The sequence below is a fragment of the Mytilus galloprovincialis genome, chromosome 4 (genome assembly GCF_965363235.1).
Source record: "Mytilus galloprovincialis chromosome 4, xbMytGall1.hap1.1, whole genome shotgun sequence".
Classification (NCBI taxonomy): domain Eukaryota; kingdom Metazoa; phylum Mollusca; class Bivalvia; order Mytilida; family Mytilidae; genus Mytilus; species Mytilus galloprovincialis.
Genome location: NC_134841.1, coordinates 103,341,697 through 103,413,785, shown reverse-complemented (window position 1 = coordinate 103,413,785; position 72,089 = coordinate 103,341,697). Strand labels below are relative to the sequence as shown.

The 72,089-nt window shown below is 32.1% G+C and overlaps 1 protein-coding gene across 20 annotated transcripts; it reads left to right on the top strand.

Moving 5' to 3' along the window:
* The first annotated feature begins 15,128 nt into the window (after nucleotides 1-15,128).
* LOC143073699 (uncharacterized) lies at nucleotides 15,129-66,674 on the top strand. 20 transcript variants are annotated; one of them, XM_076249458.1, is made up of 15 exons: nucleotides 34,188-34,453; nucleotides 50,154-50,205; nucleotides 50,575-50,592; nucleotides 53,661-53,750; nucleotides 55,971-56,051; nucleotides 56,798-56,878; nucleotides 58,994-59,176; nucleotides 59,484-59,555; nucleotides 60,691-60,717; nucleotides 61,200-61,289; nucleotides 62,176-62,244; nucleotides 63,178-63,207; nucleotides 63,409-63,504; nucleotides 64,802-64,905; nucleotides 65,498-65,651. In XM_076249458.1, the coding sequence occupies exons 1-15, from the start codon at nucleotides 34,193-34,195 to the stop codon at nucleotides 65,513-65,515; spliced, it is 1,272 nt and encodes a 423-aa protein (XP_076105573.1). In that variant the 5' UTR covers nucleotides 34,188-34,192; the 3' UTR covers nucleotides 65,516-65,651. The 20 variants fall into 20 exon arrangements, with proteins under 20 accessions (XP_076105561.1, XP_076105562.1, XP_076105573.1 ...); XM_076249446.1 differs by lacking the exons at nucleotides 34,188-34,453; nucleotides 64,802-64,905 and adding an exon at nucleotides 15,129-15,571 and having other exon boundaries at nucleotides 65,498-66,674; XM_076249444.1 differs by lacking the exon at nucleotides 64,802-64,905 and having other exon boundaries at nucleotides 62,191-62,244; nucleotides 65,498-66,674.
* Nucleotides 66,675-72,089: the final 5,415 nt, after the last annotated feature.

Sequence of the window (72,089 nt, the reverse complement as noted above, 5' to 3'; positions counted from 1 at the left end):
TTCTGAATGGGACTATGACGTGTCAAAAATATCGCGATAACATACTCGGGATATCGATGTGCCACATTTTGACTATCGCAATCTTGCAACTAGACTAAATTGAATATTCATTGACGATAATGCTTAGCCACACAGAACACGCATTGTTTCAGATCATTTACGCAAGGAGGTAACTGACACTATTCCTTGGCCACCCATGTCACCGGAAATGAATCCCATTGAGCATGTCTGGGATAATTTTGGTCGAAAAATCAACATCAGGATTCCTGCTAGTAAGAATAAACAGGAATTACGAGCAGCCTTGATTGAAGAATGGCAAAGAATTCCTATTAGAACATTACGAAGCTTAGTTCAAAGCATGAGACGACGTGTAAATGAACGTGTCCGGAAGCGTGAAGGATACACTCGCTAGTGACCTAAATTTTACTTTAATGTTTTCACAAATTGTCACTCTCGAGTTTTAAAAAGAATTGTGTGTATAGTGCAAAGCAAATTTTCAAAAACGTCAGTATAAGTTGAAACTTTATCTTGTATTTTATTTCGCCATTTTTCAACCATTTGCCCAAAATGAAATAGTAAAAAATTCAATCATGAAAACAGTCTAAACTTTCACTTTTCAATTCATATTATATATGTTATTTTATAAAAACACAAATTTAGTTCATTGTATTGATATTTCGATAAGTTATGAATTCAGTAAAACACGATTCTGGAAAATTATCAGGTGTTGCTTAATTTTTGGCGAGGTGTATATATACGAGCATTGGTAAAAAAAAAATCCCTGGCATTATGATTTTAAGAAAGTCGTTTCATGTTTTCAAAAGATGTTCTTATGACCTAAGAGTACCTAAAACATGTCAATTCTGAGGGCTTTTTTTTTTCAAGAGAACGCTGCGTTATAAGATGCAATGTAAAAACCTTATATCTAATTTCTGCTCTACAAGTAGGTGCACCTACACTTCGTAATGGTATCTGTAAGTGAAGGTTATGTTCATGCAGATGGCTATTATCGTTAATACTTATCGAATTAATAATAGTTGATTTTCTCACATGATAATAGCAATTAAAACCAAATCTATCTCCCGTCGATGCAAATTCTTCATTTGATTTTGTATAAAGTTAACATCATTGATTATAGCAGTTGTTAATTTCAAAACACAATGTCTTATAGCATTTATTCATTTGGAAATTGACAGGAATTCTATAACTCGTCAAATAATAACTATTGTGAATTATCTATTAAAACTGATCATTTCAATTAAAAATAGAAATTTGAAAAACATTAAATTCTTGAAATTATAACAAAATCATTATCTAAAATGCTTTTTTATTACTAGCCAACGTCATATTTGATTAGACTATTATTTAACTACCGCACATAAAAAGAGTATTAATAAACGGTAAACAGTAGTGAGACAGACAGACCGGTGCAAAAATAAAATAACAAAAGTACCGAACTCTGAGGAAAATCCCAAACAGAATGGCCGTAATCCAACGTCAAAATCAACCACTCAAACACAATGGATAACAACTATCATTCCTGACACTGTACAAGCATTTTCATATGTAGAAAATGGTTGATTAAACCTGGTTTTACAATCAGCTCACTTCTACGACAGTCTAATAAAATTCCAATATGAATAGAACATTCGTTTTTTTACAAGTCTTCTGGCTAAACTGGTATCAACAATTTCCAGTGAGCGATATCGAAATGAAATTTCCAAAACTGGTGCAGGAAAAAAAATGTTTTGATTCTATCGAATTTCTAAATGAAATAGATTCAGATCTAGTTTTTGATTTCTGACAGAATGGAGTGATACCATTGCTCATTCAAACCTCATAATCGGAAAACTTGATAAATCCATGGCAGAAAAAAACAATGACAAATGAAAAGACAACAGTAAAAAAATAAAATTCATAGAAACAAACAAAAAAGACATAGAAGAACAAACTTTACACTGCCCAGATGTATGTGCATAATAAAGACTTCAACTGGCGTACATGCATTGAATGGAGTGTCTCGTTGACACTCATACCACATCTTCTTATATCTGCTTACATTTTAATTTTGCCAGGCAAACAGTAAAAGCAATGTAGACGGAGGGAAAACTTGGTATAAAATGCTCATTTAAAGAAGGAGTAGATACCAATGGGTCAATATAAAAATAAGTCGGGGGGGGGGGGGGGGATGTTAGGAAAACCGAAAAACAGATTAAAACGCAACGCCAAAAAAACTAAAATTAAGTAAAAGGATATCTTAATTAAAGACCCCATTGTATGAATAGTTCATATTGGTTAAAATAATACGGTTTATCATCACCAAAGTGCTGCATATGCTTATAACATCTTTATATAGCTATTCTCCAACTTTTTCCTAAGGAGGAGGCCCGCTGACTTACCTAAGAGGGGGCCCGCTCCAGTCATGCTTCAGTGATTCCCTATATAATCAACCAATTTTTTCCCACGAAAGGGGGGGGGGGGCCTTGGATCCGCCTATGGCTTTCAATAGATACAACCTATACTAAACTGCAACTAAAAAAATCTGTTTTTTTTATTCCAATTCCAATTTAATTTCAACGTAATACTTGTTGAAAAATTCATTGAAAATGAAAGATGCCCTTGGATAGGAAAATTCTGGAATATAAAATGCACTTAATGGAAATGAAAAAATGTTGTTTTAATCGTTTAATTCTTTGAAGTTTCACATTGCGAAACAGCGATGCAATTAATTATGTTATCAAAGGTTTTCTAATCCAACATTACCCGATATCGTCACCTAGTTGTTTAGCTTCATACAAAGTGTAAAAGTGTATGACCGTTCTGTGACACTGTAACAATAGTGAACTACAACCAGTCATTAGAACTGTATCTTAATAAAATCCCTAGAGCAAATAAAATATTCAACATACACCACATGAAAGTAAATCATCACAATCAAAAATTGCTTTTGTAAACGAATAAAGCACTTTCTGTGAAACTAATCTAATACAACCTTTTGGCTATGGATATGTATCAATATAAGAATGCACTTTTGTTTCCAACTACTTTTACTTTTTTATATTCTATTAAGGATGTTCGTTGCTCAGTTTCAAAATAAATAACTTTTCATAAAACTAGTATTTATTAATAGGGAATAAAATGAGGAATCAAAAAAGCAAAAAAAAAAAATATAGGGTTAATGTACTTGTTTTTGAGATATTAGCCATTGGAATTTTGGCGGGAAAATGTTCTCTCTTGATTTTTCATAGCTTTATCAGTGACCAGTTAAAGATCTCAAATACTATTAAAAAATAAATACAATTTTATAAGACTTTTACAAATAACTTATAATTATACATGTAAAAGATTTATAAAAAGAAAAATGAGGGTTCATGGGGATTTTTTTTTTCTTGAGGCATTTAAATGGATAAAACCAGAGGATTCCAAAAATCTGACAAAAATTCCAAAACATGACAAGCAGACATACTTAAGTTGTATCATTTGTTTTTAAAAGATTTCAAGTTAGATGGAGGCGAAAGATACCAAAAGGACACTTAAATTCATATGTCCAAAATATGCTGACAACGCAATTGCGAAAAAAAGACAAAAAGAAGTATTTGTAAAGTTATTTATTATTTGCATGTCAACCAATGCAAGGAGAAGATGTAATGAAATCACCTCTCTGGTCCCTAGATTCGAATCAATATACAAAATGATTTTTAATTAGGGAGCTACCATTTGATTTTTATGGGGGGGCTAGGATGAAATTTGAAAAAAATAGGCAGGACAGGAGTTTTGAGTAAAAAAAAAGGCAGGATGAGACACTTGCCAAAAAAAAAAGTCAGGACGACAATATAGGTAAAAAAAAGTCAGGATAAACTAAAAAAAAAAAAAGGCAGGACCGAACAGAGTGAAAAATAAAAAGGCAGGACAGAGATTACAGCTAAAAAAAAATGCAGGACAAAATTTTTCATCCTAGCCCCCATAAAAATCAAATGGTAGCTCCATTACCATACTTGAGATGTACTACAAATTAAAACATATAGGTTCTCTTCATATTTTTGGCTACAAGTCAGTCGAAAGATACCAAAGAAACATTCAGACTTATTAGTCAAAAATATAAATATCGTCATGGCAACAGAACTTTGAAAGACAAAAAAGACACAACACAGTATACCAATCAACCCAATCGGAACACAACTGTCGTATTCTTGACCTAGTAGACGGAAAGAAAATGGTTGGTTCAAGCACTTTTAGAATTGAGCAATATAGTCAAAAAACATATCCCTCTTGTATTGACCTATCAGCCTTTCGCAATATTGTTATCAGTTATTCTTGAAGATACTATAATAACTCACGTTTTCGTGGTCTACATTCGAAATAGCACAAACATCTTTTGCTCCCATCTTTCAATAGTTTATGTATCGTCACCGTGGGGATTTGATAACATACATAACAAAAACATAATGCCATAATTTGTTTTTGTTAACCTCTATGTTTCGAATTAAATAGTACATGTTTTTAAAGCCGATTGAAACTCTGTTCGTTTGGTCGATGTATAGCTTTTTGTCTTTCAGGTTATCTTTTCACTTTAGCCTAAAGACATTGATTTTACGAATAATTAGTCGTCACTCAGTCTGTTTCAGTGTGAATGAGTTAAGTATTTCTTTAACAACCCTTAGATAAAATAAGACTATAGACATTTACCAACGTTTAGCAAAGTAACAACCATAAATTGAGGGTATACAAAAGGGACACGACCGGGTAAGCCTCTTCTGTCATCTCTTGTAAGTCATTTATTTTTTTCATCGATAACGGTTATTTTAACCTGAACAGCTCTTAAAAGATTCAACAATAAATTATTAATTCAGTTGTAGTCTTATCCACTGCGGCAATTCAGTACTGTTCAGACAATCAATCAGCTTGCAGTCAATTCGAATTTGTTAAATTGTTTGAATATACACTAGCGTCAGATATTACCTGATATATGTGAAAGCCATACGCTGGTGCAACAAGTATGCAGCGAAAAGGAAAGTTTACAGTTGATTTTTCAGCAAAATCATGTCACTACATCAAAAAAGTAAAATAATTACTGATATAGAGCGTAAATCATAAGTATATTAAATATGTATCTTAACGAATGGAACCACTTTACAGTTTTCCCTGTAGGATGATAGCCGGTGTACAGTCACAGAAAATAAATATATTTATAAGTAGGTCTGAGTCACTGACAACTCTACAACAGACTTATCCATCGGATCACCAGCAATGCTGGTGATACATGGCTGTGTACATTATGTATATACAACTCGTCTAAACATCAACCCAACAATGTTAGATCTGTAAATTTGCTTTCGCAAATTTTTTGTTCTTCCCTCGCCGGGATTCGAACCCATGCTACTGAGATATCGTGACACCAAATCGCCTGCACTGTAGCCGTCCCGCTATACCACAAGCCCACCTGGGTTTCACAAAATAATAAAGCTTTCGGTGGCCGTGTGTTACCTTTCCTCGTCAGTTTTAATCTAGCGTCGTACTACAGTACATGACATATAAAGCATGAACATGCTATTGTTACCGATCAGCTCAATTATCTATAGTAAAGGATCATACAAATTAATGCAAGATAGTCGCAGAAAATAATTATATTTATAAGGCCACACCAATTTAATTTCTTGTTCTACGGATTTTTGGACTCCAAAAATTGGGGCGAGCGAGCGATTTGAAAATTTTAATAAAAAAATATTTATTTTGCAAATTTTTGAGGCGAAGCTTGAAAAGTAAAGGCGAGCGATTATATTTCTTTTTTTGTAAACATAAAATAGTAGGTTTTGACAATATTAAAACTTGATTTATCACTTGTTCTTTGACATTTCTTTAATTTATGAAGTATTTTTCCCTGTTCACCGATAAATAATTGAATAATTAGATTTGGTATATGTATGTGTGCCAATTAATGAGACAATTCTCTATCCAAGTCATAATCAGGTTGGGAACAACCCCTCAATTTTATAAATATCCTTTTTATGAGGGGTCAATATAAGTTACAATATATTTTTTTGTAAATAAAACTTTTTAGTACAAAAGAGCTCATATTTTCCCAAAGAGCTATATATCTATCTGGTATTAAATGGTCAAAACATGCCCAAGAATTTTGTAATATTCCTGGACTTAGGCCATGTTAACACATTTACTTTAATATTATTCAAAATAAATAATATTATAAATAATTCTCTTTAAGAATATAGTAATGTTGTTTAAAATTATTTAAATATGATGTATTTCTCCTCTCTTTTAGTTATTTTTTTTAAGTTCTTCAAAGGATTTGTATAGTAACACTATGCAAATCCTTGGTATTTCTTCAAGTTTCTTTTTTACAACAGTAAAATGACCCCATATGTGCCCTTCTGAGGGATAATAGCAAATACAGGTCATAGTACGTACGGCAGAGCTTTGACCCAGACCAAACAGCAAGCTATAAGGGACCCCAAAATTATAAGTGTACACAATTCGAACAGGAAAACCAACGATCTAATTTATATATATACAAACGGGAAAATACTAAATAATATTTATGAACATCAACGAACGATATCTAACTGCTGAACGACAGGACCCTGAATCAATCAGAACAGGTGCATAAACATGCAGGGGGTATGGATAGTTTTGTATCGCCAGCATATTGCAGTTGAAGGCATTTCTTTCCGAAGTTCTTTGAAGTTTATTTCTAACAACGAACATATTTTGATAGGGAATCTAAGTAAGGGGGAAGGAAACCAATGTTTTGTTCTGTACAGGTATTTTCTTCTGTTTTCTGTTTATATCGGAGCACTCCCATTTTGGATAAATGAGTTTCATGCTGAATCAAATATTATCACAGACATTGACACAGTGTACTTGGGTGCTTATATGTTTAAAATCGTTATAAATACATGTTAGATTGTGATTATAAAAACAAGTGCAAATATCTGTTTATAATATTTACAAAAAAAAACCATGCGGGAAATGGACACGATTACATTTCCGGATGCGGGAAGCGGGAATATAAAAAAAATTAAAAAAATCTGCTTTGAAAAAAATAGGTGCGAGCGGGTCCGTCGAACAAGGAATTAAATTGGTGTGGCCTAAGTACGTCTGAGTCAGTGACAACTCTACAACAGACTTATCTATCGGATCACCAGCAATGATGGTGATACATGGTTGTGTACATTATGTATATACAACTCGTCTAAACATCAACCAAACAATGTAAGATCTGTAAATTTGCTTTCGCAATTTTTTTGTTTTTCCCTCGCCGGGATTCGAACCCATGCTACTGAGATATCGTGACACCAAATCGCCTGCACTGTAGCCGTCCCGCGAGACCACACGACCACCTGGGCTTCAGAAATAATAAAGCTTTCGGTGGCCGTGTGTTACCTTTCCTCGTCAGTTTTTAATCTAGTGGCGTACTACAGTACATGATATATAAAGCATGGAGATGTTATTGTTACAGATCAGCTCAATTATCTAAAGTAAAGGATCATACAAATTAATGCAAGATACAGTCACAGAAAATAATATATATATATATATATATATATATATATATATATTGGTCTGATTTGAGAAATCACTGAAGCTTTTACTTACTTTTCATACATTGCTGGAAATATGCATATTTTACCTCGAACTGAGAGGTAATAAATAAAGGCAACAGTAGTATACCGCTGTTTGAATGTCATAAACCGATAGAGAGAAAACAAATCCGGGTTACAAACTAAAACTGAGGGAAACACATCAACTATAAGAGGAAAATAACGAATCAACAGAAACATTGAAATGCACCAAAAAACAAAAGACAATGCAACACACACATAAACGAACTATAACAGAACAACTGCCATGGAAATACAATATATTTACTTTAATCTCTGCTAAGCCTCTATGTATTTGCTTTGTGCTTAGATATATCTTGATATGATCTGTGACTGTCTTTTTTGACGTTTTGAAATCTACAGCCTACTTGTTATCAATAAAACAACATATTTTATAAATATCACTAGTTGTGTCACATAGATCATTATTTTATATTAATTTATTTTTGTACTTTTTAAACATATTTCACAACTGATCAATAAACATATCTGATATGGCTCAGAAACAAATTAAGTAGTTGAGGATTTTGTCTTCTGTAAATCAACCTTTTCCTATAAATAATGTTATGCTGGGGTTGTTTAGATCCCTGAGGCTTGAAGATTGAATCTACAAATACAATATTCTGATCAGATATGTCTGGAATGGATTTCATTTTAGTTAGCAATGCAGGTTGATTTGTACAAAAAGGTTAATGAGGTTTTCTTTTTTTGTTTGAAACTCTACGATCTATAACCGAGAGGCTATTTGGTTAAGTATCCATGTGCAAAGATTATATAAACATATAAAGACCGATGATCTGGTGCAAGAAAATTGGTACCGTTAATTTTATCAAAACGACCACCTGGCTTTAAAAGTAGTAGATAGAAAACAAAATCAAATATTTACTTTTATAAGGTATAGCAGATTAACAAATATTTTTTTAATATCTCGATCGTGGAAGGAATTAATAAAATATCGTCATTGTTGTCACATCCTGGTGTTACTATACTACTATGTCAACTTATGGACACAAAAAAATCATGTCTTGACATTCTGTAATGTTTCTTGGAAGACAGAATAATTGGGAGGGGTCAAACGAGAGCAATATTAGTAATCTGATGTTTACAAAAATATGGCCATCAAAGAAATATGAAAAAGATTACATCTGAAAGGCTATCTTTGAATATTATATTCATATTCGTTTTTAAGAATTAAAAAAAGAATGATTTTTGTTTACTCATGATAAATTAACACCAATTGAAGGATTCACTCACATGGCATTTCCTAGACCAGAACTTTTTACACACTGCATTTCTGTATTGTTATTTGTAGTTAATTAGATTAACCTGAGAATAATCCTCTTTTATGTTCTCATTCAGATCTCTATTTAAAAGGTTTTATTGGTGAGAAGGTTCGTTGTTATTTTGTATTGACAGTAGTCTACCATAGCCAATTGCTCAGTTAGCAACCTTTGACAATTATATTAAAGGAATGCATGCTATAGGGAATTGAAACCCTTTTAACAAATCAGTAGACAATTCTCAGAAGTATCGTATAAACTTTATTGCAAAAGCTTCCTATCCGACACGCTCGTCTGGATATAAGAACATGTATGTCTTCCAACATTTGATTTAAGCTATTTTCAATCAACAGTATATGCTCAAGTAGTACAGTATCAAACAGGATATTTTATATACATTTGCAGTTACTTAACTTCTAACACTAAAAATGTTCGGACTTTTAAAAATCACTTTACATGAAATAAAATTAAACTTTAAAATTAAGATATCATCCATAGCATAATATGTCCTTTGTTTTAATTTGATGAGTAAAATAATTGATGAAAGTTACATTGTACTAAATATTATGCAAGTCTAAATTATATGTCCTTGGTCTATGTATTCAACAGTCTGAAATCGTGTTCACACTTTCCTAATACGAATAACATATTGATTGTTGATATCAACAATAAATTCCAAATACAGACAATATTATTACCAATCTGTGTAGATCAGCAATGTTTTCACGTCGTCATTTTATATTAATGTTCCTTCATATAGTTGTTACAAGCTTGATTGTTTCCTACTGGGATCATCAAATTTGTACAATGTATTGATGCAAATCAGGCTCGGTAATATAACAATTTATGAATGTAACTCATCAGACCTTAATGAGATGATCTTAACAAGTCGACGTGTCACTATGTGGTCATTTTCATTTTTCAAAAGTTTAGAAGTTGTACACTGAATACTGAATATAAACTCATCAAAGATACCAGAATTAAAAGTCATCTTTAAGAATGCAAATATGTTAAATGATTTCGAATTAGAATAACATGATTCTTGGTATTTCATTATCATTTCAGACAACCATTTTAGATTACAGAATGTAAATATATTGATACATTGTACTGTTGGTTTTATTTTGAAGTTAGACATATATAGTTATCAAAGGTATCAGGATTATAATTTAAAACGCCACACGCGCGTTTCGTCTTCATAAGACTCATCAGTGACGCTCAGATCAAAATCTTTATAACAAAGAAGATCCAAACAAGTACAAAGTTGAAGAGCATTGAGGACCCAAAATTCCAAAACGTTTTGTCAAATACGGCTAATGTTATCTATTCCTGGGATAAAAAAAAATCCTTACTTTTACGAAAAATTTTAAGTTGGTCAACAGGAAGTTTACTAAAATGACCATATATAGACAAGTGTTACCAACTAATCAGATCCATCCTTGAAATACGGTAGGATAGAAGTTGAGAAGAAGGAACCAATTTTATAGCCTTGAAGATTTGTCAGTGTAGTCTATCTTATTTCATTTTAAATATATTGTCTATTTGGACTTGGTAAAAAAAAAAGGTAAATAGTTATCAAAGGTACCAGGATTATAATTTAGTACGCAAAGTAAACAGTAGAATCCGAAAAAAAAATACTGAACTCCGAGGAAAAATCAAAACGGAAAGTCCCTAATCAAATGGCAAAATCAAAAGCTTAAACACATCATACAATTGGATAACAACAATCATATACCTGAATTAGTACAGGCACTTTCTTATGTAGAAAAAAAGGTGTATTAAATCCTCTCACTTATATGACTGTTGGAATATATGATTCGTGGTCTGAAATGCAAAATTGGAATCCAGTTGAAAATAAAATAAATGTGTTGACGAAAGTCTTTTTCTAAAATAAGCAGCACCAGTTTTGTTTAACTAAACTCATTAAGATACCGAGATTGAAATTGTGTACGCCAGACTCGCCTTTCGTCTACAAAAGACTCATCAGTGACGCTTAAATAAAAAGAGTTTAAAAAATCGGCAAACAAAAGCATTGCATAAACAGTATCGTTTTGTCTCCTTCATCTTATACGTGGTGATGACAAAATTATATGTCAACCATTTATTCCAAGTCCTAATAATTAGATATTATTCTATAAATAGTTTTTCTTGTGATTTTTATCCTGAAATCAAAGAAATATTACCGTGAAACGACAAATTATTTTTAAAAGATTTTAAAGATTTCGTTTATCTATAACACTTTTCTCTATTGCCCTTCAAAAGGAACGCACAATTCTGAACATATTAAAGCCAAAGATCTATGAATACATATAAATGTTATATGATTAAATGGGACTAAAATGATATTGAAAAGGTTTTAAAAGTTAACTGCGGAGTTGAAACATTAGAATCCTGATAGAAAATATACACCGTATCAAAGTAAATTTTGTTTTCCAGAAGCAAGGCTGGTGTACAGTAATTTAACACCTATTAGTTTAGGTTAAATTCGCAAATGTAAAAATAAAATACCGGATAAATTAACGGATTTTTGTTTTACTTTAATATGTAAAGTACAGTTCCGTTAACCTGATATTCTTAATTGCTATTTGTAGTCTGTTTGAAAGAACTTTCAAATTTTGAATTTTCCTTGAAGTCCTGTATTTTTGTTATTTTATTTATTTCTGGAATTGAATTTGGGAAATAAAAAAAATGGTTTTAAACTAATTTGGATGTATATTACATTAAGCATTAAATTATAATGTTATAGTGTTAAAATAAAAGTAAATAGATGTTATGAATAGATATTACTTTAATGATTATTGAAATGGCAGATTAAAATTCATCAGATATATAAATCTATACTACTTTTTTTCAGTCGTAAACAAATGTCGACATAATAGTTATCAAAAGTACCAGGATTATAATTTAATACGCCAGACGCGCGTTTCGTCTACATAAGACTCATCAGTGACGCTCAGATCAAAATAGTTAAAAAACCAAATAAATACAAAGTTGGAGAGCATTGAGGATCCAAAATTCCCAAAAATTGTGCCAAATACTGCTAAGGTAATCTACTCCTGGGAGTAAACTCTGAATTTGAAATAATTATTTGAGGGTTTTAAGGGTAGATTACCTAAGCTGTATTTGGCAAAACATTTAGGAATTTTGGTCCTCAGTGCTCTTCAACTTCGTACTTTATTTGGCCTTTTTCTAAAAACTTTTTTGGTTTTTGGATTCGAGCGTCACTGATGAGTCTTTTGTAGACAAAACGCGCGTCTGGCGTATATACAAAATTTAGTCCTGGTATCTATGATGAGTTTATTTACACACATTTTACCTATATTAGCAAATGAAGTTATGTTTTGTTATATATCTATCCGATAAATACTTGATGTTCTGTGATGTTTAGACCTCAAGCAACCTTACACAGACATTGATTTTCAAGTTGGTGCAAAACAATTGGTACTTTATTATTTGACTTAAGGAAGTATGAAAAAAATATACTTAAGTTGAAAACTTTAAAATCAAGTAAAGCATAGCCATTTAATGAAACTATATTATAACAGTAGAAGAGGAAACGCTTCTATATATGTCTTTAAGAATGAATCCGCTTCTTGACGCTCTTCACGCTAATTGAAAATCTGAAAATATCTAAATTGTTTTTTTCGCACAAAAATAATATTTTATTTAAAAAGAAGCAACTGGGTTTTTTTCTACATTAAGGTTTCATTTCAAATTTTCATATTTTCATATTTTCTGTAACGAAGAGTTCAACAAGAGACAGTGGCATGCTTTGAAGTATGAAAGGGGCACTAGCTGTCAAATTCATGTTCACTGATCTGACTCAAATTCTCATATCTGATTGACAAACAATGAAAACATTTATCCAAATTATAATAAACAGCTGCGCCATGAGCGCATGATACGCCCGACGTCTTGTGTGGAAGTTTTATGCAATAATCATCAATAGTTTCTGAGAAAGTTTTAAGCAATAACCATTGTTTTTGAGACACGGCGGGACATTTTCAAAAATGATTGCTTCGATTTTTGGCTGCATGATCCACCTCCTCTCCTGCATCAGTTAACGAAGATATTGATTTGAAAAGTTTTTGATGTATTATTTATTTGTGAATTTGGTAACTTTTAAAAAAAAAGTAAAAACGCATCCTGTTAATTCAAATGACTGATTATATTCATGAAAAATTAAAGATTGACGTTAATCACTTCACAAAGTACTTTGTAAATTACTATATTTCCTATTACATAAAACTCCAATTAATATATTTTAAAATGAAGCATGCATTTAGAAACAGTACTTTATAAATAAAACAAAAAGAATGAAAAATATGACGTAATTTCGATAAGACAATAAACCATAGACACAAAAAGACATGAAATGAAATTATGGCTAAATTTTCTTTTTTGTATAACATGAGATATGGCATGATAGTTATAAATAATTTAATGTTCGAGATATTTGAATTCATGTTTGTTAATTATATCTTAAGGTGTCGAAACGTCTTCTTCCAGTGGGGGACTTAATTGTTACAAGTTTAGTATATGATGACGTCGTGCTCATGACAAATGAATCATTTCTCCGAGGGTATAACCAACCCAGTAGTCAGCACAAAGTGCTGACATGAATATCAATATGATTTTATAATATCAAAATAATGGTCATTTTTATATTTATAAATTAACTGTTTACAAAATTTTGAATTTTTGAAATACTAAGTCTTTTCTACCTCAGGCATAGATTACCTTAGCCGTATTTGGCAAATTTTTTAGGAAATTTGGTCCTCAATGCTCTTCAACTTCGTTCTTTATTTGGCCTTTTCAACTTTCGAGTGTCACTGATGAGTCTTTTGTAGACGAAACACGCGTCTGGCGTATATACAAAATTTACTCCTGGTATCTATGATGAGTTTATTTACTTTTCATAAATACATTCAAATGTCAACATTGGTAGAACATTACAGTACAAGTAAATTGCCAAATTTCACAATCTTGTAAAAAGTAAACTAACAAACATACCGAACTCCGAGGGAAATTCTGAATGGAAAGTCCCTAATGTCATTCGAATACCGACAGCATTATCCATGATTAAAGTGTGGGGTCGATCAGGTTGGACGAAAATATAATTTAAATACGCAGAAAATTCCGTCAAATCGGAGCGTAAAATCCAATGCGTCGAATAGGAAACTTCTATGTGCGTTTAAGAAATTGAAATTAGTGTTAGAGAGTTACAAGTTGCAATGGAAACGTTCTACTTCTGTTCTGCTTACTCTCTTGTACTAAGGAGCAGTCAAAAATTCCACAGGGCGATTATGAACCAACAATATTAATAAGTTAAATGAAACATTGTTAAATTTATGTATCATGAACTATATAAGTATGAAACGAGCAATTGTTTGTTACTTTACCACTGAAAATACTAAACTAGTAAACATAATTCAGCTTTTCAAAATTATCTTACTAGAGTTTTAATTTTAATGTCTTAGTCAATAGATGTGTAGATTCGTTATTGTTTTACTTGTCATTGTTCGTTTCTATGTATGTATAATATTATTATAAGATGGATAGGATTTTCTACCCTAAGAATAGATCATCGTCGCTGTATTTGGACAATCCATTCTGAATTCGTTTTTTATCATCGATGCTCTTCAACTTAGGTCTTTATTTGGCATTTAACATTTTTACTCGAGTGTCACTGATATTTTTTTCGTGAAGGAAATGCGCGTCTGTCGTACAAAAATATAAACGTAGTATCTTTAATTAGTCTTTTTGTATTTTACTTTTTAACTTATTTACTCACGAAAATAAGACATAATAAAATTATCTTTGTCATTTTGATACAAATGATGTTGTATTTAAGTGACAAATTTTTAAAATGGCACAGTTTAATTACTTGTGAATTTTACAAAATTTTACGTTCAAATATGATTAATACAGATATTATAGCACATGTTGAAACGTGATCCTATTAAGAAATCAAAAATAAACTATGAAAGTTTTTCTTGACTATTATGTGTTTCATTCCCACTGCATTGATCAATCCCTTCCAATTACCATTTCCTTTTTTTACCTTCAATCAACAAACATCAATAGCCTTAGTAGGCATACAATATAAAAGATACATTGGCTTTCTCACGTTATTCCTGAACAAGCTTGATACTTGACGAGATCAATGAACCGATTGGATTATTGTCTTAACTATCAGACTATTGTGTAACTGCTTCCTTAGAACCATACTTCTACATTGATATAGTAGAGAGATAAAACAAAGTACTTTTAATACTTTATATTTGAGAAAAAAATATTTGTTAGATTTACGAGAGAAAAACTTTTGAGACTTATATATATTTCTAATTATTGATACTCACACGTGTATTCAAACCAATTGAAGTTATAGGTAGAAACATAAATATTATTGGAAGCAATGAATTTGTTTGGAAGATGTGCTCGTCAGACAACGCCACCGAAAAAGTAAAATGGAATTTATATCTGCATTTAAAAATTATTTATTTTTCGCTGAGTTTGAATGTTGCACTTTGTGTACTTTGCCTTTACCTTGTTAGAATTTCATACCAGTCGTGTGCCTCTCTTAATTACTTACATCATGAAGACTTCCAGATTAAACATTCTAACATCAGGATACATCGACAAAAAAGGGGGAGCTTCAGATCATATAGAGAGGTAAGATGGAATTAAAAATTATTTGACTGCTTTAATACATTTTTTATGCCTTACCTACGATAGTAGAAAGGCATTATTATTTCTGGTCCGTGCGTCCGTTCGTTCGTCCGTCCGTCCGTAGGTAAACGTTTTTGGTCAAGGTAGTCTTTGATGAAGTTGGAGTTCATTCAACTTGAAACTTAGTTTACTTGTTCCCTATGATATGATTTTTTAATGCCAATTTCGCGGTTCACTGAACATAAATGATAGTACAAGTGGGGCATTCGTGTAATATGGACACATTCCTGTATATACCGAATCATATTTATAACTTTAAATTTTATATACTTAATAAAGTTTTGTGAATTTTAAATTTAAAAATGTATGTTTTTGTTAATTAGAAGAAAAAAACAAGATAGTTGTATTGACCTTGGAATAAGGTAAATTAAATTAGGGGAAACTAATTTGTCGACAGAGAAGCCGAGCAGCCTTGACAGTTGAGTCTTACTATGTATAGATGATAATTGCAGAAATGAAATAATGTTTAAAACATATTTCTCCCTTGGGATAAACTATGTTCGTAGCAGGTGTACATGCACTGCTGGAAATACATAGAGTATCTGTCTCAGAAAAAGGTCAAAGAACAACGTTCTGTTTTAACTTTGTAACTTTATCAGTTAAATGTAACCTATTTTAGTTATTTTGACCTTATAATGAAGTAAATTTAATTAAAGGATACTAATTTACGAACCGAAAATCGAGTTTTTCTAGGCAGAATTGAAAGTTCACATTTTATAGGTATTGCTGATAATTGGAGAAATAATGTTTTAAACATATTTCTCCATTGGGAAATAAAAATGTTCTTAACACGTACACTACTGGAAGGAAATTGAATATCTGCCTCAGGATAAAGGTGAACGAATAACGTCAGACTAGCAGCATGTCATCACTTCGAAAAGATATATTCTCAGTCACATTTGCTACACGTTGACGGCTGAGAAATGTTAAACTGTGAAATACGCTACGTTTTGCAGTATAATTTTCAAAACTAGACGCTTAATGTCATTGTTTTCCTATTGATTGCAATATTGTCTTGTTTATTTTCCTGGCATAATAGTACATCTGCATCTCCTCTATAAAAGAGGGAAGAAAGATACCAGAGGGACAGTCAAACTCATAAATCAAAAATAAACTGACAACACCATGGCTAAAAATGAAAAAGACAAACAGACAAACAATAGTACACATGACACAACATAGAAAACTAAAGAATAAACAACCCGAACCCCACCAAAAACTGGAGTGATCCCAGGTGCTCCAGAAGGGTGAGCAGATCCTGCTCCACATGTGGCACCCGTCGTGTTGCTTATGTGATAACAAATCCGGTAAATATTTCGGTAGTCCCATTCCTGAAAGGGAAAGGGATTGTAGTTACGACGTAAGGAACATATCCGATACCATTTGTGAAACGATTATTCCATAACGGTCAACCAACTCGTGATGGCGTCTGTAAAATTTATGAAGTGATGATTTCAACTTCATCATTTGGAACTCTTGATTTAATAGCTTCCTTCTGAGCAACAACCCTTTATCAAGAAAATCATTATAGGAAATGCAAGCATTGGAATATCGTACCAATTTGGAGATATAAACACCGTATGCAGGTGCTGCTGGAATGTTGCTACTTAGAAATGGAAAATTCACAATTGGAAAGCTGAAATCATCTCTTTTGTCGAAAAGTTTTGTTTCAGCCGACCCTCATTGTCTATTTCTATATGTAAGTCAAGATATGAAGCCGACTTAACTATATAAGTAACGTCTCCTCATTATCGGTATCTATAAACTGGCACATGCAACTTACATTTTAATAGTTGTCCGTCTTCCATTTAAGGATGCAATGCTTAGCACTTTGCTCTTGATAGAAGCTGTTTGAGTTAGCACTTTGCTCTTGATAGAAGCTGTTTTAGTTGGTGTCATTGTCTAGATTGAATATTCGCCATAAAAAAATATTTCAAGGATCAAAAGATTTAATTTAGGTAAAAGTTAATAAAAGCTGCCCATAATCTGTATGTGCCTATCCCAATTCAAGAGCCTGTAGTGTGGCTATCGGATATCGTTTGTTCAGGTTTGTCCTGTTTTTCGTTATTTTATTTTTGTGCAAATAAGGCCGTATGTTTTTTCAATTGCATGGTTCAAATTTTTTCATGCCGGGGTCTTCGATACGCTACGGTTTTCTTAACCACCATTGAAGGCCGTTAGATTGCCTGTTATTGCTTACATCAATTTCATTTGAATTTTGATAGATAAATGTCTCATTGACAATCAATCCATTTCTCCTTATATTTTTAAAGCTAGAAATATAAAGCTACTTTGTCAAATCAAAGATTTTTATATGATACTTGATTTCAACTTCTACCAAAGTTATATTAAAACATATATCCTTGCATTGTGGTTTGCTTGCAATTATGTTGTCAGTGTTGTTATGGTCTCATTAAATATCTCATACTTACGATTACGTGGAGCCCAAGTGAACATACAATATTTAAGGTTTCTTGTCATCTTCCGTCTTGCTATAAAACCAATTGTGAGAGCAAAACTGTAAGTTGAGTAGGACACGTAATTGCACAGTCATTTCCTTTCTGTCTTGACTCATTTAATTCAAGACCTTCTTTGAATGGAAATTATTCACATTTGAGAAAAACTGGATCCAACTGTATGGTATGTACACATATGACCAGATGTTAGACTGAATTTCAGTTAATATACTTTACACCTTTGTTTTCAAATAACAGACCAAATTGATGGCCTTATAACAGCCCAATCATCTTATCTCGTGCTTTGTTGTTAACATTTTCTAGTATTTATTGTTTTGCTTTTTGACAATAAGCTAGAAATATAGAGTCAAATCAGTTAGATAAATAATATATGAAAACAAACCACACATACCACCAACACTCGACCCCTACTGTTAAGATAGACGAACAAACAACGAACAAGATTAGGCCCATATAGCTTGATTTGATACAGGCACAATATGAATTACGATGAAACCAGCCTAAAGTGAATATTAACCTCCCTCTTTGCTGCTTCAGAACAAAAGTCGTATAATTAAAACACAATGGAAAAACGGCCAAGGCCGGTTTTAAACAGGATTAATTGTAACTTGGAACGAGAAATAAAAATAGCACATCATTTGGAAATCAGGGATTGGAATCTAGTTAAGGTAGCCACAACTGTTTTGTTAAATACTGCCGCCAATGTGCCACCCATGAAAATAGCTGTAGTATAACACAAGTTACTAAAAGTGCAATGAACGGTAAGAACAATCCATCTCATTAACATTCAAGATTTGATATAAATGTAAATTCATAAATATATAATGTTAGGAATGGCGTCAAAATGATTGTAGAGTTGATTAGACTACAAGATTGACGCCTTAAATACCCCACCATCAGAGGATTGGGCGGTTAAGGGGTGATTAATTTGGTCTGCGATTTGAAAACACTTAATGTCATAATAAAAAAAAAAGCTGTTATTTCAAAACAAGTTACTATAATGTATAGGACGATCTTTGTTTTAAATAGCGTGATAAATACAAAGGAGATCATTTTTCAAGACAGGATTATTTACTTTTTATTTTATCGGCTATAAACCAAAACGCCTTGTAATGATAAAACAAAAAATCTTTGAATTTTACTAGAAAGCCATAGATATCCTTAACACTCGTAGCTGTCCTTCAAAAACATATCAGTTAGGATGAAACTACATCAGGGCATTAAGTCATAACTTAAGTGCAATTTAAAGTAAATTGTTTAATACTACTTTTGACTAATATGTTTGGTTTATAATGGAGAGCGAAGAGACAGAGCGACCTAAAACATAGTTAACAGTTCCGGACTATAGAACCTATTATGGAGATAAAATGAGAACGTTATACACGTTCATATGCATGTACCTACAATATCAATACTGGTAAATTAAATAGAAGTTACTAAAAAGGGGGGAAATTAATGGAAATTAATATTAACCAGAGGTCAAAGTGTGTGGTGTTAATTTTTTTTTCTTTCTTATTTTTGTGAATGTATTCTTGTTTTATCATAATGTAATTAACTGCGTCAAAAATTCGGCATACACAAGATTCGTTTCTATATCATACAAAATGTATGAGAGTTCGTCTGCTCTCATTAATTTATAATTATGTCTATGAGCTATGATCAATTTCTTCGATTTTTCTATCATCCCAGCCTACGACAATCTTTATGTTCACTTAACTTCATTTCTTGACATAAACGCCATAATTTCTCCTAATTAAGATTTATCATGTTTGTAAATTGGGAACAAAATTAATGGGCGTCTATTAAGAAATTTTCAAATGATTACTATATAAATAACGGATATGTTGTCGTATTGTCTTTACTTTATTTTATAAGGACTGTTCTCATGTTTGGAAGCAAAGTATAACAACTACCTTCAATCCCACAGTACAGAAATGTCAGTTGTTTTATCTGATATATTTGTACTTTATCTGGGCCTTGATTTATGTACTTAACTCGTATAGATGCTTACTAGTTTGCGTGTCTAGTATATGGCATGTACAATAATATTATACCACTCTCACTAGGGCAGATAAACCTCGATTAACTTTTAGGTTACATTGCCTTATAGTATTACATAAGGAAAGGCTTATATTATTTATAACATCACGGTTTCTTTAGGCATTCTTTTAAGGTTTATCGTAAGGTTTATCAAGGTTTGTTTTAAATCACGTAATAGTACATATGTAAGCTTTTAATATCAACTTCTTTTTTATATTTTAAGTTACAAATCCTCTCACAATTCGTTTATGTAATTCTTGGATACAAAGTATTTTCGATTTTACTAGAATTTATATATGTAGGCAAACTTCATTAATATTGACAGTCAACTATATTGATTGATTGCGGATTGTTTCACGTCCAGTGGCAAATATTTCATGAAAATTCAGAGATTCAACAAATAAACAATGTATAAAGTACAATGTATGACTAGTTTTTATTGTTATAAAAGTTTGGAGCTAAAATAATATAAAAACTATTGAGCAAATTCATCTAAAACTCTTTTAAAACAAATTTAAAAGATTAAAAAAAGCGATTTTTGTTTTTAGTATTGTTGCGAAGTTTTTAACTTTCTCTACAAAGTCGGGTATGATTGATAATACCTTCTTTTGTGTTTTTTTTTTTTTTTTTTTTTTTTGTGTTAGAAAAATTAACACAATAATACATTGGATAGTTCAACGATCTTCGATAATTTGTTTAGAAACCAAATATTGTTGTAGACATTAAAGTGTTACTATTAGGCTGTTTCCTTTTTGACCCTGGTTTAGCTTTGAGGTTGGCTGCATCGGTTCCGAGACACTGAAACGCCATGGACTAATACAGCTTATCGGGATCTGTTAAATTCTTAATTCAGAAACAGAGAATTCATAATTAAATAAATCACACGCTTTTTTCTTAACGGAATAAACATTTTAACATGGTACCATAAGGCCAAGATGTAAATAACTATTGATCTTATGGTGTTGATTCAGCTGGTTAATTGAGAACGTTAACTATATATCTTATACTTTATTGTCTGAACAGTAGTACATTGATATAGCTACACGAAAACTATAGAATGCAATCTATTATAGTACTGGTTGTATGTGTCTATCAAAGTCAGAAGCCTGTAATTCAGTGGTTGTCGTAACATATTTGTTTTTCGTTCATTTTTTGTACATTAATTACCGTTAGCCCGTTAGATTTCTTGTTTGAATGGTTTTAAATGAACTTTGATCATTTTTGAAAATGTGTCCTAAAGTTGGAAATATCTGAGTCATTTGGTCTATAGTGGAGGGTTGTCTAATTAGCAATCATACCACATCTTCTTTTTAAAATCTATAATAGTAGGTTGACGATTCTTAAAGTGCTTAAAACTGACGCCATAAATGCGTGCGAAATTGACGATCTTTCCCACTGAAAGATTTATCCAGAAATAGTCTATTTGTCTTGTATCAATCAGTACTATTGGTAGTTATGTAATATCGTTATAAAATATAATGTTCATTCATTATTTGTTATACCGTCACGGATATTGACAATATCCGTACCATCATTGTTTTTCTTCTTTGTCTCAAATATTTAATAATTGTACATGTATGTGATGCAATGCATTGTGTTTTATTCTCCAGAAACATTACTTCTAATGATGATGCATCCATGTTTGAGATCTACGTCTTAAATAACAGATGTCTCGCCTTTTCAAAACAAGCAATTTAAACAAGCAGTTCGGAAGGCTTATAATCTTAAATAATAATGGTTCGTCTTAAAATGCAACTGGTATTATGGCGGCAACGTTTCTATGCATTCTGTAGAAGGTGTTAGCACAATTGTATCCGTTAATAAATAATTTCCATTTTATTAATAAAACGCACTTTAAACACACTTTAATATTCATTAAAGTCATTACGTCAAACATTAAAGTTGTGTACTGTTCAAAGGGCATCCCAAAGGACATTCGAACCATAATTTATTCTGATATTCGGTTTAGTTTTTATGGTTTGCAACTTTCATTTGAAGAATCTAAAAGAGTTGTTTATCCAACTCATATCATACACCAGAACAATGTTTCAATTTTTCTTTAATGATCATAGCATAGATATTGTAGAAAAATATACATATCTTGGACTAGTGTTTAATGCATATTTGAATTATATAGATATAACAAAAGCTGTTGCTAAGTCTGCCAGTAGGGCATTAGGTTTGTTTTAAATGGCAAAAGTAAAGCTTAAATGGTGGTTTTGAGTTTTCAATTTTTACAATTTTTTTTGATACATTGGATATGTCAGTTATTGAATATGGTGCCTCAATATGCAATTAAAAGTAGGGCCATGCGATTTTTAATGGGTTGGAAAATATACCCAAATTTATCTTCATATGAAGATACGGGCTTGATGCCATGTATAATTAAATAATGGTCATGTATTTTTAGAAATTGGTCAAGCTTTTTAAAAATAAAATTATTAACAACACAACTTCTAGGTTATCTACGTGCAAAAATAAAGGTATAATTGGTAATGCCACTACTGCAAGATTATTTAACAAAAATACACTTGAATATTCACAAATTTTCCCGCGCAATGCCAAAAAATGATTAACTTGTTATACGTAGATTAACTTCTCAAAATACTATAAGGTCAACAGTGAACGGGAGAACCTTTTCGATCTCCTTTTCCTGTGATATTACATGAAAAACTCAAAACCTAATATATGTGGTAACTTGAACCCAACCTAAATGTGGTATCAAATATGTGGGACAGACGGGACGAGAGTATTACAGAAGAAATCAAGAACATCTCTACCGCTTTCGTAGACCCAAAAAATTCAAAAATTTAGTATATCAACATTTAGATAAGCATAATCACAATCTTAAATATACAAATACAAATACAAATACAAATATTTTATTGGCACAAACTCAATTACAATAATTGGCAACGGCCCATACAACTAGTATACAAATAGTATATACAATATATAAAATTCAAACCTCTCGAAACCGTTCAGAAACAACCAGGAGAATCACACAAGCAATTTGAAAAAAAACCGAAGTTCGCGAATTGTTTTGGATAAAAAGACTATAAACAGCTTATCCTCTCGGTCTCAATGACAAAATATTAGGGCAATGGAACATATCTAAAACATCTATCGATGTCATTAATATTGTTGATAAACGATTTAGAAATAATAGGTCTCATGGTAAACGCAAAAACCGTAATCAACGTATTAAACATCGCATAAACTATAGACTTGCTGATCTGTTATCTATAATAAAGAATAATGGCAGACATCAAGTATTATGCAAACTGGATCAGATACGTATATAAAGTAAATAATATGCTATTTTTCTGGAGTGTGATAAAATTTCTTTTTTTTAGCCCGTTTTATGAATAGACCCGTATTATTACAGCCTTTTGTCATCACAGGCTTTTTCCTAGTATTTATAAACCTGAAAATCATAAACGACGTTTTCTTAAATTAAAATATATAAATAGAGATATTGATTTTATTAATTTGTGTAGCATATTCAGTGACTCTTCCGTCTGTAGCTTAATACCTCCATATTTTGATAATATAGAACAACCCATTATTTTGTATTCTTATAAAAAAAAAACGAGCAGAAATTTGAGTTTTAATTATACATCAATTACAGCAGACGTCAATATAGAAAATAATGTTCCTTCCACTTGAGACTGCGAAACATCTAGTTTTAAATATGTTCCCTATGGTCATGTTATTACAGGAGACCTCAACATCGTCGAAGACCGTGAGGTCATTTCTTTTTTAAAGAAAGGACCGAAATACCGTCCTCCATCTATAATAGATTGGAAACAGTGTCGTCAGGTCATTAAAGACGCTCTGTTTGCCTACTGTAAAAATTGGTGCAAACGTGAAAAATCTGATAAAAAATCTTTTACCGGCAGACAAGGCAGCCAAAAATGTAGTGGTGTTGTGACGCATATACTACATGGAAGTTCTTCAAAACGAAATCAATTCCTCTACATTCAGGTCCATGCGCATCACAGAGAGTGAAATCGTTAACAAGCATACCACTGTCACTACCCAGCTTAAAGCATCTTCCGAACATTTGAACGTCCTTACCACATACTGGTTAACGAAATTACACAAAAAAATTCCGTTTCATTTCCGCATCGAGTAAGTGTTCTACTACTAAGCTATCAATGCTTCTAACTACCTTCCTTACTACTACCAAAGAACAGGTTATTAACTTTTGTAATAAAGCTTATGAAAGTAATGGTATTAATTATTTTTGGAGTGTTAAAAATTCTTTAGAGGTTTTAGATAAAATACATGCTTTTGATGGTCCTTATAATTCTGTTGACAGTTATGAATTTTCTACTCTGTACACTACACTTCCACACAATCTTTTTCATTTTAATATTTAGTTTTTTTTTAAATGTATATAAAATGATTATTTTAGCTTTGGATAGATTGATTAAAACAAAATAAAACCATAAAAAAGTTCTTAAACATCTTTAGAATGACTTATTTGTGGCCGCAAATACATGTTTATTCACAATCTGAGAGCTTATTTTCTTAATTTACAAAGATCGAGGTATTGTTTCTTACATCTATCATGTACAAGCTCCTAATAAGATGAAGAGGCCTCACAAGAGTTGTCCAAAAGAGTTCCCATGGATCATATTTTTCCCTTCACCATTCATAAGCGATTGACTAGTTAGCATAGGAACTAATACCAAGCTTGTTACTCATTCGCACCAGCCATGGTATATTGCACGTTTTACTTGCTGAAAAGACTAGACCGGTGTCGTGGGAATAGCCTCAATATTAACAATAAGTATTTCCTCTTCCAAAAACACATTTTTTCTTGCTTCGTTAACCCCATCTGATAAGTTTGTTCGATCTTACAACAAAACCACGTATCGTTCTATCAATGACATTGTCAAATCCATATCTGGTGATGTTGGCTGATCAATCATCATTCTAAATGATAGAGTCACATCTTTAAACACCATCCATGTCACAAACGCAGTTCCTTTTCCAGCAAACGTGTAATCTCTCAATGCCTAGTTTATTTGAAAGGTCATGGGTAGATATATATCTGAAGCTTTTCCCACTCCAAAATGCAAGCCAAAGTTTGTCTGCCCCTATGTCACTGAAAAGCAAAACAGCAATGACAACAACATCAGTATCGACTGTTCGAGTCATGACTCAGTTAAGTCTGTGTTTCACTGCATCAGATACATGCATCTTGATTCAAGTGTCAGCCTCTTCACGTGAACATGATGCTAAGCTTGAAAACCATTATGTGGTGGATAAAACAGGACACATCCTGAGCAATTTTTGCTACAACTACCTTTTCCTCAAAATCTATTGAGCAAGCTGTTGCGAATGAAAATTTAAAGGTTCTTTCTTATTTTCGTCATCTTGTTTTGACTCTGGATTCGTCTGTGTAGCCCCTTTTCCCTAAATGTAGCGCTTGCTTCTTATAACAAATGCTCAGGATATTCTATCTTATCTACCTCGAGATGTATTTCAAGTTTATCACCATGTTCACATTAAGAGGCTGACAATAGAATCATGGTGCATGTGTCTGATGCAATGAAATACGAACTTGCACGAGTCATGATTCGAATACTCGTTACTGATGATGCTGTCATTACTATTTCGCTATTTTGACAGGGGAAGACGAACTATGGATTGTGTTTGGGAGGGCAAAAAGCTTTGGATAAATATATATCAATGACCTTTCAAATGCACCTGGCAATGAGTGATTACACACACTTATTTAGCTTCATGTCTTTATCAGTTGTAATATGGTTCTCTGATTGCTTGGAAAGGAAACAAAGACTGCGTAAGAGAGATTTGTGGCATTTGAAGATGTGACTTTAACATAAAAAATGGTTATTGATCAGCCTAAATCACCGAGGTTTAACTGTAAGATTACACAAACTTATCAGATGGGGTTTACATGGTTAACGAATCAAGAAAATAACTATTTGCGCAAAAGGAAAGACTAGTTGAGGGCATTCTCTCAACTTGGTCTAGTTTTTTCCAGCATGTAAATCGTGCAATATACTAAAGCAGGTGTTTATTGGGACGAGCTTGGAATTGGCTCTTATGCTACCCGGTTCAGGCGCGAATGGATGGCGAAGGGACAAAGAGGATAACTTTTAAATAACTCGTTCAAAGGCTTCATCATTTTGTCAGAAGCTTGTACATTGTGGATGTACTGGGGAATGCGGTTCAATGCCAAAACAATCCTAATCATCAGAAACAAAAGCCATAAAATCTACAGTTTAAATAGACACATACCACAACAAGTCAAGCATAACCCGTACCTAGGCCTACAAATTTCGGAAGACCTCAAATCGACCACCCACATATTAAACGTGGCAAAGAAAGCAAATTCAACACTAGACTTTCAAAGAAGAAACTTTAAATACTGCCCACAAGATTGCAAAAAACAGCTTACATCTCGCTCGATCAACGATGGAATATGGAGCCATAGTAATGGACCCCTACATGGTAACAAACATAAATAAGCTAGAAAAGATACAACGTCAAGCGGCAAGATTGATCACCATGGATTACAAGTCAAGAAAGGACGGGTGTGTTTCCAATATGCTAGAAGTTGATATTTATGTACAAAGTGGTTTAGGGGCTGATTCCCGCTATTGAACAAGACGAAATTCTAAAAAACGCACGTCCTAAGAGAAACATAACTGCCAAGAAGTTCGAAGAATACCACGCAACAAATAGTGTGGAAAAGCAAGTAAAGGAGCACTCTTAGTGTTTTGACATTCCACTAAGCAAAACACCACAATACTCAAACTCATTCTTTGTAAAGACAGTGATCGCGTCGAATCAGCTAGACGACAATGTAGTGCGCGCATCAAGCGTAGAGAGCGTCAAATCTGCTCTCGTCAATAAATCGGCGGCGCTCTCTCAAACCGTTATATGAAAGCCAAAATCTGTATCGACAACGTATTCATACAGATACAGATACAGATACAGAGGATGTCTCGGTCGTTGTTAATGTGGAAAATCGGGTCTCCCGTGCACTGTTTTGTTTACATGTGGTGGTGACTATGAATAAACATGTATTTTTAGCCAAATATTAGTAATTTGAAAAATGTTTTAGTACTTTAGTTATTTTATTTTGTTTTAACCAATCTATCTAAAACTCTAAATCAAAGATGTGGATTGAGGACTCATTTTGGAAACTTACACCATATTGGGATTTTTTTACCGGAAGTGTGATTAACAACAGAATAAAATTAGTGGTTTTGAGGATAACTAGAAGCCAATAGTTCTATGCGAAATTTCATGCTTGTAGCAGGATGTGCACAATTCGTCTGAAATATGCTTGTAGCCGCCGGACTATAATATCGATTTTGTCATCAGCAAATTAAAACATAACTAAATTGTATCTTTTGTTTAGGCGGGATGTATAGAGTCACACACACGTTATTTTTTATCTCTAAAGAAGTCGCTCCTCACTATCCTACTACCTGTCGATACATTTATTTTTGGCATTGCACAAGTCATGTCTTCTCTGACTGTTCATGACGTTAAAATGCTAAATCCCTAGGATGTGTTTTAGTTGATTTAAGTCTCTGGTGCATGATTTTTTATTACTAATTGATTTTGGCTTTTAACTAGCTGTCGGTAACTGCAAGTACTCTCAAATTGTATTTTCTTGTTAATTCGACCTGTTGATACTGTTTATAATGTTTTTTGTTATTTCATATTAATATGGATCTTGTCTATATACCAGCTTTGATTATTTGGAATATCTTCTAATTTTAAAGAGGCACTAGCTGTCAAATTCATGGTCACCGATTTGACTAGAATTCTCATGTTTGATTTATAACAATGTAAAACATTTATCCGAACTATTAAAAGATTAAAATAAACAGTTTACAGAGCATGGGGTAGATAATATATAGGTTCGTTTCGTGTGTATTTTAGTCCAGACTCCATCTAATTAACTATTGATTTGACCTCAGATGACCATATTATCGATGTAAACATAAATAAAGCTATGAATAGATTAAACCAACACGTGCAATTGGATTTTTAAAAGTCTTATAGATTTTATTTTATAGATTAAAAATAGATGTTTCTCATTGTTTTAACCGTATAGGAATGATTTTATGTGCATCGAATTAGAAATCAAATGCTTTACCATAATTTCACTTTCATTGTTGACATGTTTTTTCTTTAAATAACCAGTACACGTACAATGCATGCGTTGTCAATCTCTAGCTAGGGATTAAATTGAAGTTCACATGAATACGGATTTAAAGAGGTCGACTCATTCACTTACAAGTGAATAACTTATTATCAATGTTTCTTATATGTATTCAATAAGTTCGAAAACAAACAAAAAAAAAAACAAATGTAAGAGTTAATTAAATCTTACATTTACATATTTTCTGTCTAGGTTTGACGTATTTCTTTTAAAATGTCAAGTAATAACATTCTCTCCAAATGAATAGAAAAATGTTTTGTCAACTATAAATGCTATCAAATGTCGTAAATTAAGAAAAACAAGAATATGTCCCAAAAACACGGATGCCCCATCCGCACTATCATTTTCTATGTTTAGTGGACCGTGAAAATGGGATAAAGTCTCTAATTTGTCATTAAAATTAGAAAGATCATGTCATAGGGAACATGTTTGATCGGACTTCAAGTTCAGACGGACGGACGAACAGACGGACGAACAGACGAACGAACATACGGACGAACAGACGGACGCACAGACCATAAATGGGCCATTAAAATCATAAGTTTTGATTGATATATATGAGATAATAAGAGAACGTTTTGAAACGCATTAAAACTAAGCGTCAGATGTCTCATTTGGGTTATATAGTACCAATTTACTACCCTAATGTGTGCCATTTACATGAACGAGCAAGCAAATTGTAAAAAGCACTTGTTATATTATTTTTTAATAGCATTTTAAGTTTGCTTAATAATATGATGCTTCCGTCGGAGGTCAGAATAATTTTACTGTATGGATATCAAAATCTTAATGATATATTTGAAAATGAAAGTTTGTATCTAGTTTCAACAATTTATTCCTGCTATTAATGATGAAGGAATCATTAGAACGGCTATAAAGCTTTTAAGATATTTGCGTAATACTACACATCTCAACAAGTATAAATTCTAATGATTTCATTTATTTGGAAATTTAATATCTCGACAATACCGAATGTTGACTCGTGAACCTTTGCATGATGGAACTTCTAAATACAGCTGTTTTATTTGTATAGGAAATTTTAATCAGGAAGTGATACCCTGCTTTGCAAATAAAATGATTTTATTAAATCTCATTTGTAAAGTTAACTTGTAATTAAAAAAAAAATGCTATGTGTATCACATCCCATGGTTCCCAAATAAGCATGGAGTACTTGACAAAAAAAAGTTAAACGTGTGACGACAAAATTTTAATTTCCAATTTGTATTTTATAAACAATTCACATTGAAAAATCAGATAGAACTACAGTTGTTGATGCTACCAACACATGAAAATAAAAAGAAATATTTACTTGGAAGCTTCTATTCATTAAGTTAGCCAGGATAAACCTCCATTCGACAGCAAACTAACGACAAATATACCAATAAGACATCTTATAGTCTTAAACAATATCTTAGCGTTCGGTCATAAAACATTGTTTAGTACTCGTAGTACACTATTTGTATTCAAAATACCTAATGCAGTATTTTAATTCTTTGATTTTCGAGTTAAGATAAGACTATCGCAATCGATTTTTTTATGAGTTAACACTTACGATATGTAAGGGTTACTCACACATCTATGTAAAGCTCTTAATCGTTTATATTCTATAAAAGTTGGCATACCGGTTATTTATACCGTCCTTCCGTTCATATTTGAAATATGCAGACAGAGAAGAAGTTTTTGTCTTTGATAATTATGTTAGTTTGGTGTTACAAGAAACTCGGACTGATGAAATCATCCATCAAACCCTGTACAATACATGGACTTTAAACAACCAACAATCAATCAATCAACCATGATAATATAGACATCACATGGGATTACACATATCTGATAATGATCATAGAACATCAATTTTACAAAGATCTGAAAGATTAGATGTTTGATATCAACAATGTTCATAATACGCTGTTATCGCTTGTATCTAATAGTAAATCCGAACAATTCTACAACCATCAGCAGAAATTTACATAAATATTCTATTTCAAACGAAATAACATCACAAAACATAAATAATTAAAATGTCTGTCAGCTACCTGTAACATTTTACAAATATTATGTGGCTTTTATCGCTTTGACGTGAAATATAGAGATAACTGTGTGTATGACATTATTTTCAACTGTTAAATTATACTCTGAACATTACTTAAATGAAAAATATTGACATTCAGATCCGCATCTCTTTTACACAAAATGCATGATGCATTAGTATTTTTCAAGCTCTGCACAAAGGAAATTCAATGACAATTCCTATTTAATGTGTACATGAAAAAGGGGTGGGTTTAAAAAAATAAAGTCACCATTCGTTACAACTGTCCTCAAATATCAATAAATATGAACAGTAAATAAACTCATCATTGATACCAGGATTAAAATTGTGAACCGCGGCCTAAAACCTAAAAAAGACTCATTAGTGACGCTCGAATAAACAAAAATAAAAAGGTCAAATATAATTTGAAACGAATATTCAACTATATTGTCTCAGAAGCGAGCCGTTCGAACATCTAGTATAACATTAAAATATCAGAATCATTTGCTTCAACCCTATGCACTGTCTTAACAACATATACTTCGAAAGAGATAAAATATGTGAGCATGTTACATATCCACAACTACGGGGTTGTGCTCAAAATTGTAGTCCGAAATTACAGAAGTCATATAGATAAAGGCAACAGTAGTTTACCGCTGTTCAAAATTCATAAATCGATAGAGAAAAAAACAAATCCGGGTTACAAACTAAAACTGAGGGAAACGTATCACATATAAGAGAACTACGACACAACAGAGACACAACACCGAAACGGAACACGCACATAAACAAACTTTAATGTAACAATTGCCATTTTCCTGACTTGGTTTTGTGGCATGCCAAACCTCCCGCTTTAATTATTATGACATTCAAATGACAACATTACGCGACAGGGTTACAATAAATAAACAGATAAATGGGAGAAAATACAGGACAGAGAAACAAACGAATAATAGCCATCAAAAGGTAACAGGTTAAAACATATTTCTATACTCCAGACGCGCGCTACGTCCACACAAAACTATGATCAGATGTAAAAACGGTTAAAATCCATAACAACTACAAAGTTGAAGATCGCCGAGGACCAAAAGTTCACAAAATTTGTGGGGCCAGGGTTATCTGCCTGGGACACAAACATCATTACTATCAAGAATAATACAAAGTTTTGCAAACAGTAAATTTTATAAAATGACTAAATAATAGATATACATGATTAAACTGAAGTGGTGACTTGCTATAGAATAAAAACGAATACATTACAAAATCTAAGCCCTGTTTTCCATAGTCAATGCAATGCCCAAAGTGACGTCTTATTTAAATTTCTAAAACGTGTTCCGAAAAACAAGAAAGAAATTGGATGAAACTCAAGATTAGATTTGTATGACTTATCTAACTTATATTAATATAGGTAGTGGCAGATCCAGGGGGTTGAGGTCCCGAGGATTGAAACATTCCTTTTTTTTGGACGATCAATGCATTTGAATGGGGACATATTGTTGGAACGCTCCTAACCCTTTTGAAATGGCTGGATCCAGCACTGTATGCGTTTACAAGTCTGGAACTATTTTTCCTAAGTTGCATGACGCAACCCTTGTGCAATATTATAGACTCTTTGTTATATGATGAATCCCAATTAAAAACCGATTGCAATAACGTATCAATTTTTTAAATAACCGGAAGTTCTATTAATCGTAAGCGGCTCTGAGAAAGGCACATCACTTTTTATATTTTACAAATCCCTGTTAATATACAAAAAAGTAATCAAACATCTGTATAGGAAGTTTTTAGTGTGAATCGAGGAGAATTACAGATTACAGTTTAGTAGTTAATGTACTATCAAATAGAAATTCATTATTATACTTGAGAAAATATATTGAGAATACTTCCACTTCATGTGTTCAAATCATCAGTGGGTGAATTTATTGGTTTCCTTCCTCTTCCAACAGATGCAATTTACAAACTATTCATTAGACAGTGCTTCAGTATATTTCATTTAGATGCCATTTCTTCGCCCCGATAACAAATCTTGTTCTTCATAACAAACATAACAAAGGCGATCATCGAGAGCTAATGTAGGAAGCAGCATGGCTTAAAGCATCAATTACCAGGTTCAGAAGTAGCGGACGACGTTAACGGTGATGGTTGATTTCTGCCAATTATTAGGTTCAATCAACAAACAGCCTTGCCAGGAACCAATCTAAATGCTTCGTGATCACATCAAACAAAACGTGTATAGTTTCACAATATTTCCTGACTGGCATTAAGGAAACAAGGACAAAGTATGTAGGGACTTACACAATTCATCTTTATTCATTACGGTTGCATGTCTTTATTTGATGTTTCACTATATCATTTTTTTATCTTACATATAATTGCCAATGAAAAAGGTAGCGATACATACATATTATATAAAACTGCATTAACCAGATTCATTAAGTCATTTAGACAGTTTGGTATCGGAATTTATTTTAACAATAATTTAGATATTCATGTAAAGTCTAATTTATATTAGAAAAATTAAAGATTCCTTTTTAAAAATATTAAAGATTCCTTTTTAAAAATATTTTTAACCCCCTTTCACGATTCTGTGACTTCGGAAAACGTAAATCATCCCTAGTTTTTGAATGGGTTCGTGTTGCTTAGTCTTTAGTTTTCTATGTTATGTCTTATTTACTATTATTTGTCTGTTTGCCTTTTTTTCATTTTAAGCCATGGCGTTATCAGTTTATATTCGATCAAAGAGTTTGACTGTCCCTCTGCTTTTCTTTCGCCCCTCTGTTGTCTCTAGACAGGTTAAATGTAAAAAAATATTCACATATATTCTATAGTTTTCCTGAAATCTCTTTGAACAATCTTCATTGAATATATTTTCGATTAAATGACTAAGTCTTGAGTTGACACAATGCATATGGCAGTCTTAACAAATGTCCCACTAGTATGACAGTACTTTCAAATCCAATCAATTAATAATAAGACTTAAGTATGTGTATAGTTTGACAGGAGATGTGCTTGGTGAAGAACAATGAAAGTTTAATCAATTATTTAGACATACTTTTTTAATTTGCAGGAGTAAACCAAATTCAAAAAGCGTATCGATGCAAATAAACTTATCATAAATTTACGCATGACAAATACTTCATGAACAATCACATCAAAATAAGTCCATAATTAGTCTACTAAGTTGAAAGGTGGGAAGTATTGACTGTCTTATGACATGGTTATAGGAAAACAATTTGTGCTTTACAGCAATTAGCAACCTACGAAAATGTGAAGTAAATGTTTCGGTTCGTAAACGAGTTTATAGATGTTTTGTTTTGTTTTCTAAATATATTAAACTCAGAATTGATCGTCTCAATTCAAAACAAACATGGTTGTATGATTATTATACGTTCGGTTCAACTAAATAAACGCTTCGGGGAAGTCTTCCGCCTCGGAAGTAAAAATGATACAATTACATATCCTAGGGCCCATCCATGGTGAGGTGGACATAAAGCTGGCATGTTATTGTCATTACAACTCAGTTTGGGACTTAACAGGTATGTTAAAATTCTTATTAAATGCAACAAGAGAAATGAATTTTGACACTTATCGCGTACTAAATAATTTTGATAACAATATGACCTGATACTTATATTGTATTATTATGAGGTAATTATATACTCTAGATTGATTAAGTTATCGGGAGGTAAGTGGTCTAAATTGGTTCTAATTACTGATATTGTTCTCAAATTAAGATAGTCAATAATTGAGGAGATAAAAGGTTTATAAAGAGATTTTCAGTTACATAGTTGGACATTGTCATGGCTGAAAAAATGGAAGTTAACACCTCGGTTCATATCCGGGTTTTATACATTTTGATATTTGGGCTTTATTTTGGATTTTTTATTTTACTATACTGTAACAATGCCTTATGGTGGAAAGTTGACAGTTTTGATAGTGTTAATCGTAATAATGACGATAACAGCAATCATAATCCTAAGATTTCAACTGAGAATGTATTACTGAACGAATCCACACGATTGAAAAGAAGTGAGACTTTTAGAAGTCCGGTCATCCAAACGGTAAGGAAATGTTTTAAATGTTCTTCTGTTTGTTTAATAATTGTCCAATATATTAAAAAAAAGTTAGAGTACTGCTTGAATAAGGTTTAGATATACATTCTAGTGTTTTTATCACTTTAATTGGAAGTTTCAATAATATGGTACAATTTAAAATTTCCTAGTCATATCATTATGCATATGTTAGAGCACAAAGGAAAATTTCAAACAATTACATTGATATCTTTCCTGAAACCATAGGTTTATAGAGATTTGAAAAGAAGGAAATGCATTTCTGCTCGTTTTTCCATAAAATTGAATTGAAAAGATCGAGCGTCAAATCTTTGTTGATAAACATTACAATAATTCATGGACCTATGGGCGGTACGGATAGTAAAATACGTACTGCCAAACATTTAAATGGCCTATATAACATGCTAAAAACAATATAAATGTTCATATAAACCCACTAAGAAGGCTATATTATTCTTCAATTATCTAAAAATCAATTTTATTGTACAAAAACTTTCATATTTAAAAAATCCACCATGGCCATAATGCGAAACTAAAATTCTAACTGTGTATTGCTACCTTATCTTCATAACTTTAACCCGAACATACCAGCGACGTTATGATATAAAACGTGAAGTTAATAAGTTTGACCCGAACTTTTGAAGCCATCTTCTTGTTTACTAATAAACCAGGAAAACACTTGTTCCTATCATGCAAAGTACGGAAGAACAATCCGTTCAACTATTATATATTTGTCTGCGTAATAATATTATTCCATGTCAGCTTCTTGACCCAGCATGATACCTATTTAAGAGAACCTGATAAGGAAGTACACAACTAATTCATGGTCCCATTGGTTTCTATGTTAAATTCCTCCATTTCAAGTAGGCACACCTCTTTTATTTTAAGTTTAAATAAAGTGGCAATCATTACACGTCAAAGCAACACTTTATGGTGTCTTGTACTGAAAAAATTAACATACCTTTAATGGCATAAAAGAAAAAACTGGTTCCCGGAACTTCGGATGATCACCAGTCCGTCAGCTTTCATTTGATGCCAAAAATACCTAAATATCCTTCACATTTTGACAGTTACACACATGCGTAGAAACTATTTTGTGTTAAATATGTACTACTTTCTGGTATGTGCTTTCTGGCCGGGCCCGAATTAGAGGTGTTACACCATAATCTGTACAAGATGATCAGTTGTGTAATAGGAGATAGGCACAATGGTATTAGAGAATCAGTTCTGTCAAGAACAACGTGTATCAATAGTATTTTGAATGATCAGTAGTGTAAATAAAGGCAAAAGTAGTATACCGCTATTCGAAATTCCTGGGGACACCTGATTAAATCGGTGGTGTTGGTTCCTTGCCAACATCCGATTAACACCTCTTTATCTGGGCGGTGTGTCATCCAATATAGTATTTTTTTTATTCCACTAGTTTTCATGTTGTTAGACTATCCGACTGGTAGAATCCTCTGGTACAGATTGTCCACCAGCAGAGAAAAAGACAAAAATGCATGGATGCCAAGAGGTATGAAAGGAACCAAAGCATGTTTTAAATTGTACAAACGCTATTATAAGGTTATCAGTTGTTTGAAAAGAAACAAGCAGAGTCATTGGTTAATCAGTCGTTTAAAAAATGAAACAAACCTTACCATTTGATAACCAGTCGTGCACATAAGAAACAAACGTTACCGTTGGATGATCAGTCGTGCACATAAGAAACAAACGTTATCATTGGATGATCAGTAAATGTTATCATTGGATGATCAGTCGTGCACATAAGAAACAAACGTTACCATTGTATGATCAGTCGGGCACATAAGAAACAAACGTAACCATTTGATAACCAGTCGTGCACATAAGAAACAAGCGTTACCATTGGATGATCAGTCGTGCACATAAGAAACAAACGTTATCATTAGATGATCAGTCGGGCACATAAGAAACAAATAAAATTGAGAATGGAAATGGGGAATGTGCAAAAGAGACAACAACCCGACCATAGAAAAAAAAACAACAGCAGAAGGTCACCAACAGGTCTTCAATGTAGCGAGAAATTCCCGCACCCGGAGGCGTCCTTCAGCTGGCCCCTAAACAAATATATACTAGTGCAGTGATAATGAACGCCATACTAATTTCCAAATTGTACACAAGAAACTAAAATTAAAATAATACAAGACTAACAAAGGCCAGAGGCTCCTGACTTGGGACAGGCGCAAAAATGCGGCGGGGTTAAACATGTTTGTGAGATCTCAACCCTCCCCCTATACCTCTAGCCAATGTAGAAAAGTAAACGCATAACAATACGCACATTAAAATTCAGTCCAAGAGAAGTCCGAGTCTGATGTCAGAAGATGTAACCAAAGAAAATAAACAAAATGACAATAATACATAAATAACAACAGACTACTAGCAGTTAACTGACATGCCAGCTCCAGACTTCAATTAAACTGACTGAAAGATTATGATTTCATTATATGAACATCAGGCACAATCCTTCCCGTTAGGGGTTTAGTATCATACCATCATAACATATATGAGAAGAACATAACCCGTGTCATGCCAACAACTGGTTTTTGAATAAATGTGTTTAGTTCCGATGCAAAGACCCTATAAGTGAATCAATATTAACGCCAAAATATGCAATCTTTAATGACCTGACAACAGTATCGTAACTATATCCCTTCTTAATAAGTCTATTCAAAGGTTTTGTTAGTTTTTGAGGTGAATACTGACACCTTTGTGCTTTATAAAGAATATTTCCATAAAAAATTGGATGTGAAATACCTGAACGTATAAGAAGTCTGCATGTTGAGCTATATTTACGAATGATGTCCTTATACGTTACCATTGGATGATCAGTCGTGCATATAAGAAACAAACGTTATCATTGGATGATCAGTCGTGCACATGAGAAACAAACGGTACCATTGGATGAACAGTTGTGTAAATGTAGTAGTATCCAACGGTACCATACGATGATAAGTTGTGTGTAAAGGTTAGATTATACCATTGGAGGATCCATCGTGTAAATAATGAAGTGGCAAACGATTTTTAAATATCATCGGTTATGTAAAAACAGACAGTCGATAAAATTGTCAGTTCAGTTATGTAAAGGAGGAAAAATTCGATGGTTTATTGTGTAAAATATCAAGATCAAAACGGTACCTTATTACAGACAAGCTGTACCAGTTGTGTACGAAAGAAGAGACAAACGGTACATTTGAATGCGCAGTCATGTAAAGAAAGAAAGTTAGACTCTGCCATTGGAAGATCGCTAGAACAGCAACAAATCCAATATCATGACGTTTTGCTTGATCTATTACTTAAATTGTAAAAAAAGATGACAAACAAAACAACCTAAAGATCGGATACTGGTTTTGTATATGTTTACTGACTTGGTAAATGCATACAAGATTCTGTACTTTGAATAAACACAAATATGTTAACGTGTTTTTACCTATAAAAAAAATGTCTAAGGGCTATTCTATCCGTCTATCATTGGGTGACAGAAAATGGCAAGATTGCAAACTGTGTTTTGTCCATCTACCTTTAACGCATTATTACTATGTTATAAAGATAATCTTTCCAATGAAATTGACATGCAGCATTTTGCAATATATTTTAGACCAATATTTTACCTAATCATAGTATCTATGAAATCAATAGGAACGAATAAAAATGACAATAACCTATAATTCTCCCATTTTCCTGTATAATGTTTTAAACCAAAGCTTTATCATCGAGCTCGTTATAAGCTTATCGCATACCTATACGAGAATACGTAACATAATTATAACATTTCATATCTTTATAAGCACGCTATTTCTAAATCTAATAATTATTATCTATGGAATTATTTTTTTAATTATAAATGATGCAATATCATAAGTTGCTCACAAGTGCATGAAGCAATTACTCTTAATTGGTCATAATACTGTCATTTGATTTTAATATTTTATTCTTAACAATATTAATTCTACAATCCATTCTAACAGTCTAACATTAAACGTTAATGTTATTACTAATGTCGTTACAGTGCCGATCTAAAGCATTTTATTAACATCTTTTTTTTATTTCTTAATCTCTAACCTTATTGCCTAAAATTTTGAGTGTGACTCATTTGATTAAATTGCATTTCATCTTTAAAAAAATTTCACAAAAATCATGATACATACATATTTGATATAAAAGAGTGACGAAAGATACCAAAGGGACAGTCAAACTCAGAAATCTAAAATAAACTGACAACGCCATGTAATCTTTTATAAATTGCAAGTGGCTAGTTTCATTCATCAAACTTAGAGATCAATTTGTACAAGACTGGCATTCTTTTCTTGAAAACTCACCAAAAGCACTAAATTACAAACTTTGTAACGACTTTTTTTATGAATTGCATTGAAGAAAACCGGAAACATTGTCTATCACATTATTATTTAAAAAATGCAAATATTATCAAATACAAACAGATTTTGTCTTCAAAAAAACAAATCAGAATTGATTAAACTATGTAAATTCATAAAGATTATTCAAACATGTGTAAAGGCTCCTGGCTAAAATGGACTTCATATATTGTTTTAGCAACTATTTTGTTTGTTCGGTTTTGTTGTAAATATTGTACAGAATTGTCTTTTCTATACCTATGTGTATGATGTATTTAGAATAAAGATATATAAATAAAACAATTGATTATTTCCTACAGTATAATATGAGTAAACAGAATTTTGATTATATCATATATTTCAGATTTCATTTTTTCTCAAGAAAATTAGAATCAAATAGTTATCAAAGGTACCAGGATTATAATTTAGTACGCCAGACGCGTGTTTCGTCTACATAAGACTCATCAGTGACGCTCATATCAAAATATTTATAAAACCAAACTACTACAAAGTTGAAGTGCATTGATGATCCAAACATTCTTCAATTTAAAGTGGTACCATACACCTTGACTTAAATTACGCTGGCTCTTATAATTTTCATCATAATGAATACACTGGCAACAATATGAAATTTGAAAAAAAAACAATTGAACCACAAACTTTATCGGAAGTATTATATTGGTTATATACTATTTGACAACACTTATTTATATCATTGAGAAGCTTCATTTCTCCTTAACAATAGAATGTTATTAAAGTTTTTGGTGGGGTTTGTGTTGCTTATTCTTTAGTTAATATGCTGTGTCATGTGTACTATTGTTTGTCTGTTTGTCTTTTTCGCTTTTAGCCATGGCGTTGTCGGTTTGTTCTCGATATGTGAGTTTCACTGCACTTCTGGTATCTTTCGCCCCTCTTATTAAAACGTTCAGTTTATTTTCAGAGTTAATTCACTGTTACAGTAGTATTATGCACCACCTTTAAAAATCATGCTCTGCCACAATTGATGAAATGTCTATGCCAATAAGATAACAATAGCAAACAGACATAGTATACAGTATCAAGAAATGATCGTAGTTACTTGTCACAAGGACAAATATTATGTAACAAAAGTCTGACTGAGTGGCCTCTTGTTAATAAAACCTGTGCTGCATCTAATCACACACCGTAAAAATACTCTGAATTACAATAAAAGGTTGACTGACTGAGTTGGATGTCTGAAACTGTGGTGCAAACTAACTGTTGCGACTCTGGAATTAACGATGAATTATTCAATAATTCAGCATGGAATACTTTTATTACAGATGGAGTGTGTTCAGTGTGAAGTCTTAAGTCAAAATCTAATTCATCAAAATTCTAAACAACTATTTATTCAAAATTAAATTGACAAGAATACCCAAAACCAATATCTATTAATCTGATTGATGTTGTTCATTGTAAAAGATCATACTATTTTTTAAACTCTAAAGAAGTAAGTTGAATTGATAATCTGATTTTAATCATTATGATCATACAGGTATGATGAAATAAGTGAATTGTCACTGAAAAGGTAACATAATGTTACGTGTCACTCAATTTCCAAACTGAGAATTTCAAGGAAGCGTATTAGTACACATTAAGTAAACGTTATGGGTAAGAATAGCAACCAAAATATCAGACACAACAGATTTGAGTCCAAAATGCCAAAATTGTAAACATACATGAATGTAAAGTGAAAAGCAAAATCACAAAACGTTCAAACACATCAAACGAATGGATAACTGTCATATTCCTGACTTGGTACAGGCATTCCCTATAAGTCCAAAATAGAGATCGGTGCAAACCCATGTTTCTATGATTTGATAACGGATTCAAATTACATTGTTGGACATATACAGTTAAAAGGGATATGTCTCCAAAATAAACACAGACTGGAAACTTTTTTCTATATCATAAATAATCGTTGGTGAACAAAACAGGTGCAATTTGGGTACCTTCACGTTACAAGCATTAAAGTTAACTATAAACATTGTTCAAATAAAAAATGGCAAAATGTCCAATGATTTGAATATAGTTATATAGCAATGAATCGACTAAAAGTGTGCTCTTCCAGCACAGATAAATCGAACGATACCATAAGAGGATGATCAGTTGGGTAAAAAAGAGACATTATTTGAACCTTTATAAATGTTGTCCAAAGAAGGAAAGATGCGATGGTATTATAAGATGGTTAAGTATGTAGCGGGGGAAGCGTCCAATGGTATTTAAAATGGGATGTTTTAACTATAAGAATTTAGCTGTTTTTCTTTCATTGTTCGTTGACAGAAAAGGGCAAGGTTGCAAAACTATGTTTTTGTCAAAAAACCTTTCGCGGATTGTTATTATTGTTATAAAGATAAACATCCTATTGAAAATGAAATGCAGCCTTTTTATATAGTCTAAAAATCTTGAAACTTAATACTACGTAAAATGGAAATTGAAAATAGAAATGGGGAATATGACAAAGCAACAACAACCGACCAATGCCTGTACCAAGTTATAAATATAACAGTTGTTTTCCATTCGTTAGATGTGTGCCCTTTGCTATTTTATAAAGGATTTCCCATGGCGTTCGTATTTTTGTTATTTTAATTTGTACTTTAATATATTATATATATTATACGATAAATAGTGTAAAACAAGAGTATTAGATAATAATCCACGAAATCAATAGGAAAGAATAAAAATGACAATAATTTTTAATGCTCTTTTTTTTTTTTTTGTATGAAATTTTAAATCAAATCTCTGACATCGATCTCATTATAAGTAGAAGTCTGTAATTACAACACTTTATTCTTTCATTCCAAACTATTGCTAAATCTAATACATATATTCAGAACGCTAGTCTTGATTCTAAAGTACGCACTATCATAGGTTGCTGGTAAATCCACGAAGTAATTACCTTTAATTGGTCTTAAATAATAAATGTTCACAGTTGGTGTAAATATTTTATATCAAACAATATCAATTTTACATTAATTCTAACAATCCAGTGTCATTACAGTGTCGATCTAAAGCATTTTATCATGCTCCCAACAACTTGATTAGGATCCGTATTTTATGCCCAACCTACATGTGTTTTATGTCCATTATGTTTTCTGATCTGTTGGTCCGTTCGTCTGTTCGTTCGTTCGTCTTTCCAGTTTCAGGTTAAAGTTTTGGTCGAGGTAGTTTTTGATGAAGTTGAAGTCCAATCAACCTGAAACCAAGTATATATGTTCCTTATGATATGATCTTTCTAATTTTAATGTCAAATTAGAGTTCTGACCCCAATTCCATGGTTCACTGAACATAGAAAATGATAGTGCGAGTGGGGCATCCGTGCACTGGGGACACATTCTTGTTTTCTAAGTTTTTAACTTGTTTGCTTAGTAGATATTTCAGTATGACTAATGTGACTTATTTGGAAATGGATATAATATTATATCATGCAATATTATATATATATATATATATATATATATATATATATATATATATCGATTGAAATGTATAAATATTTTTAAAAGACTTTCATTCTTTTTTTCAACCGTTTTTATTTAAACATGCTCTCCAACATGTCCAACAAAAGATGAAAAGATTTCTCTGTCAATTATATCATAACAGGTACATACAAACATAATAGACAAATATTATTCGCTCTTATTGACATCATTCTCAATTTACCTAAACTACTGATGTAAAATGAATACCGTGCATCACTTTAAAATCGCTTTATTTCATAAAAATGTTATACAAAAACGTCATGTATATGAGTTCGTGTTTACTGACTATCATTGACTTTAAGACTTTAAGACTTTTGTCCGGCTACTTATCAAGAATTTGTGATGAGACCCGTTTAAGGGAAAAGGTCAATTTACTTTTGAACCTTAGAGCCATTAGAACCTTGGCTCATTAGCAAGTTTTTCTAAGAACATTTGACAATAGCAAAATCATTTCTATTGTTGTTAAATTTAGTTTTACATCCCAGCTGTTTTAGATTAGACGAAAAAACATTAACAATTCAGAACGCCACACAACCATTACAATATACCTTATTACCATATGATGCATACCCTTTATGACCCCGAACACGATGAGTAGATATCTAACAATGTCAACTCGCCCATATTGCCAATCGGCCCACACTATATCGCCACTTTATAAAAAAAAATCGCCCCACTTTTGAAAAAGTGTAAAATCAAATTGAACAATCAGTCTGACAACTCACTTATTAACGAAAAAGGTTTAAACCCCACTACATAAAGGTCTGCTAACTCGCCCCACTTATAAAAAGATCTTGCTTCCTTTAAGTATGTTAAATTACTTTAAGGTCATATCCAGTCGTCCTGGTGTAGTGGTATGTGTCGTGGCTTGATATGCTTAAGGCCTTGAGTTCGAATCCCAGCATATACACTGGATTTTGTCTACGTACATTTTGATAGATAGTCTTTTCCGTACAATTAATTTTAAGTTTTATAGTAGATTTGATATCCCCATCCAAAATGTTACAGAACAAACGAAAGCATGCATAACAAAGAAATTCAAACTGGGCCGATCTAGTAGGATCCTGTTAGAACAAAGGACCACTATGAAAACAACCAACTGATCTGCATTGAAAAACGTAATTGAATAGTAAAATGTCGAGACGACAAACTATTTGTATCTTAGATAACCAAATATATCTTGATACGTGAAATGTGTTCATGCGAATTATCTATATAATATATCTTCATTTCAGGAAATTAAGTGTTGAAGCGTCAACAACAGCTAAGATCTAGGATCTTGTTTTTAAATCCCATTGTCATTTATTTTTCTTATATCCCCATATAGTGATAAAAGCAGTACAATGTATTAATTATTATACAATATCCCCTTACAAAAGTCTCCTGGTAATTCTCAGTAGATAGATATGTACGATACAGTATTACGTGCTTACAAAACGTCATATCTGGATTAACCTTCATCAGATATGCTACAGACAAATTTTGGGAAGTAAAAATACAAAATATAAAGGGATCCTGAACATAAAGATCAATGTTTGTAGTTGTCTGATTTTTAATAGTGTTGGTGACTGTGTACATGGAGAATACAGTGACACATACATTTTATAGAAGATATTGCTGACCCTTTTTTTATTTAAACAAGTTACATTTGTAATATATGTTCTATTTTTTAAATCAAACATGGTAAAAAATAGTACCGTTGTATAGAATGAAATTCAAAACAGTGTGGCTGTGGCCATTGATTGACACATTAAATTCATCCATTGACTGGGACAATTTATGTGAACGTTTGTATGTAACGACCACTGCTCACTATGTACTTTTTAAAGAAACTTAAACTATGGGGTCACTAAAGGTTCTCAACACCTTAATAAAGTAATTCGAAAAATTAATCAGAAATAACACGATGTTTTGATTTATATCAATTATATAAATCAAAACATAAAGGTTATTCCTGATTAATTTTTCGAATTATTTTATAATTAAAGGCGTTAAGAAACCTTTGGTGACCCCACAGTTTAAATGTCTATAGTTGGTACGTCGTGAACAGTGGTCGTTACAGACAAACGTTCACGTAAATTGTCCCAGTCAATGGATGAATTTAATGTGTCAATCAATGGCCACAGCCACACTGTTTTGAATTTCATTCTAATATAGATGTTTATATTAATCATTGTAAAAGATGACAAAGAGACAACAATCCGACCAAAGAGCAGAAAACAGCCAAAGGCGCTAGTGGTCTTCAACTCAACGAGAAAAAAAACCCACCCGCTTTAGCTGGCCCCTAAACAAAAATGTGTATAAGTTCATATACTCAAACAGATTCCGGGTTGGTATTTAAATTTTATAATGATCATTTTGTGTACTTAATTTTAAACGATGATACTTTTTTTTGCACAAAAATATTAATTCAAATCAAATTTAGTAGAAAATCGTAGAATTAATCATCTCGAAAGTGTAATTAATTTTAACAAAGAAACAAATTGTCAGATTAACGTTTTATATCCTACATCTCTTATGAGATAAATTCGTGTTTAATGTAAAAGCTGAAAAATGAGCTTTTAGAAGACAATTCTCGTTCAAGGTAATCCCGCGAGAGTCAATTCGTTTTATGTATTCTAAGCAAACCAACTGTTTCAATAACTCTTTCAGAAGTTGTTTTTAAAACGAGATAACTTTTGGAATCACTTTAGTAATGTTATAGTTATTTTCTAAGAAGAAAAACTCTTTTATGGATGAACAAAACAAAAGATACATTAACAGTTCCGTAATAAAACTACATTTGAATTACTGGTAAATATTGATCTCTATGCATGTCAATAGTAATGGAATCGTAAAATATTTATTCCTTTTCAACACTTTAATTGTGTAAGGAACCGGGTCTATGTTTGTTGGTCAATCAGATAACAGTCCTGAATGCTCTTATGATTGCCATATATCGACCTATAAGTACAAATAAAGCCGTCCGATTGTGTCTAATTAATATATCACACATATCTGATCAAAGGTGTTAAAATCTATACTGCTTGAATGCTTACTAGCTGAGAAAAAGCTTCTAATTTACTTAAGTGTACCGTTAAATTTTTAATTTGAAAGTATATTCTCCTGAAAAGACAAAACCTACTGACTTTCTGCAAAGATTTATACAAACATTTTTTTGATTTGGCATAAACTTAGTTCAATAGAGTCAACCGAACGAACGAAGTGCCTAATTTTTTTATTCGCATGGAAAATGAAGTCATGTAGTTTAGCATTAAACACTTTTCCTAATGAGAGGTAAAGTACTGACTATGAAATATTTGTTACAAGCTTTTGATGGTTGTTTGTCTCGCCCGTGAAAATATCACGGAGCGAGACTTGGGTGTCTGAGTTGTTAATACACATAAACAGTAATGAGTATGCCGTCTATTTGAGAATGAGGTTTATTTGAGAATGAGGTATAATAACATTTATACATGGTATACGGTTGAATCGGTCTGCATACCTATCAACTGTTGCATATGCGACCCCTCAATTTCCATCATGATCCACTGATTATACGGTTGAATCGGTCTGCATACCTATCAACTGTTGCATATGCGACCCCTCAATTTCCATCATGATCCACTGATGGCAACATATACATGTTACGTTTTCTGATCATGAGTGTATTTTATTTTAGAATTCGTAATACAGCATTAACATATAAAAATTCAATAGACTTATCAGCAACGTTCAATTAAAGCAAGTTAAAATGCTTTTACGGAAGCCACATGTGAAGCAGGATTATTATGCTCACCCTATTGACATGCTTGCGATCACCTCATATTTATGTTGGTCATACTTTAGATTTTGTTGTGTTTTGTGAACTGTTGATGGTCTCCTGGTCGGATTTTTTACTTATAGATGTAAAATTCTATATCATTTGGTCTGATTGTCTAATTTGGATTCATTGTATTTCTTTTTATCTTAACACCATGATTGAAATTCTGATATATTTTTTTTTCTCTTTTAAAGTATGGATACGGGTTTCTTTTTTTTTTTTAATTTGCCATGATGTTGTGATGCCGGATTTGTTTTATTTAGTAATCATTAAAGAAGGACATTCACTTCGAGGATATAACAATTCACCAAGCAAATCCATTCAGACATATTTCACGGTGATCATCTATACTATTAAACGAGAAGACCTCATTTTTGGTGTCGCTTCTCTTCTTTCCAGAATAAATTAATCAACACGCCTCTGTGTCCTATATGTACAGTGCATAGTCGCATTTGTCATCCATTCATATGATTATTCAGATTGAGTTATTTTAGGAGAAAAACGAGAAAAAAGGCATCCGGATATTGTCCCGTCATTGTACGAAATTTTAAGTCAGATTAGACTTCCGGTTTGCGTTTTTTCTGTATACTTTGAACATACATATACTACGAATAAGGTGTATTTTCAGAATTTTATCTGCTATCATTTTCAAGTTTACTATCCACGGCGGTCACAGAGTTTATTAAATAGAGAGGGTCTGTATACTATATCAATGATCACCATGGATCGATTAGTAAACTTAGAATTGAAAGTAAATACACTTTATTTATATAGTAATGAATGTTCATAATATACAGAAAAGCGCTAAAATTATTCATGTGAACTTTTGATACTTTTTCTGAAATTCTCCAGTCATTAAATCTTTTACAATATTCATTGATTACATAAAAAAAAAAGAAGATGTGGTATGATTGCCATGTTAGGACAACTCTCCACAAGAGACCAAAATGACACAGATATTAACAACTATAGGTCACCGTACGGCCTTCAACAAAGAGAAAAGCCCATACCGCATACTCAGCTTCAAAAGGCCCGAAATGACAATGTAAAACAATGCAAACGAGAAAACTAGCGGCCTTATTTATGTACAAAAAATGAACGAAAAACAAATATGTAACACATAAACAAACGACAACCACTGAATTACAGGCTCCTTACTTAAATAAATGTTCATAACATACTAAATGTATGTTCATATTGAAATTGATAGAAAACCAAAAATTGGGAACTTTGGAAATAAAGGTGGAGGGTAAAAAACATTTTCCTGCCCCCAATAGCCTATGACTTATGATACTTTTGCTGAAATTCTCCAGTCATTCTGTATTTTACAAAATTCTTCCAACAACACTTTACATACTTTAAACTACGCTCTGAATGCCCGCGATTTCGCGGGTGTGTTCTAGTGTTTCTTAAACTGCTGAGAGTGTGACATTCTATTTACCTTCTCGCCTTCAAATATAACTATTCTTCGATGACAGCTTACATTTTTAATGGGTCCTTAGCTACTTATGATTGCAGATTGAACGTGTAACTTTAAGAAAAGGATTACCAACAAGCACCATGATATTTCAAAACTTTAAAGTTTCTAATTCTACCACACTTTTTGGTTTGGATTACGTGCTGCTCAATCTTTTGTTTTCTGTGTAGTGTTTTGTGAACTGTTGTACGTCTATTCATACTTTTAAACCTTGAATGGTTTTGTTGTTGTTTTTTCTACGACTTGCTTAATTGGTGTTTACCAAGTTTTAATTGCCAATTTAATTAGGTTTATCTTTTTTTCTGACCTTTACTGTCTGAATAAAGGGAGATTTAATATAGGCTTTAAGATAGAGAGATAAAAGAACCTTAGTTTAACTTCGCAACAATACATATTTCCCCAGACCATACTTTAATATGTGTACGTAGTATCAATATAATGTTGATATCAATGCTTAGATCAAAGTTTAAAAGATAACCTTTCCAAATAAGATTGCATTCCTTAAAATATTCATAAAATTACATGCACGGATAATAGCTAACAAGCTTTCACAAAACATGAAGCTTCGTCAAATATTTACTCAGTGGAGTTGTTCTAATATTAAACTTGTTCTGGTTCAAATGAAACAAATGACTTTTTTATCAGTATAACCATCAAAAACAAACAATCCTTGAACATTAGGCTTGTTAATTCATAGTAATTTGGTAATACAGCTGCAACATGAGCTTGTTATCTTTAACCGTTACTGCAATAAATAAACATATAAATGTTTTACATATTAACTGCGTCTAATTTTTACCAGAGAACTAATTAGGCCACGCTTATTACATTTCACAGTCAAAATACGGTCATAAAAACTGGAACAAAATAAATAAAAATCAGAGTAATGACGATTGCGTAACTTTTCTAAATTTGTGAGTTAATAGAGCAAGGAAGGAATTTTTTTTTAATAATCGTAAAATGTTGAAAACTAGAATGAAATTCAAAACAGTGTAGCTGTGGCCATTGATTGACACATTAAAATCATCCATTGACTGGGACAATTTAGGTGAACGTTTGTATGTAACGACCAATGCTCACTATGTACTTTTTAAAGACACTTAAACTATGGGGTCATTATTCAGAAAAATATTCAGAAATAACACGATGTTTTGATTTATATCAATTATATAAATCAAAACACAAAGGTTATTCCTGATTAATTTTTCGAATTATTTTATAATTAAAGGCGTTAAGAAACCTTTGGTGACCCCACAGTTTAAATGTCTATCATAGGTACGTCGTGAACAGTGGTCGTTACAGACAAACGTTCACGTAAATTGTCCCAGTCAATGGATGATTTTAATGTGTCAATCAATGGCCACAGCTACACTGTTTTGAATTTCATTCTATGTCAAAGCACAAACAGATAATAATAATTAAAAAAATCAAATATGCTGTGGCACACCCTTCTTCTACACAGTTGAAATATTTACTCCATGGTGTATGGTAGTTTTTTTATTGTCACGATCCTTCGTATTACCTGATTTTGAGTAGTAGCCGTATACCTAAAATTAAAGTTACACACTCTTAAAACCAATGAACTGCTCCATGTGACGCAGGATCTGCTAACCCTTCCGGAGCACTTGAGATCACCCCCAGTTTTTGGTGGAGTTCGTGTTGCTTAGTCTTCAGTTTTCTATGTTGTGTCTTCTGTACTATTATTTGTCTATTTATCTGTTTTATTTTTAGCCATGGCGTTGTCAGTTTATTTTCGATCTCGGAGTTTGACTGTCCCTCTGGTATCTTTCGTCCCTCTTTTGTAGAAGTGTATTTATAGGATAAAATAGATATGGTGTATACAATAACGGGAAAGCAACTCGAGGATGAAAACAAGAAGACCAAAAACGCTGTATTTAAGATTTAAATAAAGCTTTCACCTAAGATACGTTTATTAAAAAAAAATCACAGAGAGCTTTAAAGGGTAGAAACAAATTTTTTTACTGATGTGGACCTGGAACAAACTATTTACTAATACATGTGTACGTTTATATATGAATATGTGCATAGTTAGCAACACATTCTTATATCTCGATGATTGGAAATAAACTATTGGGCAGTGTTAAAGGCGCGATGACATAATTCAATTTTTAATGATGAGTTCGAATATAGATTGCCTGAAATGTTGAAATATTGAATATATAACATCAATATAGTTAATCAGTTTATCACTTTCAAGTAAAACAAACTCATCATAGACGCCAGGACTAAATATTGTTTTTACGCCAGACGTGCGTTTCGTCTACAAAAGACTCATCAGTGACGCTTGGACCAAAAAAAGTTAATAAGGCCAAATGAAGTACGACGTTGAAGAGCATGGGAGACCAAAAGTCATAAAAGTTTTGCCGAATACAGCTAAGGAAATCTATTCATGAGGTAGAAAGCCTTAGTATTTAAAAAATTCAAGAGTTTTGTAAACAATCAATTCATAAATATGACCATGTCAATGATAATTCTTGATTTTTCTGGCCAATAATTAAACTTTTTACATTTTTACTTTCAGACTTTGCAAGAATGCGCATATCTAACGAACATATGCAAGGAACAGAATTTAGGTAAGACATAACTGTCAGTCATGTGATTGTTTTGCTTTGCTTGTCGTTCCGTTTATAACTGCAAAATAATAAAATTTTATTTTTTTTTTCTTTCCTCAGAATAGATGCAAACGTGACAACCAAAATGAAAAAAAAACCATAAGGCTTACTTGTAAAGAAAAGTTTTCTCTGCTCCCAGCTTTAGGCACCACACAGGTTTGTGTGTCGTCGAGGGGAGCAAATCTTGTGAATTAAACAAATATGTAATTAAATCTTTTAAATGTTTCGAAATAATCGAAAATTCCGTATTGCTTATATGCTTTCTATGTATTTAGTTTAATGCTTGTAATTGCTTTATGAATTTTATGCTATTTTGCTCACATATTTTAGGGCTAAAAGGAGACAAAGGTAATTCAATATGAAATATGTTATAATATTAAACAACATCAATCCTGAACTTTGTCATATGCTATGTACTTCTATACATGTCTTCTGGTTACATGTTCTGTCGATTATAAAGCAGGCCATCCCCTTAAAACCCACGAATAACCCATTGTGTGTATTTATATAAAGCAGGTCATCCCCTAAAAATCCACGTATAACCCATTGTGTGTATTTATCATTATTGATTTAGTTTGCTTTATATTGTTATGGACTTTTTGAGTTCCTCAACGTTTGCATGTACGCCCGTGTCCATTCCTTTCGTCAGTTCTCCATAGGAAAAATTGCAATATATGTTTCTATTATGTTTAAAAAAAGTATGGAAACATATGTTTAGTCCCATATTAAAAGCATAAGAAACATATGAGAAACATATGTTTTTAAAAATTCATATGAAAAATATATGTTTTCAAAAAATCTTATGAAAAACATGTGTTCTTAAAACTCATTTGAAAAACATATGTATTTAAAAATCCTACGAAAAACACATGTTGCAATTTTTTCTTTATCGAATACTATTTCCATACTTCAAACATATCATCACAATCATAATCAAATCTATAGAGCATTTCTGGAAAATCTTACCGTTTTGTGAAAGATACAGGTTTTTATTTAATTAAATTTAAAATTAGAAACAAACATACCAAGTTTTGTCGCATTTAAAGTAAATTTCACTTGTAAGGATACATTTAACGCAGATTTATAATTTAATACATCTTCACTTTGGAAATAATCATCGCTTACCAGCGTTTTTTTTTTTTTTTTTTTTTTTTGCAATAATAAGGAGATGTGGTCTGATTGTGAATGAGACAACTTTCCACCAAAGTTGAAATGAAGTTGATATAATCAATACATGTAGAAGGTAATCGTATGGCCTTCAACAATGAGAAGACCCCATACCACATAGTCGGCTATAGAAGGCCCTGACTAACATGAGAAATACAAAACAGTTCGTTTGAGAAAACTAACGGCATGATTTATAATAAAACAATTTACGAAGAACAAACATGACTGACATGAACTAACAACAACCACTGAACTACATGCTCATGACTTGGGACCAGCACATATAAGATGTGGCGGGGTTAAACATATTTGAAGGCGCTAACCTCCCCCCCTCCTAACTTGGGACAGGAATGTAACATTTCAAAATAAGAACTAACTATGAAAAGGCTTAACTTATCAGATCAATACAAAACTGAAACAAAAACACAGACCGAAAGTGGTTTCTTCATTTTAACATGAACCCAATTGATAATTAGAATAAATGTGAAATATACGTAAATTAGAGAGCTACTCGAATACATGAAACAAACAATCATATATTAGGGTAACTATGTGTAAATCACAAGATAACTATATATACCATGGTGCATGCTGGGTAACTATGTGTACATCACAAGATAACTGTATATACCATAGTTCATGCTCTAAACTGCATTCTCTCTCGTAAAGTTATTAATTAATTTAACTAACGATCTGACTCAAACAACACATTCCCTAAATAACAAAACATTAAGATAGAAAAACAACCGCATTGACGTCTCTCTTGAACTCAACGCAAGAAGAAAAAAGGAAAACAAAACAAGCAATCATAAGGTTCGATACCTTCACACCAAAGTAAATATAGTGTTTGGCAACTAAATACCACCACTAGTTAAGGATGCTTACTTCGTAGTTTATGTATTGTTATATAATTTCAGAAACCTCAACCTCAATCATTCTACCATAAGTAAACTTTCAAATTGAAAAAGTAGCCTAGCATGACATTTTTTTTTTAATTATTTATTGTATGACAATTTCGACATTATTACAATTTAAACCATTTTCAATAATAACTTCATAGCTTGAATCAGTTGGGGTAGGGTATTTAGACGTGTCTTCTTACAAAGAAACTTTATGACTACTATTGATCAGGAAATTGTTAAAACTAATCCGGCGATAGAGCGATTAATTGCTGTTTGCTAAACGTCCAGTGGCAATTAGAAAAAAATTCCCCAAATGGTATAAACAACAGTTGGTTATAAATAAATCCCTTTAAGGTTAGAAAGCAAACAACCAAGCTGACATTAAATATAAAATAGATATTGTCTTATTGTTCATATTATGACTATTATATAACCAGTTACATAATTAGTCGTGAAGCTTTGCATAGTTTCATAGAAATTGTATCAGCATCCTAAACAATTTGATTTAAAGTGAGATAAGCGAAAACTTATAATTGATGACGTGCAGAATAACGATAGATTTTTAATATTTATAATAACTACCCTCAATATATAAGCGATTAGGTCTAAAATCCATTAAAAGTAAAAATCGTTTACCACCATGGATTTGAATCTCTATTGTTCTCCACGAATCAGATAAAATGTATCTCGTTGTTAGATTTCATTTGTTTTTAACATCGCAAAGCTTATCAAGCGTTTTTATGTTCAAAATTCAAATGTCGAGAGAGTTGTTTAACACGCGGTGGAGTAATAGACATATTTTTTTTAGTTTGTTAAAACGATATATTTAAAAAGCATTCTTATACGCTATTAGTTGAGTCGGTTGCATTGACCATTGTCGTCATTTCTAGGACAGTCTGATTATAAAAAATGTAGATCATGTTTCCTCCCTCTACTTTCAATAATCTGACAACACGTCGTTCTACTTTTTAATATTACTTTTCAGCCAATGAAATTTCAGTCATTACATTTCTGAAGGTGTGTAACAAAACCAGAGAAACCCGAAATGTCCTAAACACAAAACGTTGAACGGAGCATTGATCCGATACAGCAGAATCTATATCATGACAAGTATTGATTGAATGGTGGCCGGTTAAGGCCATTTCGCGTTTTCGCGTTTTCGCCCTATATAATATGATACGCGAAAACGCAAAATGGCCTTAATCGGACACCACATGATTGTAATCCGACGACAAAATCGGTTGAACTGAATGTTTCGACGCACATAGCTTACTGTTGGGGCATGAAATTGAACTGTAAACAATCGTTTTAATGTATATCTAAGCTAGTTGATATTTTCCTATTTAGGTGACCAGGGAGTCAGAGGAGAGAAAGGTGAATATGGTATGTCCGGAATGACTGGACCAATGGGACCCCCTGGTGCAGCTGGACCGCCAGGTAAGTAGTGGGGTATAAATGTTATACGACTGGCATGGACAATGGAACCCCCTGGTACAGCTGGTCTCTTTGTTAGAAATGGGTCTTAACTAAGGGCATACGATACAGTTACATGGGAGATAATGACGTTGCTAACGTAAAATGTTATTTTCGCGACGTCAAACTTTGACATATCGGGAAAAGATGCATTTTTCAACTGATTTTTATCATTCAAACTGAGTTAATTTGAAAACGAGTGCATGGACCCCCATTTTTTAAAACGAAATTTTGTTTCATTTTGCAGGGAGATTATATGGACCAAATTTTATAAAACTGTAAATAGTGCAATTTTTTTAATTTTGATAAATATACAGCAAAAAATGACGTTAGTTTCTGAATTCATGACCATTTGATAAATATGCGTTATTTCTGAACAAAAAGTGCATAGATTCTTTAGAATACTGATAAAATACAGAAATTACAAATTATCTAACAAAAAACAATTTGTGTTTCTCTTTTAAAACAAAAAAGTTATGTCTTTATTTCAAAAGGGAAGATACGGCCGCAAGTCCGAATTTTGAGAAAATATACAAAATTTCGACCTCATTTAACTCAAAAAGTAGCACATGAAGGTATATTTTTTATTACATATTTGATTTAATCAGGTAAAAAATAGCCTATATGCAAATTTTCATCAACTTGCAAATACGGGATCAAAACTGTATCGTATGCCCTTAATGTTATACCACTAAAAGGGCTTAGGCACCTCTTGTCCAGCTGGTATACCAGGTAATTGCTATGTCTTTTTCATGTTATACGATTGAGTGGACCAGTTTGACCCCGGACCTTCTTTTCTCCTGATTACTGCTGAGGATTATTTCGTTTCTAGTATAATTGTTTCATTTAATTTATGTGCTTCATTAGAATATTTACAGTATTTTTTTCTAGACTCATCGAAACATGTTCTTTAGAATATGGTGATTATATTTAAATTTAGTTCAATAAAATATTGAATGTGTCCTGAGAAATTTCTCTTCACTAGAAATAGCATTAATTGTATTTTTCTGCACCATATGAACATTTCAACAATTAGTCTCTTCCTTGATTCTCCATGCAAAAATATTAAAAATTCAAAACTTAGAATGAAATTCAAAACAGTGGGGCTGTGGCCATTGATTGACACATTAAATTCATCCATTGACTGGGACAATTTACATGAACGTTTGTATGTAACGACCACTGCTCACGACGTACCTACGATAGACATTTAAACTGTGGGGTTACCAAAGGTTTCTTAACGCCTTTAATTATAAAATAATTCGAAAAAATAATCAGGAATAACCTTTATGTTTTGATTTATATAATTGATATAAATCAAAACATCGTGTTATTTCTGATTAATTTTTCGAATTACTTTATTAAGGTGTTGAGAACGTTTGGTGACCCCATAGTTTAAGTGTCTTTAAAAAGTACATAGTGAGCAGTGGTCGTTACATACAAACGTTCACCTAAATTGTCCCAGTCAATGGATGAATTTAATGTGTCAATCAATGGCCACAGCCACACTGTTTTGAATTTCATTCTATTTAAAATTAAAGATTTGATGGAACCAAAAAGGTACACAAAAGTATAGCCAAAGCCGGTCAACTCTCAAAACCGAAAATGTTGATGCATGGGATTTATCAAACCTTAAGAAGGATTAAAAAAGTGATTAAGAAATTATTAAAATACATGCATTAACGAAAAATTCAATTGCCAAAGGGAGATCAAATAAGGTCTGTCCCTACAGGGAGCAACCATTTATCTTTAAAAGGGGATGGGGGTGGCATGCAAATATTTTATCTAGGTTTGCGACGCTATCAATCAATTTTTTTTTCTTTTAAAATTTAACACTATAAGTTATGAGGAGTTTCTTGATTCAGAATATTTTTTTGTCTTCTGCCTATCCACAAAGATGTTTCAGTCAAATTCGGGATCCGAATATTTTTTAGGAAAAAAACATAACCCACAACCCTTTTTAAATGAACGTTTTCTAAATAGGCAATAGTACTTATTTTACAAGATTAAAATTACAATGAAAATAGGTAAAGACAAGATTTAGAAAAAAGCCATTCACCAATAGTTGGCATTGCTCCGGATAAAAGCTAGAAACATCACACAAAGGTGGAACCAATGTTCTAAGATAATGTGGCATTTTGTCACAAAAGGTTGTAGAATTTATTTTTAAATGGCGTTTTCTAGGAAGAGATGGTGCTAAAGGTGACAAAGGAGAAAAGGGCCATGATGGTTTACTGGGATTTCCGGGCTATAAAGGAGAACCAGGTTTATGGATGTTCTCGTTGTTGTTATTCAATGTTTTGTTTGTGTTATTACATGTATGCCACTTTTGTTTTTTTATTTTATTGTCACGTTTGTGTATGTGTATGTGTTTGTGTTTGTAACTCAACCTTTGAAACCCTAAATGTCATTTATTTTTTTTCTTTGACAAAAGCGTAGAAATGCGAAAACTTTGAGGTCAATTCATTCAATCACAAGAATTCAAAGGGAGCTATATTCCATACGGTTTGTTTATCAGGACAATAAACTAACAATACAGTGTTCCACTCCTGCATTTGTCAACTGCGTTTACATTGTTTATCAAATTATGGACAAGAGTGCTGATTTTGTGCTTCTCTGTCGATTATTTGAAGGAATTTTTGTTGCATGCATTTTTGTGTTTCTGCTTTCCTGTTCTGACTCTACCTAGGCTTTTGTTAACATGTTGTTTACAGAACATTGGTGCTGTACTTGTTTAATATTATTTTTGCTTTAAATTATGTTTTCTTGGAACATGTTTGTTGTTGACATTTTTTAATTTAACACTAATCCATACATGTATATATTAAGCAAATGTAACAAACATTACAAATTTTAAATTTTCAACAGTTCATTTCTTAAAATTTTAATTAATTTCTTTTAAAAAAAATCTTAAACTAACAATTCGTCATTTAATCATAACGAAAATTGTTCTATTCAAGTGAGAAAAAAAAACATTCATGTCATTTACCATCTTATGTCTATTTATACAGGACCATTAGGGGTGAAGGGTGACAAAGGAGACAGAGGAATCATGGGCCCTGTTGGCCCTAAAGGGTTTGGCGGACCTAAAGGTAAGATTGGTCCAAACTTGTATTTTCTATTCATTTGCATCACAGAATGATAAGTGTCAGACAATACAGCAAATAAACTCATCATAGATACCAGGAATAAAATTTAATATTTACACTAGACGCGCGTTTCGTCTACAAAAGACTTATCAGTGACGCTCGAATCAAAAAATGTTATAAAAAGCCAAATAAAGAACGCAGTTGAAGAGCATTGAGGACCAAAAATTCCTAAAAGTTTTGCCAAATTCAGGTAAAGTAATCTATTCCTAATGTAGAAAAGTTTTGTTAACAGTTAATTTATAATTATGAACATATCAATGATAACTCAAGTCAACACAGAAGTGCTGACTACTGGGCTGGTGATAACCTCGGAGAAAAAAATCTCCATCAGCAGTGGCATCGACCCAGTGGTCGAAATAAACTCATCATAAATACCAGGAATAAAATTTAATATTTACGCCAGACGCGCGTTTCGGCTACAAAAGACTCATCAGTGACGCTCGAATCAAAAATGTTATAAAAGGCCAAATAAAGTACGAAGTTGAAGAGCATTGAGGACCAAAAATTGTGTTCAAAAATCAAAAGCATAAACTTGGAATTTGAACAAGATAGTGCACGAACAAGAAAAAAATATAGTATATGAGCAGAACCTTACATATGTACCGATCTTAGCATATGTAATGACCACAACATATGTACCGAACATGATATATACCCTTATTCTTGCATATTCAACTGAAATTGACACATGAACCGAAACACAAATGCATAATAAATAAAATAAACTTAAGTAGATCGTTTAGTATAGCTTACTATAAGTTTCTTAGAGAATATTTATGGTATATCTTTTATTCAAAATAGTTCTTTAAGTGATAATAATGTGTTTTAACACATTTTTTTCTGGTTGATGCTTATTTTCGTGAACTTCTATACATTTCGTTAGTTAACAAATATGTTGACTTTTAATAAAAGCAAGCATGCTTTGTTTTTGTCGTATGCACGTTAAGATGAAGGCTAAACGCAATGAAATTAGAAATCCCATCACCATCACTTTCATTTGTTTCAAAGAGACAGTTATCTATATTAATCGACTGTGGTAATTGAATTGTGTCCGTAACAAAAAGTGAATAAAACATCCTGCTGATCCCACGTCCAGTACCGAGCAGTACTTGACAATTGATTATTTCACGGGAAGTTTGATTTCCCAATACCCAAATGACCATTAACAAACTCCAACACAAAAGTAATTTATAAAGCTGGATACTCATTACGAAATTTGTTTCTTTTGTATCGCTGGTCAATGATCTTTGTTATATGTGGGATTATTAAATCCTTCAAGGACAATAAAAAATATCCAATCAGCTTTGATTTGTTGTCAGATTCTAACGTCAAAACAATAAATGGTCTGTTTTTAGCGCTTGAATTTAAAAGTACTTTGGAGAAAACCTTTTTGAACTGATTTTTTTACAGTATGCTGTTACTCCATCTGTTGTTCCCAATTGATACGATATTCCAGGGCTTGCATTTCCTATCATGATTTTCTTGATAGAGGACTGCTGCTCACAAGGAAGCTATTAAACCAAGAGTTCCAAATGGTGAAGTTGAAATCATCCCTTTGTAAATTTTAGACTATTTAACGGATTTGTTATAACATGAGCAACACGACAAGTACCACATGTTGATCAGGATCTGCTTATGATTCCGGAGCACCTGAGATCACCCCTAGTTTTTAGTGGGGTTCATGTTGCTTATTCTTTAGTTTTCTAAGTTGTGTCATGTGTACTATTGTCTATCTATATGTCTTTTTTTTATTTTTAGCCATGACGTTTTCAGTTTATTTTCGATTTATGAGTTTGACTGTCCCTCTGGTATCTTTCGTCCCTCTTTTGTTCCATGCCAGAAATCTGTGTCCGATTGGTTTCTGTTTCGGTTACAGTTTTTCTGGACAGGTTGCTGATGAATAATGGTCGTAATCAATAATTTTTATTGGTTTATTGTTGTAGTAGACCACAGTAGAAATATAGAAGCAAGAGTTTTCACGATTTTTTATCAAAAATATGGTACAATGAGAAAATAAAACATAATTTTGTCTCAGACATAATAACTTTTTTACTTCAGGAGAGATTGGGGAACCAGGTGAAGATGGCATTCCTGGCAAACGTGGCCGAAGAGGTCCAGACGGTCTGAAGGGTCGAAAGGGAATTATTGGAATAGATGGTCCCAAAGGTCATACAGGTCAAAAAGGTCAAAAAGGAGAGAATGGAGAAACAGGTGGACCAGGTTACAGAATCGCATGTAATTGTAAGTGTTATCATTTGACTTTTTTCTGTTCATACTAAAACAAAAATTGAAAGTCCATACTCGAACATGTTATATTTTAAAATTTCAAATTTTGCGAAATATGAAATATAACAAAAGAAATATCTACATCATTTTGAATTAACTTAGATAATCAGACATTGCTAGTTTTTACTCTTCTTTCATATGAAACGGTATTTACCATTAAAAAAACAATAGAACATCCATTACATGTGTTGAACAAATATATTGTTACATGACATGATAAATATACTTTATTTGCATGCTTATCCTACCAATGAATTATTAGGTCCTAGTGGTGAGAAAGGTGATAAGGGACAAAGAGGATTAATAGGTTTTACTGGATATAAGGGAGATAAAGGTAGGATATATGTTGTTTTGTTGTTGTGGTCACAGAAAAGAAAAACGGATCTGTCAGTTGAGGTTGGATGATTTAATAGATAATTATCACCGTACAGAGGATTTGCAATATTGTAAAAAAAATAAGAATATTTTGATATTCTATGAATGTTAATTTTATATAGTATTAAATCTGAGCGTATTAGTTGAGCGTCACTGATAAGTCTTATGTAAACACAATGTACGCATCTGACTGCTGTGCAAACAGTTAAGTCTGGTACCTTTGATGATGTTTTATATAGGTGTATTGAAGTTAGGTGAAACGCTAGTGAAGGGAATAACATGGCTACGCTGTGTCGTCACCGACCAACAAGTAGTAATGGAAATTTTGGGGAGAAAGTAAAATAACGAAAGTACCTAACTCCGAGGAAAATAAAGTTCTCAAATGATAAAACCAAAAGCTCAAATACATCAAACAAATGGATAACAAATTTCATATTCCTGACTTATTCTTATGAAGACAATGGTGGATTAAACCCTGTTTTATAGCTATCTTAATCTCTCACTTGTATGACAGTCGAAAAAAATCTATTATATTGACAACAATGTGTAAACAAAACACACATACAAAATAAGTAATCATGCATGTTATAACGAGGGGTACAGGAGTCAACATTGGGTTTTATTCTTAAAGACTCTAAAACCAAACAAATATTTCAATAGAGAAAAAAAAGCACACAAGCAAAAACGAAAGACAAAAATACAAAGATTTACCACAGCGCAACAACACAATAACGGGATGTATAAGTGCCGTCAAAGGGATGTCGCCAAAAAAGCAATCTAAGATAAAATTTACAAGGCAAATAAAAAAATACTATAACACGTAATTAATATGATACTGAAATTTAGTACCTAGAATCTATACTTCAAGACCATCAAGTGTTATTTGTTATGTTGATAATAAATACTTATCAACAAGGCCTCGCTACCTTCCGATTAACATTATTTTGAAAAGGGACGAGACGTTGTTTATCATAACCCTAGTTCATCAACTTTTTTGCTCAGACACCGGTGATGTTTTGTAGAGTCTGAGTAGCAGTTGTCCCTATTGTGGTAAAACGGTCTAAAACTAAAACTTATTCTTTTGTTTTTTCCAGGTTCAGATGGTCAGAAGGGTGACACAGGTAAATTCATTTAGTATCAAGTTTTAATGATATTGGACATTATTTTATCCTAAATGGAAACGTGTAGTCCTTATTCTTTCGATAAGATAAAGAGAAACACACGATTTAACAATATAAAGAGAAAACATGTCTTAATATTCTAATTTGAGATTGGTCAACTTTGTGAATACTCAACACATGTGTTATTTTAGGCAGACTTCTTTAAAAACAATTGGGTAAATGTAGAATTAAGCCACAATGAATAAAAAATTTGCACGTACATATAAATTGAAGCAATGAAAGGGTATCATTTAACAACAAACTACGTACATTTTTTATTTTATATATTAAAAAAATGAGATCAATGACAACAAGTGTAATTAAAAAAAAAATCAAACAAATAACACTATTTAAAAATGTATGAAAAGAGATGAAATATTAAAGTTTATTACTTTTAATTATGTTATAATAATGCATGGTACATATTTAATATGCTGCATCAGGATTTGGATTAAGAGGTCTACCAGGCACTCCTGGTAAACCTGGGAGTAAAGGGGATACCGGAGACAAGGGGTCAAAAGGAGCTTGCGTTGGTAATATATATGTTGTGTCAAATGTTGATTCATTATTCCTTAATCGTTTAAAAAAAATTCTGTCGTTGAATATTTGGAATGTGCTTAATTGTATATAAGGAAAATTTAAAGAAACTAATGAAATATAAGATCAGAAACTTTGCAAATGAGGGATACATGTCACAATACATGAACAAATATAACTGTCAAATATATCGACACGTTGTTGCGTTGTGCTTTCTTATTTGCGTTTATTTTTAAATGTAATTTCTGAATAATGCATACGTGTGCTCCGTTCGTATTAGGAAAACTTCAAAGAAAATATATATTGAATCGATTAATATCTATTGCAATTATTTGGGATTTTTTCTATCGATTTCTGAGTTTCAAACAGCGGTATACTACTGTTGCCTTTATTTTATAAGTTTTTAATATTTCTTCAATAATATATCCTTTTCTTTGCACAATTGGTCATTGTATGTACACTTATACAATGTATAACGCTAAATCGGGTTAAAATATAAATCCATATTGTTAAATTTCCATCATTGTTCATTCTTGTTAGAATAAGTCAGTGATACAAATATGTATGACGATGCGATTGTCTGAACAGAAGGGTTCATAAAATCCGTGAGATTAATGATTTTAACTTCAACCCTAAATACTAAACATAGACAAAAGAACATGTGACAGGGGTGTCAATAAGACAACTCTCCATCCAATTCGTAATTTTTAAAAGAAATGTCTGCTTCATATGTATGAGCACGATGAGCTTGAAGTTTGTTAACGCATAGAATTTTCCCAAAGGTTAGATAATTTTTTTAAGTAAAATATTTCAATGACTATTATAAAACTTTCCTATAATGTATACATTATCATGTTTTGAGAAATACCCTACATTTTGCAGTTTCTTCCCCCTTAGCAATGGAGAGTTGGAGAATCAACAGTGATTCTCCTTCATCAGCCGTGCAGTCAGGTAACATTACGTGTTGTTTAAGTCACCACTGCTTACAACGTCAGCACATTGCTAGTATGCCTTATGTACAATTGTAGTACATTTTCTTTTTGTTAGTTTATGAGAATAGCATTTCCTGTGTTTTGTTTGTATGTTTTCATTAGCAAAGCTTTTTTTCTAATTTGACTTAGATCCTACACTTCGCGTTCTTTATTTGACACTCTATTACTTTAATTTCATCTTTTGCCTATATAGAGCCCTGACCGACAAACTAACGAGCATAGATAGATAGAGTTTACTCCATAGTGGAGTATTTGTAGTTTTAAGTACGGACAGTAGATGAACTAAACTGTACTTTAGGTCTAGACATTGTTCTCATGAAAACCTATAGTAAGAAACTGCAGGACACAACTCCAATGAAGCACCAGTCTCCACGATTGCACCGTAATAGAATCAGTCTGTAAGCTGAAGTTTTAATTTGGATCTTGTAAAAGATTGGAAAACTGCTTACTTATGGGAATTATTTAACGAATTAAATTCAGACATTCTATCAGAAGATAGCATAGTTTGCATGTGAGAAAGTAATATTTCTTACCGGTTAAATGTCACAGGTAGAGCTTATGATTATAAAATAACGAAATTTATAAAGTGCATGCAATAACTATAGATTGCACACAATAAATATTAGTAGGTAATATGCTAAATTACCATAGATAAGATAGGTGGGAGTATGTAAGGTTTACTAAACACGAAGCTCTGCAAAATTTAGTTGGAATTCATATTAGATTTTCAAAAATGATTTATTTTACTAGTATACACTTAATGAATAGATAAAAAAAAGATCTTTGGTTTTACTGGAATGAATCTTGAGTATACGATGTCTTTTCAGAAAAAGACAGTTTTACTAATTCATAACCTAGATTTTGTATTTAAAAATCTGTTATTTCATTGTAGAAACTACACAATTACCTCCAATAACAACAGGTATGCTCTAATTTAATCAACTAAACACATTAGCTAAATTAATATTTCACTGTTTATCAAAAATTGATTAAAAGTAAACTAAACATTTTAGATTTTATCTTTATCAATTTTAAACGATATGCTTGATTTGTTTTAATTCACCACCGATTAGTGGCTACTGTTAACATCTAGCGAAAGTCTTTCACATTTTATTTCATTCAGTACTAAATACAACATCATCAACAGCAGCAAAAACAACGGGGATGGCGGCATTATCAACAACAAACTGGACACCTACATTACCTCCTCGGACTAAAGGTTTCGATTGTGCATCAATTATTAGTTATATCCCTTGTGTCATATTAATTTCTTATTCCCTGAAAACGTTTTCTCTAACAGTTACTACTGCATGAAGCAATTATACTTTAACTCTGTACTGCTTGGATGCAACTTTACTATGCTTTCTCTATTTTAATGTCCTTTGTTACATTTTCTATGCATTTTTAACTTTAAACCTGTTTTAGCTATCAACTGCCATATGCACGCAGAATGCAGGAATTAAAAAAAGGTGTTTAACCTCATAAATTTGGCAAAGTGTTTGGTTCTTTCTATATTTTATAGTCTTATATTTCGATTTACCTCTCTTTTTTTCAAGGGTACGCATTGTTGAAAAGTGCATGTTTTTTTTTTGTTTAAGTCTTAATATCTAATATATTTATACTCGACTTTTTTTAATTATGCCCCACCTATGATAGTAGAGGGGCATTATGTTTTCTGGTCTGTTCGTCCGTTCGTTCGTCCTACCGTATGTCTGTCCTTCCGTCCGTTCTTCCCGCTTCAGGTTAAAGTTTTTGGTCAAGGTAGTTTTTGATGATGGTGAAATCCAATCAACTTGAAACTCAGTACACATGTGCCACTATGATATGATCTTTCTAATTTTATTGCCAAATTAGTGTTTTGACCCCAATTTTACGGTTCACTGAACTTAGCAAATAATAGTGCAAATTTCAAGTTACAGTTTTTGGACAAGGTAGTTTTTGATGAAGTCCAATCAACTTGAAACTTAGTATATATGTTCCCTGTGATATGATCTTTCTAATTTAAATGCCAAATTAGAGTTTTTACCCCAATTTCACGGTCAACTAAACAAAGAAAATGATAGAGCGAGTGGTGCATCCGTGTACTACGGACACATTCTTGTTTATCATCCAATTGAAGGAGGAGTTAGAACATTATTAGTAAATGCTTGGTTACATATAAAGCACTTTTGAAATATCGTCGAAGAATAAATACATGTTAAGGCAGCTAGGAACTATACTTTCTTAGATTTATTGTAAAAGAATAATTTACTTATAGGAATTTGATCAAATAAAATCCATAATTTTACACCTTGTGTATTATTATTATTATTATTATTATTATTATTATTTGATTTTTTTATCATAATTTTTTCAATATTTTTTTTTTTTTATTATTATATCATTTTATATTATTAATCTATTATTAATATACAAATTAACCAGAAGGATTGAATTATTAACCTTTTAAGTATCTTATATATTAGTGCTATTAGAAATTAATGGGTGCATGGATATTTTCATTAATGCTTACAAAGGAGTAAAAAATCCAGTTGAAGTTAAAACAGAAAACCAGCAGAATGATGCAAGTGCCAATGCCATCTCTCAATACCTCATCTTATCTATTATATTGACATGTAGTGTATGTAGTTATATCAGCTGATTATAATCATAATATATTCAATATACCATTACTATTTTACTACAATATAAAATGACAACAGACCTTTATTGCTGTTCTGTTTTGTAGTATTTATTTTTTGCTCTGAAATGCTTACAACTATTATTGTATCCAGCATATCCATTTAATATTGTTAAAAAATGACACGTGTCTTATATACTTAAATGTACCTACCTGATGCAAAAAAAGATAGAAAAAAGAAGAGTTCAAAGTTTATAGCTAAAGTTGACCAGTTATTGAGTGTTCTTTGTTGTAAAGATGATTTAATTTTGCAAAAGATAATTAGTGTGTATAAATAAAGTAAAATTGAATTTCGTTGATTTCAAGGTTGTTCTCAATGTTCATATTTTTTCTTTTGAATAACGGGTATATAACACAAAATACAGTATTCAAATTGATAATTCATTTTTCCGACGTGCTTCTATATTATGATCATAATGTAAACTCTGACGTTAGGTGGCCATTTGTCACTATAATGTCATCAACATAGTTAGTTTTCATAACATACATTAGTCAATATAACGATTCTAATTATTTGATAACTAATTTTCAGTTCGCAAACTTAAGATGATTGGAATACCGCTTTTTCTAAGACGTTCTGGACCAGTGATTGGTAGCTGGATTCGAGATTCCGCGTTGCCTAATAACTATTATGTGACTTATGACTTCTATGGGCGTTATGTGTATCAATATACATCTATTGAAAACTTTAAGTCAGCCGCGATTGATAGAACACATGATCTGCGACGTTATCATTACTATGGGAATAGTCACGTGGTGTTTAATGGTTCTTTATACTACCATAGATCTGGCGAAAGTACAATTGTAAGGTTTGACTTGACACATGGAGCCATTAGCACGTTTAAGGAAATACATGGTGCGTCTTACAATGATAGTAACTATTTATATGCTAAAAGTCATGTGTATTTTGACCTAGAATTTGACGAAAACGGATTATGGGTCATTTATAGAAAGCCACGTGATGAAAAAGGATTACATATTATGAAAATTGATCCCTTGACAATGCAGAATATAAAAACATGGCGTCTTGAAGTTGATCCAACAGAATACGGAAATGGATTCATTGCGGGTGGTATTCTGTATTTGGTTAGAGACATCACTAAGACGAAATCAACACTTGATTATGCTTATGACTTATACACAGATAAACAATACAAAGTTCCAACTCCAATGTTCAGAAATCCATACAAGTACAACACAATGATCAATTACTTTCCTAGAAATAACGCCAGAAATAGTCGATTACTTGCCTGGGATAACGGCGTACAGATGGAATATGCACTTCTTTTTTGAACACATAGCCTATTAATGCATGTTAATAATTCTTTACTCATACAGGTGCGCTTTTCGATTTCGTTTTACTCAAATAAATTTACGACAACAAGAACACAACAGATAAAACTATTTAGAATTGCACCAGATATATAATCATGTGCATGGCTTTTCACGGTTTTTTTTTCTCAGATAATTTTTTATATATAAATATGTTGAACTGTTTACCATGGGGAGAGAAAACTTATTGATTCAAATGTATAAAGAAATTCAATGGCTTAGTTGTATGCATTATTTTTATTCTGAATATAATGTGATGATTTGTATTAATTTTGTTATAACCTGTGATTTGTTTCCGCATATTATACGAGATGCTTACTGAAATATTGTTATTCATTTGATTGTTTTATAGGTAATAAATTTTGTAAAAACAGAAAGGGTAATATGTTTACCTATACTACAACAAACCACATGAAAAAATTCAACACCCGACTAATTAAATCTTTTTCTGCATAAAATGGTACCATACACTACCAATTCGTTGTTTGGATCTTATTCTGCATATTTAGCTAAAAATGAGAACAAAAATAAAACATGCTACAATAAAGAATAAGGAAAGAATAAGTTTTTTCATTTTGTTTTTTTGTCCATGGATTTATGTGTTTTGAACAGCGGTATACTACTGTTGCCTTTATATTGCAGGAGTTTCTCATTGACAATATTTGTTGACTTTAGGTATATTGATGATGTTCTTTCAATTACCAATCCTAACCTTTCTGAGTAAGTCTTATCGAAATATCCTCCTGAAGTAGATATTTAAAAAAAACATGTAGATACAGCTTTATCTGCTTCATATTTAGATATATGCATATAATTTGCTCCAGCGGTCATCTCAGGACCAAAATCCATGATAAATAAAGGCAACAGTAGTATACCGCTGTTCGAAATTCATAAATCGATTGAGAAAAAACAAATCCGGGTTACAAACTAAAACTGAGGGAAACACATCAAATATAAGAGGAGAACTACGACATAACAATAAAATGTAACACACACAGACAGGTACTATAATATAACAATGGCCTTTTTCCTTACTTGTTACAGGACATTTTAAGAAAAAAGTGGTGGGTTAAACCTGGATTTTTTGCATGCAAAACCTGCCGCTTTTATGGCAATGTAAAATATAACATTAAAATGACAACATTACATGACAGGACTACAATATAGATAATTGAGAGAACATATAGGACAGTGAAACACCCGAATAATAACTAACAAAGGGTACCAGATTTTAAATTAATACGTTAGATGCCCGTTTCGTCCACACAAGACTAATCAGTGACGCTCTGATGAATAAATAATATTATTTTAATTTAGAAATGATACATTTTGCCCACTCTTAATAATATAATATAATAATAATATAACACTTTTCCCCGCGTATAGACAATACATATATAAATTCACAGGTTATTCAAAAATTTGCAAGTGCTTTTCAGACTTTTTAAAAATGTAATGGGTGTATGAGAAAAAAATGATGAACCAATGTTTTGCTAAAAAGTTCATCGGAAATTACCAAATGAACTTCCAGACCAAGACCTAGAAACCAAAGGTTCAGTGTCTTCCTTTCAAATAATTCATAATTGTCTTGACTTATACATTCTAAATGCTGACATTATGTATCTTTTTTATTAACTTTACATTATTCCCTTCATTTGCATTTTATGTAGGAAGTAATTGAGACATAAACAATGATGTGGTATTATTCCCAATAAGACAACTCTCCCCAATAAACCAAATGAAATAGAAAATATCACCTATAGGTCACAGTACGGCCTCCAAGATTGAGTTAAGCCCATACCGCATAGCCAGCTATAAAGAGCCCCGAAATCACAAACGTAAAACAATTCAAACGAGAAAACTAACGGCCTAACAAATATACAAAAATATGAACGAAAAACAAGTATGTAACACAGAATCAAACGACAACCACTAAATCACAGGCTCCTGACTTGGGACAGGTACATACATACAGAATGTTGCGAGGTAAAACATGTTAGTATATAATATGCATTATGTTTTAATACATTGTATGTACTATTAGCTGCAACAAATAAATAAATGATTGATGTCTTGGTTAGTTTAACTATCAACTACCATAAAATCTTTTGTTGTTGGGGCCTTTAGTAGTTTAGCAAAACCAATAGCAAGCTATAAGTCTGTAAGTAATGACAACTGTAAAACCATTCAAACGATAAATATAACTATGTGTTTGTTTGATCCTTTAAGTCAATTGTTTTGTTATACCTGTGACGTTTGTTAACGCAGTATTGGCTTCTGGATCTCAATTATTGACACATTAATCAATTATGTCTGTTTGGGTTTCTCACAAAATGTTATCATTAGGTTTGATCGTTGAACAGCTGTTATACAAGTGGGAGGTTAAGCTAGTTGTAGAGCAGGTGTGACCCACTTTTTTATAAATTCATGCACCAAGTCAATTAACAAAAGAGGGACGAAAGATACCAAAGGGACAGTCAAACTCATAAATCTAAAACAAACTGACAACGCCATGGCTAAAAATGAAAAAGACAAACAGAAAAACAATAGTACACATGACACAACATAGAAAACTAAAGAATAAACAACACGAACCCCACCAAAAACTAGGGGTGATCTCAGGTGCTCCGGAAGGGTAAGCAGATCCTGCTCCACATGTGGCACCCGTCGTGTTGCTTATGTGATTACAAATCCGGTAAATAGTCTAATTCGGTAGGTCACATTCATGAAAGGGAAGGGGATTGTAGTTACGACGTAAGGAACATATCCGATATCATTTGTGAAACGGTTATTCCATAACGGTCAACCAACTCGTGATGGCGTCCGTAAAATTTACGAAGGGATGATTTCAACTTCACCATTTGGAACTCTTGGTTTAATAGCTTCCTTGTGAGCAGTAAGGTACAACATGCCACTTGATTTTCGAACGTTCTGTTGTTGATTAGTCGAACATTTGATTTTGTTAGGTTTTTTTAGACCCAGATTGTTTAATTTATCTTGGATTTTGGAATTTTTATTACTAACTTTTTGTATTTGATTCACGCATTTTGTGAATTGTTCTTTTGATGATTCATTAAGTCTTCTGACTTTAAATAGACATATCATCTTGTGAGGTTTTTATAAAGATAAACTTCACGACATATGATGAAGATAATTGAAGTCCGGAGCTGGCATGTCAGTTAACTGCTAGTAGTCTGATGTTATTTATGTATTATTGTCATTTTGTTTATTTTCTTTGGTTACATCTTATGACATCAGACTTGGACTTCTCTTGAACAGAATTTTAATGTGCGTATTGTTATGCGTTTACTTTTCTGCATTGGCTAGATGTATAGGTGGAGGGTTGAGATCTCACAAACATGTTTAAGCCCGCCGCATTTTTTCGCCTGTCCCAAGTCAGGAGCCTCTGGCCTTTGTTAGTCTTGTATTATTTTAACTTTTAATTTCTTGTGTACAATTTGGAGTTTAGTATGGTGTTCATTATCACTGAATCAGTATATATTTGTTTAGGGGCAAGCTGAAGGACGCCTCCGGGTGCGAGAATTTCTCGCTGCATTGAAGACCTGTTGGTGACCTTCTGCTGCTGTGTGCTCTATGGTAGGGTTGTTGTCTCTTTGGCAAATTCCCCATTTCCATTCTCAATTTTATTGAGCTAACTTTCTGGATGGCAAAATGCTTTTGCACTTTTCATTTGTATTTGAATATGCTATTTGTTTCACCCAACAAACTGCGCGTTATAGTGTGTACCGTCTACATCTGAGACGGGAAACACATTTAACTATTCTGTTTAGAAATGTTATTATCATGATTTACACATGGGAAAATTTTAGAGGCCATTAATCGAAGTGCTTTACGTTTAAAAAGAAGGTTTTATATTTTTTTAATAAACTTCGAAATGTATTTTACAAATTGCATCATGCAGTTGCGTCAGGAAACTTCCAGTTATAACTATAATCTGATAACATTCAATTAGTGAAGCCTCACCTTGAAACCATAAAGGAATAAAAGCAATGAATATTTTAAACCTCATAATTGCTGACTCTGCCTATATTTATTTAATGATTTATTATGGTTTTATTTGTCCTTTGATTTATTCTAACGGTCCGGGCTCAATGTCATGGTTATTTAAGTAATGAATATAACTATTTTTACTGTATAAAAGATTGCTAAAAAATATAATTTAACTAATAATTGTTAGCAGCGTTTCAGACTGAACTTTGTTAGCGTATCGTAGATGTACTAAAAAGTTACAACTGGAAATTACAAGGTGTGTTAGTGTCAAGATAAACAAATAGATATTTTAATTGAACTAAATGAATCCTTTTTATATTTTGTAAATAGATCGATTAGTGAAAACCAATAGAACTATTACCCACCAAAGCGACTACAGAAGTGTTAAAAACTAAACGAAATAGTTTAATGCTTAATACAACTTGTTTTTATTCTACAGCAAACATTTTTTTTTAAACATTCACGGAAAGTGCAATAACGGTTTTATTATCTTTTGGGAACAAAACTTTGATCAGTGAAATGTTTTATAATTATAAACATACATTGTTACAGTACTGTTTTCATTTAGAATTCGTAAGGTACATTTAAACGTAAATATTTTCCTCTGCTTTTTCACATTAGAAGGAGAATTTTCAAAGGGAACAATGCAAACATGGAAGGGAGGCCAAACATGTTATTGCCCAACTAAAAACACCAATAAATAAACAATTACTAGTATTTAAAAAGCATACGTGGGAACACCATGACTAAACGAAAAGAACACAATAAACAGCTATCAACAAAACATGCAAAAAGAAAAAAAAACAAATAAACAACCATCCGCAAAAAAATGAAAAGGTGGATACACAAAGCCATGAGCAAACGTAAAAGAACCATAAGTTTACCATTATCCGCAAAACATTATACGTAACAACCGAAGATTGTAAACCACAAGCTCAGCTCAAACCATGCATAATCTCTGTTACTCTGTAAGTGTAAGTAGTACCATCTCCTCTGAAAGCATCCGGTATTTTGAACATTTCAAGAAATGAATGTCGCATTCATTGATTTCAAATTGAATAGACAATAGTTTACCCACCTTAAAATTTATCAGATAAGAAAAAATCAAGGAAACAAACAAACATTTAGTGTATCGTATGAACTCAAAAAAAAAGTGGTACCGGTCAGTCTAGTATAGACTATGTAGCACGACTGTTATATGATGATAAACAAAAAACCGTTGTATGTATAGCATGGGCTTTTGTACTAAAAAAATCATATATATATATATAAAGTACGTTTAAGGTACAAAAGTGAATTAAGCCATTAAACTAATTATAAAACTAATGTTGCAATAACTTGAGAAAAGTTCAATGGCGGATTTAAATGTTTTCTGTTATTAACTTTCCATTTACTGTTGATTTAATGCTTTATAAAGGCTCCTGGGAGCCTTTGTTTTATATGTCTTGCAAACCTAACTTTGGAAAACATAATTCTTATCTTCAATCTTATCTTAAAACACATCATGTTTCTATCAATAATATAAAACTGTGTCATGTATTTTGCCTCGTCAGTATTAAAATTTGTCCTCAACCGTTAACTTAGTTTAAACATATTTATTCATCGTGGATTGGGAAACAAGTTTTACAACTTATATTAATCCCTTTCCACTTTGCGGGTGCGAGTGCTGCCTTGAGACATAGTGTCGTGTTTGTATGCATTAAACATTAACGTTAATGTATATAATGAAGTAAAGCATTCGATGTACGAGGGAATGAATGCAGTTGTTGTAGTTTGTTGAT

Excerpts from the sequence above, each read along its gene's own strand:
- LOC143073699 (XM_076249443.1), top strand. The coding sequence starts at position 34,193 with ATGGCTGAAAAAATGGAAGTTAACACCTCGGTTCATATCCGGGTTTTA. Across the intron at positions 56,879-58,993 it reads AGGGTTTGGCGGACCTAAAG|GAGAGATTGGGGAACCAGGT; the intron begins GTAAGATTGGTC and ends TTTTTACTTCAG. Across the intron at positions 59,177-59,483 it reads TTACAGAATCGCATGTAATT|GTCCTAGTGGTGAGAAAGGT; the intron begins GTAAGTGTTATC and ends ATGAATTATTAG.